Here is a 72,089-nt window from a genome sequence, read left to right as displayed (position 1 = left end):
GTCTTAAGATGATAATGTTGGAAGCTTGCTACATTGCTCTATTGGGTGAAGATAAAGCTGATAAATATGTCAAAAAGAGCTTTGAGTTGCTAACAGAGTTGATGCGTGAATACCACGTGCAAACTGGGCAAGAGGGTGTGGGTACATCATCTTTTGGTGATGCTTCTTCTACTGTTAGTGCAGTGGTTGTGCTGTCCATATTCAAGTCATTTGCTACAAATAAAAAAACTTCAAGTTTTTCTAAAGCCAAGAATGTGTTAGATCGCTATTTGGATGAAGACCACTTCCTCATAATGAGAGTGAATATTTTGATGTTCTTGGCTGGTGGAAGGTTGCGGGAACTCATTTCCCAACTTTGAGGATGATTACTCGTGATATTTTGGCTATTCCAGTCACCACAGTAGCTTCCGAGTCAGCTTTTAGCACTGGTGGTAGAGTTTTAAGTGAGCATCATAGCCATCTTACTCCTCAAATGGTGGAAGCTCTTATGTGTAGTCAAAGTTGGCTTCGTCACTCGCTTAAAGGTAATAAAAATGGTCATTTTTTATGTTTCATATATTCTAAAACCTGTAATCTATAGGCTGCAGCTACTAACATTAAAAAATACCTTACTGTAGATCAAGATGATGATAAGGTTGATACCTTTTGGTCTTGCCTTGAAGACATAGAAGAAGAAATGAAGGAAGAATCATGCATCACGAGTGTCGACTCTGATTGATAGCAGCTTGTTGAAGTTGAACTATGTATATTATACTACTGTGTCCTGTGTGACGGTGTGAGTGTGATCTATGAACCATAATTGGTGTAGAATTTGATATTGCCATGTACTGTACTGTACTGATGTTATCCGATTGCCTTATTAGCTACTTAGTTGCTACTTTTCACTCTCTGTTTTTGATATTTGGCGGGCTGGTGGGTGTGCCCGTGGGTATTCTATGCCTACGGGTGGCGGGTGCGAGCACACTATTGTAGCCACTGTGGGTAATGGGCGCGGACGCGGGTGTGGCTTTCAGCTCGCGGGTACGAGTTTATATACAATGTACCCGTAAAAATTGTGCCTGTTGCCATCTTTTATCTCTCCACGAGGGAAGTCAGTGGATCGCGAAGTAGTGATTGCGGGATTGGGAGGCTTCGTTCTCATGCACAGTGAGCATGGGAGATTGGGAGCCGGTGGGCGCCACTAGATGCCTGCAGCCAGCCTGGTGGGGTGTCATGGATGTGTCATTGCATGTCTCATGCAATGTGCACGCCATCCTTACCTGCACCCCGCCCAGCAGTGGATAACTGGACACTACCGCCTAGATCGATCTAGTGGACGGTTGAGGATGTTTTGAGGCTGGGTGTTTAATTTGGAAATGCAGAGAATTATATTGTTTAACAATTTAAAGCCTATTAAAATTTCCCTAGCTAGCTCGGCTTCATAGTTTGTTGTATAATATTTTAGCTCATTTATTACCATGTTCCAACATGAGTAAATTACACGGCCAGTCCTTAAAGTATTGGGCAGGTTTTGTATAGGTCCTCAAACTACGAAATCACATGTTTGGTTCTCTAATGTATTTAAGTGATCTCATCCAGGTCCAAAAGAGACACGAGGAGGGTTAGAAGCTGACATAGTCATCCACGTGGATATGATTTAAGCATGGACATGGCGTATGGCCGCAGCAGTGGCGGCAGACGGCCTTTGTCTTCTCCTTGCATCTTCTGCTCCACGATCAGCGACGGGTGCATCGCCAACCCTCTGCCTTCGTCGAAAGCCGCCGCCGCCCTCCCCGTCCAACCCCATGCCCCCACCCCGCGCGGCCTCTGCTGCTCATCTATTTGGCATTGATGCTGCAACTGCAATGCCGCTGCCACCACCACCACCTGCTCCTCATCCTCCATCCACAGCCGGCACCCAGCGTGGTGACCGGCACCCAGCGCGCGCCCGCGGTCGTAGCTGCCGCCACGACCATTGTCGCGTCGGCATCGGCGTGCGAGGAGGCGGGGGCAGGGACGACAACAACAATGACACCTCCTTCTTTGACCTCGAGTTTGCCGTGCCCGGCAACGAGAGCGCCGCGTCCAACACCGAGGAGGAGCGGGTCGAGTTCAACTTCACCGTGGCCGCCCGGGGCCACCAAGGCGGTGGTCATTGATGCGCCATCTATAGAGGCAGAGACTGAGGCCGAGGCCAAGGCCGTGGTGGTCCCACCGCCGGTGACGCTACTTCGTCCGGCCACCAGGTTCCATGTGCTACTGCTCAAGCTGAGGAACCCCACACGTTCCGTTGGTATCGCTCTTCACGCGCGACAACTCAGGCACCTCGGACGCCGGCTTGGACCGTCCGACTACTGCAGCGGCGGAGCCCCAGCAGCAACAGCAAGAGGTGGCGCCAGCGCTGAACTAGAAGCTCATGATGGAGGACGCTGTGGGGGTGGTGGGGCTCCCATGATCTCTTCTCCTCTGGCCTATGTCTCCAGGCAGGGCAGAGTGAGATCGAGGGAGGGCGGCCACGCGTGAGCATGCATCCAGTGGCCATGGCGGCTGTCACATTGAGATTTGGCCCGAGGGGCCTCTACCTTGGATGAGCAGTGACACAATCTGGTGGAGAGGGTGGAGAAAGCCTTGGCACAACTGGAGTGGAGGGGAACTGGACAATGGCGAGACGATGGTGGCAAATTTGGCGAACGAAGCTCGGCGGCGTCAATGGCGGGGCTTGGACAGCCGTTTGCGCCTCTGAGCCTGCCACGCAGCAGGGCTCCGAGCCCAAAGCCACTAAAGAATTCAGAAGCCCATCAAAAAAGCAGAGAAGCCAATTGGAGGACGGGAGGATGGGAGTGTTGTGGTAGTTGTGCAGTAGTAGGCTAGCTCACGATGGAGCAGAGAGACCAGAGAGCGAGAGCGAGAGCGAGCAGAGCAAGCAAACCGTAGGCGAGCTCACGACGAAGCGGTAATTGATTGCGCCCACCACCATGACTTCTCCACCTCTGTCCTCACCAAGCCACCATCATTGCCGCCACCGCGCCGCTCGGCCGCGGGAGCCCAGCTCAGCTGTGCATTATTAACTACTGTTTCTCTCTTGGCGTCTTGGCGAAGTGTGGCGGTTGCGCCTCACGGGGGCAGCCACGTATGAAGGCAGCTCGTCAATGCCTAGCAGGCAGCAGCACCCCCTTGTCGCACCACCCCACGCCGTGAGCCTTTAAAGACAGCGTGCAACAAGCCTAAAGGTTCCCACGCGCCACTTGTGCTGCTCTTTGCGCCACGTCCCGACGCAGTTGATCGGTGCTTTTGATTTGTTCCTTCTTGTTGCAGCTACAGAGGTAACAGAGGTCAAAGCCGATGCGCACGCATGAAAGTAGAGGAACGGCAATGGCGGTGACCGCGTGGCTTGGCGCCGTCATGGCGTGCGTCGTCTTGGTGGCCGTGGCGGTGGCGCCATGGCTGGCGGCAGGGATCCTTGACCTAATCGACTTCCTGGCGCTACAGGCCATGCGGCGGTCGCTAGACGACATGCTCAGCTCTGAGTTCTTCAACAGCTGGGACTTCACCACCGATCCGTGCGGGTTCCTCGGTGTGTTATGTGACGGGGACCGAGTAGCGGTGCTCGTGCTTGGTGACCACCGGGCAGGGTCTCCAGGGCTGACGGGGCGGCTAGACCTAGCGTTGGGCCGGCTATCCATGCTCACCGAGCTCTTGCTCATGCTCGGGCGCGTTGAGGGGGAGCTCCCGACGTCGCTTGCGTCGTGCTCAAATCTCTGCTTCCTGGAGGTCAGCAAGAACCTCCTCTAGGCTCGGAGTCCTACTGCGCGGCAGGCTCGAAGGTGCAAACGACTGTCTGATCCTGAGGCTCCTCGCTCTCTGCCCGCGCTGCCTCCGTGTACGTGGACAGCCACGTCGACTGCTTGACACCGCCTAGGCTATATAGTATGGGGACCCAGACGAAATTAGCCCAATACTTTAAGGACTGGCCGTGCAATTTACTCTTCCAACATCATAGCTAACTTTAATTTAGCCAACTAGCCATGCATATATTAGTCAGTTATTGGTGTGCCTCTATCCAAGAATTTTAAAAAAGTTTGAAATTTGAATTTAAAAATTCTGAGAACTTAAAACGTAAATTTGGGACCTTAATGATCTCCAATAAAAAGTCATCAATTATAAAAGTTTTATATCTCTTCTAGCTCCACAATTTTGTTAGTTTGTCTTCATCCAACTTCAAATGAAAATTTTACCTATTTACAGAGGCGGTTCAAATATTACCAATCGCCCTGAAAGTCAAACTATAGGGTACAAATATGATTATATTTCTAGGATTAGCAGCACAAAACAATCCGCCATGCAGTGCTGACAAACCGACAGTGTAATATCTCACGTGCTAGTACTGTCATGCGCCCGGTGACATGTGAGGTTGTCGTCTGTGCCGAATTTTTTTACAATTTGGCCCTTTTTTAAAAGTTTCTCATAAATAGACCCCTGGCGGAAAGAATTTAGAAAATAGACCCTTAGCTCGGCGTCGTTGATGCTAGCGCTGAGCTAGGCGCCAGCATCTCTGGCACCGAGCTCCTGGGCACGGTCGATGACCTGCCAGGGGGCTCGGCGTCAGATTGACTGGCGCTGAGCTCCCTGCATTTAACCCTAGCCCAACCTTCTTGCCCGAGCGTTCTTCCTCTTCTTTCTCCTCCCTCTTGGGTTTTTCTCTCCCCACTTCACCCTAACTCATGAATCGTCATATTGGACCTTGAAAACCTTGATTTGATCTGTAGATCTTCGAGAGCAAGGTATCCTCGCTCCCCTCCTTATTTTTTTACATCGATTCAGTATATATTACTTGGATTTTTGAACCTAATAATCATCATCACTTAGGGTTTCATTGTATCCCTCAATATATGTATTATACAACCGTAGGTTGATTCCAAGGCATGGAAAAAAGCTAGCAAATCTAGGTGCATGTAGTTATGTTATGGGTTCATTGTTGTGGATCAAATGAGAAACCCTAGGTTTAGGGTTTAATGTTAACTGCTTTTGGTTCTTAGAATGAAATTGGTTGTATTGTAGTTATGGTTCTCATTGATATTTATTTGTGATGTTTTGATTTATGTTTGTTAAATTACATCTGTTTTGTTAGATGCAAGAAATGTTTTGGGAGGAGTTTTGGCGAAAACGGGGTCGTCCTCGAGAATTATACCCCAACGCGTCTAGCAAAGATGTCCCCATCCCTCCTAACCTCCCTATCCCTAAATGTGACTGTGGTTTCCCGGCCCATGTTTTTCAATCGAAACATCCAAACACAGCGACGTGTTGCTTCTACACATGTAGTCGGTTTAATGTAAGGAATTGTTTGCACTAACCTTTTTCTTTATTTGTGTAAGTATGCTACTAATATTTTATTGGAATCTCGTTGTGTAGGACCATGAGAGATGCTTTTTCTTTTAGTGGATCGATAGTGCAGATAAGTTTGATCCTAGGTACCTCTTTTTCGAAGATTGGTTTAGAGGGAGACATCCACGTGAGCACTTCAAGCGGTGGGTTCCACCCCCCCCCTAATCCTCCACCAATGACGGTGAAGGAGAAGCACCTAGCCGTAGTTAGACGACTCAAGGAACCTCCTATGTGCGATTGCGGAGATCGAGCTATGATAAACCCTGAGAATACGTTGAAGTTTGTGTCCAAACAAGCATGAAGTAAGTGCAAAGTGTATATGTTGAAATCTTGAACTATATGCGTTCATGTACTAATGTCTCATTATTTAGGTGTTTTCAATGGTGAAGTGTTGTTTCAAGGAGTGGTTGTATGGTCCTAAGAACCAATGGCCGGAAGAACCGCGGAGGGTTAAGGAAAAGAAGAAAGAAAGGGTAATCTACAAAGCACCTCATGTCATGTGCGAATGTGCTGTAAAATCCAACTATGGCCTAGTCCCTTCGGAGCTTGGAATAGGCCATTATTGCGGCCATATGATTGAGTATGATGAGGTTCATTATTTTTCTAGTAAACTTGAAATTGTATTTTGTTTGTTTTGCTAAGACATATATGATATAAATAATATTTCTTTTGAACAGAGCACTAGGAAATGCAGTTGGGAATGTTATGATGGTCAAGCTAAGTTCTTGGATGAACTGAAGAAGAGGCAACTAATTGCACGGAAGAGGGGATATTGACCTGACTACGTCAACCTATTCGTTAAACATCACAAAGAAAAGATGCATGAGTTTGCTGGACAGCATGGTATTTGTAACCCGATCGATGTTGGGCTTAACAAATAGGGATTGGAGAGGCGGATGACGTTAGAGGAGGAGAGGGCAAGGAATGAGGCAAGGGAGGCGACAAGAGTACAGATACAGGTCTTGAACGAGCATGTTGCTATATTATGTGCTAGTGAGTGCTTGAAAACCTTTTTTCGTTGCCTGGTTTTAAATGTAATATAATCACATTGCTAACTGATTGTATTTTATACATGAAGGGATTGGTTGCAGCGGGAAACATGTCGCATAGGTGGCTCATGCAAGGTATGAGGAGAAGAAGTTAGATGACCATAGATCGCGAGATGGTCACACCGTTCAATCACCGATTGTGTTGTCTGATGAGGGAGACGAGGATGAGAACGACACTGCCAGACTGAGTGAGCTCATTGCTCTAGTAGAGACAGGCATGCAGGCGCAGGAGGCTGAGGACGACACTAGCAGACTTAGCGAGCTCATCGCTCTAGCAGAGGCGGGCATGTAGGTGCAGGAGGCTGAGGACGACATTGGCAGACTAAGCAAGCTCATCGCTCTAGCAGAGGTGGGCTTACAGGCGGAGGAGGATGATGACGCGTTCTTCACTCAGGCCGCAGCGGCCGTAGATGAAGCGGAGACCGCTTACTACAAGCGACAGGCAGGTCAGAGCAACGCAGTTGAGCCTAGCCACAGCAATAGGGTTGTAGTAGAGGACTGGTACTCGGATGATGAGTTGCTTACTCAGTACATTTTAGACTGAGGATTTGGAAGTGCATTTGCCCCTATGTCTGCTATCAGCACATAGTTGTAGTATTAATATGTTGTGTAATGTGGCATAGTATTGAACTTTTCATTATGTGGTTGTTTTCATTATCTATGGTCTTAATATTCCGCTTAATGATACAGACGTATTGAAATGTGAACACGTGCTGCAAAAAAACCTAACGATGTACGGCATTATATAAATCAACACACAAAACACATCAAATGACATGTGACTACATGTACTGAACCTGGGTACAGAGTTTCCTTCGACCAAACCTAACATGCCTTAGGTAATTAAACTTAGGTAAATGTGAAAAAGATAAAGTCATCATAGTAGTGTTGCCACATAGCAAATTGTGTTGCACCTTCTCCATAGTAGCCAGTACTATGTTAGTGATGTGATAAATCATTGTTGTCCCTGTATCTGAAAAGTCTATTTTTATTATCTGAAAACCATAGAATCATTCACTGTTGCATGGTAACCCTAGATTCATCTACAAAGCGTATGTATGATACGTTTGGATTATACACTTTCTAATAAATTTATAGTTAATCTGTGTATTACATTTATGCCTTTTTAGCAGTGTAGTATGATTATTGTTTCACGGAAAAAATTCACAAGAGTTTCCCTTGTTTTAGGAGCATCCACAGTTACAAATAGAGACATCATTATATATTCCAAACATTGAATCATCCAAGGAGCAAAATGCAACCACAACGAACATCACAACCAACATAATATGTCCTGTGTAGTCCAAATAGTCCACAATGTCCTTACAGTCCCAAATAGTTACAGAAAAGTAAATACAAAATTCATAATAGTGCATACTAACAACTACCACATCCCTCACTACCTCCTACTCTTTCCCTTACCCTTGTGACCGAGAGCGCTCATACCTGGAGTGTAAGGGTCATGCGGACGGTGTCGCCTAGTGCCTAGAGGTGATGTAGGATGAGTCGAGGGAGCGTCATGGAGCTAAGAGGGGCCAAGCTCCTCGTGCCTCTTGTCCACATCATCATCATCATCGTCTTCCTCGTCCTCATCCCCATCCCCTATAGCTGCTTGACTAGAGGAACCCAAGCCTCCTCTTCCTGTGGAAGGAACGTACACGTCTTGCGTCGTGTCTATCCTGCAACCACAACGACTAGCCGCACGGCGTAGACGATGTGACAGCCTCTGTTGTACAAAACTATGTTAACTGAAAGAATATAACGTATTAATGATATGTTTGAAAGAATATTTTTAATCTTACGTCCAGGAAGCCAAGTATGTAGTCGTCATTGACTCTTGGCCGAACGCGTTTGATCTCTTCAACTGAGCATTTGAGTGTATTACCCTGCAACAAAGTTCTCAATAATAATACTTCTGAACAGATAGCAATACGTTTTGTTTTCTTTTGTACAAGAATCTAACGTATTATAAGGGTTATATGGCTCGAAGGTTACACTAACTACAAAAGATAACTTCTAATGTCAGTCTAAGAACGCCTAATGTATTGTTATGCAACTTAACGTACAAAAATAAGGCAATTGGCTTACCACTCTGTCCAAGATTGGTCCTGTCTCCACCTACCTTCCTGCATGAATCAACTGGTCATACGCCATGTCTTCATCGTCGGAGGATTCGATGTCGGTGTAGTCAGCTTCGGTCCACTGTAGCCTCAGCTTGCATCGTGTCGCATGCTGGTACCAAGCTTGGTACCACCTAAACTCACGGTTCATGTGTGGCTCGTTGTTGTCATCCATGTTTTTGTGCATCTCCTCCCATTCCTCAATGAAGGACCGGTGGTGCCTCTCGTAGTCAAAAATCTTCTTGTTCCTCTGATGATCCAACCTGCACGTATGTCATCGTTACATGAATCTATGTACGTGTCACCATATTAATAGAAATGGACCATCATCATGAGACATTTGAAATATCAAAACACTTACTTGTGTAAGTCAACGCCAGTCGAGAACAGAGCCGTAGGCCAAAGCTGTCTCACTCTAAATTGGCGTGCAACCCTATCTGGCAGGTGGAACTCGACAACATAGAAGCAGATTAGAGGGCACCTCATCCTATAGAAGTCATCGTCGGCCCCACAAACATTGCTCAGCTAAAAAGGAAGTGTGTCCTCTCCACCATACGGCCCCCACTCCACCTACAACATGTCCAAATAAGATGTTAGATGGTATACTAATCCTTTTCAAAGCAGCATGGAAAATAAAATTTACTTACACTAGACGCCGTCAGCATGTCTATCTCGTTCGTGTACTTAATGTACGCCTAGTCTATCCTCATGTGCGGAACCCTGACCTGGTCCCAAAGGTACGCCCACATTGGCTGGCGACTTGGAGGCTGACCTTAGAACCACTCAGGACAATCCAGAACCTCTGGACGGCCAACAGGAAGGTGAGCCCACATCCATAGCTATAATAGGTACACGCACCCACCAAGTGACGAGTTGGATGAAGACCGACGACACCCCTCGCACAGCTACCGATATAGAAAACATAAGACTGTAGAGCCCCAGCTACACTGACCCGCCTAGTCCTAGTCACTGAGGCAGTGGATCCACATCAAGAATGCACTGTCACCCGTGGCTTCGAGAAAGAGAACGTAGGCAAAAAGGTGTAGGATCCATGCTCGGCAGTAGTACCCAACCGTCTCCTCATCTGCCTCCTCGGGGCACTGTGCGAACTCTTCACATAGCTAGGAGATGGGAACTCTAGAAGTACAAGCCCCTTGCTCGCCAAGCTCACGCCCAAGGAAGGCCTCCACTCATGCTCTCCAGTCCTCTGACCTGCACTACCCGGTGACTGGGTTGCCATGAATCCTTAGGCCTAGCATCTTTTGATAGTCCTAGAGCGAGACTATCATCTCCCTAAAAGGTAGGTGGAAGCTGTGAGTCTCCGGCCACCACCTATATTTAAGACAAAGCAAGATTACTTGTTAAAAAGTTAATCGCATGAACAAATGGCCATGAATGGAGGCAATGATTCACTTTAATACCTGTCTACCAACGCAGTTATGGCCACTGAGTTGAACTAGGGCAACCCACAATGAACCTAAAAGAGATGACATCCAGGCCAGCTCTTTGTAGGAAAGGAGTGTACCTATCGTCGTACCGCATGTCCAAGAACCCACTATGGGTTCTAGGACAAAGGTGTGAAAGGTCCTGCATCGAATAAAACATAGTCTCATGTTACTTCATGAACACATGTATAAATAAAACTTATAGATTATTACCTACCCCAGCGCTATGAGACGTCCTCGGTGGGTCGCCTCATACGTCGGGTCGAGCAGGTGGAATTGCTCCATCCTACAAAAAAGTGAATGAATTAGAATTCCAATATACAATGAAACATGAACTTAGAAATGTATAAGTAATTGACACAAATACAAGCATAAATTGAGACATGCCTAATTAAATATATGAATACGACAAATATAAAATAATAATATAAATCAATAGTCCTACCTCACTAATCTGCCAATGATAACTTCATGAGTTGTGGCCAAGTCTACCGCACTTGCCGCACTCGTACTACTCGAGATCAATAACAAATGGAGTTCCTCTCCCACGCCTAGTTCTTCTGAGTATCTGATCCATAACCATCCTGTGCCTCGTCCCCTGCCTTGATCCACGCTTGTTCCAACGGTAAGCTGGATCCGCAATGTACTTTGGCTCATCGTATGGAGGCCACTCTCTAGGGTTCCAGAAAGGCACGAAGCGGGGGCTCCATGTGTTCACAAGCATGTCGACACTGAACTCGTGAGGTATCCTTCTCTCGATATTATAGTTGCGATGCCTAGCTACTGCCACCAAATGAGAACATACAAAGTGGTATTGCCTTGGTTTACCATAAGTGCACTTGAAATCTTGGAGGACAACCACATGTATCCTCGACTCTCGGACCTCATCGTCGGACGTTGTACCGCCCCTATGCTCGACCTGATAAGTCCCTGTGGCATGGTCAGAGCATGCAACCTCATGTGTGCCAGCCTTTTCTCTTGCCTTCTCTAGGTGTGCCTTTGCTTTCGGAGCCCATATCTCTCCATCACTCCACAACTGCAATGCATGGGCATGTCTATGTTGAACCAGACAACAAGCTTATAGAAGGTGAATTAAACGATTGCATTCACAAGCATACCACATATCCCCAATATCAACTTATTCAATGACTCTGCCATGTTGCTGCACTGAAACTCATACCTCCAGCCACCGGCGTCGTGAGCTCTCATCTATTTCTCCAAATCCCTTATCAAACCTGTGAGCCATTGTCTACCTTCTGTATTTGATGCGATTCTGACCTGCTCCAACTTTTCCTTAAAGTACTTATCCTCAAGCTATCGAGCAGCCTCCTAGAATAGATCAAAGTTACCCTTGACACCATCCTTCCGGAGTAGATTCTCAGCAAGGTGCCGAGTACACCAACTAATGAGGACATCACTCTTTCGGATATACCCACTGATCCTCCAACCGTCATGCAAGGTCCAATGACCCGGGCTTGAATGCGTCAACTCAATTTAGAGGTGAGCTCATTCTTAAGCGATCCTTTTTATACTTTTGAGAATAGACTACTACCTAATGATGTTATCTTACTTAGGAACATTAGAGAGAGTCATGAAGGACTTAGAGGACGTGGTGGAGGCAAAGATGACCAGCAAGGACGTCCAACAGGAACCAGAGGCCCAGTCCAATATGATTTCAAGTCTGCCTCGGCCTCTAGGACCAGTCTGCCTTAAACTAGTCACCCAGGACGCATCCAAACTCCATTTTTGACAATCCACATATGGATGGAAAGCTAATTTGATAAGAAAGCAATACCCTGTAAGGCCTCTTTCGTATCACTGCAAAAGCCTGCAACCATCTCTTCAAAGCAGGGAGGTCATTGAACACCATCCCATTCTAAATTACCATGTTAGGACTAGCCTTAGTAGCTTCTAGGAGCTCATTATCACGTCCTTCTACAAACGCCTGATCGACATGAGCAAGATCGCTGAACTCGTGAACTCTAGGATCATGGCAGCCAGGAAAAATACGCCTCATCATCTCAACATCACTCTCCGTCAGCTCTCCAACTGGGCGATCATCATCAGAATCAAGAGCCCTAGCCATCTCATATGGCTCCGAATCATGCATAATTTCAATACTATTTGACCCACGGAATCCATCTCCAAGTGCACTTGCGCAGCAACAGGGGGCACATCCACATTCTCAGGAATGTCTCCTGCAACATCATTATAGAAATGTGGAAAGAATGAAAGAAATAGATGTAAGGAATGGGGTAAGCTCCCAAAAACCATACGGTTAAGACAGTTACTCGGATGATTCTGTGGCAAAGGGATCTCATAATGAGGATCTGCCATAAAAAATGAGTCTAACAACCATCTCCAAATACCGTATTGGGGGCAGATTGAGCATCGGGAACTGTAGGTGCAATCTGCACATGCAGGTAAGGTTCCGGAACGGGAGAGTCGATGTATGCCTGATGATCCATTGCTGGGGTAAACCCATGAAGGATGGGATCAACTAACACCCGACGCACAGCCACGTCCAAACATTACAGCTGGCTCTTCATAGCCGATTTTATATAGTTCTCCCACTGATCTGCACAACCAATTGAGATCATTCGCCTAAAGATGTTCGGAGGACAACCTAGGTGCAGTACACCATCAACTGCAATGCCATTATCTCCAAGGCAATGCAGCTCCTCCCGAGCCCTTATAACCATGCCACTAAATGAAGGCCAATCATTGAATAGCACAGGCACGCTTTACATGTCAAGAAACTCAACATATCCATAGCGATCGCTTTCAATGGTGCCTCCATGATATATGGTCACTAGGTTGTCCATCTAATTCAAACACATAACGAAACACATGTCCTTTAGTCCAAATTAGACGATAGATAGTACCTAACAAGTACTTTCTAACTACAAACTAAGTAATCAAGATAATAACTACGTATATATTTACAGTGTACTCACTAAATAGCTAGATCATATGTAGATAACTAAAAATATAACTACATATCTAAGTCGCTATCTAACTATATCTATGTGTCTATGTGTCTATGTTTCTATCTATCTACATATATATCTCACTAGATCACTAACTAAATCAACTACCTGAGTCATCACATTAACTAATAAATAACAAATGCCAACTAAGTAGGTACATTTCATATTCATAATTTTTACCTTTCTGGGCCGGCAGACGATGGGTGTGGGTCAGGCCGAAGATCCGGGCCATCGATGGCGCGCGGTGGGCGCGGGATGCCCGGGGCTACGCGTGGCGAGTCTGGCTCGACGGGCGCGGGAGGCATGCCGGCGGTGGACGGCGGCAAGGCGGGGCGAGGCCGGCGGTGGAGGGCGGCAAGGCGGGCCGCGGCCGAGGCCGATGGTGGAGGGCAAGGCGAGGGTGGCGCAGGCGGCGCAGCGCGGCGCGGCGGCCAACCACGGGCAACAGCGCGGCGCGGGGGGCGGTGCAACGCTACAGCACGCCGAGACACGGCGCGGCGTGGGGCGGGGGGCGGCCTCGGGGTGCGCGCGGGCACGGTGGCAGGCGTGAGCGCGGCGGGGGTGCGGGCGCGGGCACGGCGGTGGCGCGGGCAAGGGCGGCGGCGGCGGCAGTGCTCGGCTAGGGCGAGAGAGGGAAAAGAAGAGAGGAAAGACGCGGGCCCGTTAGATATTTCCGAGCTCAGCGCCAGAATGACTGGCGCCGAGCTCGGTGCCAAGATCTACGATGTCGAGCTCGGCGCCCCCTAGCAGGTCTTCGACCGTGCCTAGGAGCTCAGCGCTAGAGACGCTGACGCCTAGCTTGGTGCCCGCCGTGGTAAAGATCCATTTTCTGAATTCTTTGCATCTTGGGTTTGTTCGTGAAAAACTAAAAAAAAAAAAAGCTGTAAAAAATTCGGTCGTCTGTGTCCATCGGCTCGTGGTCCACGCGACCACGCGTCCATCTTGCTCATGTGCGTCCTTCCTTCAGGACGGAGTAGGCTCTAGGCTCGCTGGTGGTACACGTCGTACGTAGCTTTAATTATTCGATTCTGTGTATACACCACCTCTGCACAGTCAACTCGTCGAGAACAAACGTCAGCATAGATTTGTGAGCTTCAGGCAGGTTTATAATAATATAATATGCTACTTGGTCTGAGTGATTGATATAAAAAAAATATTATCAATATTAGTGTCTCCAAACATGTCGTTTAATGTAAAAATATGTCACTTAATAAATATTAATATTTCTATATATATTGATTAAAATTTAAATTTATTCGCTTCTTGAAACATGAAAATGATATTTACGGTCACGGCCAACTTGATTATAGCATGCATGCATGTATGGGCTTAGGGGTTCTACTTGTAGCTTTCCATTATGGTTACAGCCAAAACCTGATTTTTGTATTGTTGCTAGCCTTATTGGCAATTCTACCGTTTCAACAATTAGCTATTGGCAAAGTCACCAATCATTTAGGAGTTTTTAGTGTAGCAGTATAGCCAATGCAACAACTTATATGGGTTGTGTCTGGCCGAGTTGCGAGTTTGTGAAGTACGGTAAAACCCAAGGATACCCTTATATATATATATATATATATATATATATATATATATATATATATATATATATATATATATATATATATATATATATATATCAATCTGTTATTTACATGCTTGTATTGTTGTTGTAGTCCTCCTACCAAACAAATTGAAGGCACATGCGTTTGAAGCTCTGGCATGCATGGAGATGCATGCTAGATCCGATCCGTAGTTGAGGACAACAGATCGTGTACCTATCTATAGTTTCGAGTCTCGCTCCATGCATGCATGCGGATCTGGATTAATATTCGCACATGAAACTCGGTGTATTGTAGTAATATTTATTTTTTGCTTATTTTTTTGTTACAAACTGATTTGTTGATTATTTAATTGATTTTTTAATTATCCTTTCTCCATATAATTCCAAGATTTAAAAGCTATCGTCATTTTCTTCTCTTCTTCGTTCCTGTTGTAGTTTATGCCGAGACCAAAATTAAGATTGCCGGGAGTTTCTTTTGGTGACTATCCAAGTCTCGATCTCGTTAGTTTCCAGCTTGTGTATGCAACGTGCATTCAGTCCCACACGGTCCGGATTTACCGTTCATGCAGCCAAGATGTTCAATGGTTGAAAAAAAAAATTCGATCCACACTACGGGAAACACGTGATTTGCCGAGTGCAAAAATTTTTGCCGAGTGCCAAATTTCGGGCACTCGGCAAAGACCTGCTTTGCCGAGCGCCGCACTCGGCAAAATATGACACTCGGCAAAGAGGTCTTTGCTGAGTGCCTGGCACTCGGCAAAGATCTGCACTCGGCAAAGACCTGATCACAATGAAAATGTCCCAAATTTAAACATGTTATTTGTGGTAGTTTACTAAAGTTTCAAAAAAAATTGGTGGCAAAAAACCAAAAAAAAATTATTTTGCCGAGTGCCTAGGGTTGGCACTCGGCAAAGTAATAACTTTGCCGAGTGCTGCCCAGCTGGCACTCGACAAAGAGCTGCTGAATTTTTTTTTAAAACTTCGCCGAGTTCTAGATCACGACACTCTGACGAAGAAAATTGACTTTGCCGAGTGCCGCCGATTTGGCACTCGGCAAAGCCGCCGTTTCCTTCAACCGCGCTCGGCCGGCGCGCTCTCTATCTCTTTCTCTCATTTCTCTCTCCCTCTCACCTCTCTCTCCCTCAGCCGCCGCCGCCGCACCACGGCGCCCGTCCCAGCCACCGCGCCTCCCCGCCCCGGCCACCGCGCCACTGCAGAAGAGAGGAGGAGGAGGCAGGGGAGAAGAGAGGAGGAGGGGAGAAGAGAGGAGGAGAAGGAGAAGGAGAGGAGAAGGAAGGTGCCAGCCTAGGCCCGTCGACCCTCACGCCGCTACGGTCGTCCCCGCCGTCGTCGCCGACCCTCGTTGTTGCCATTCTCGTCGCGAAGGTATGCCCTACACCTGTAGTAGTTAGTAGTAGTACTTAGTAGTGTTAGTAGTAGCAGTTAGTAGTTAGTAGTGTTAGTAGTAGTGTTAGTAGTAAGTAGTGATAGTAGTAGTGTTAGTAGTAGTAGTGTTAGTGTTAGTAGTAGTTGTAGTGGTAGTAGTACTTGTTGTTGTACTACTTCGATACTTTCATCTGCATGGAAAGAGAACTAAAGTACATGGCTCGTCTTGGTATATATATGTTTGTTGGCCTTCGTGCCTATGTTTGGTATATATGTGGTTGTTGGCCATCGCGCCTACGTTTCTTGCAGGTTTTGGAAACCTCCCAGTGCAGGGGAGGTGCTGCCAAAATTTTTAATGGATTCTAACCTATTGCCTTTTTATGTAGGAGGACCCATGGGAGGGACTCGGCGACCTTGATCATCTTCGTCGGCGCTGCTGGTCTGCCTGCACCGCATCGCCTCACCACTGCATCGACACACCACTGCCTCGCTAGCCTGACTCCATCGCCACCCTAGGTATAACCCCCTCCTCCTTTGCATGCATGTTTTATATGGTCACGTAGCCCAATTAGGCGTCTCCCGTTCAAAAGAGATACGGTCGGAGGTATGCAAATCTTTTCATATCTATGACCATATCTCTTTCGGATTATCCACGTATTTTGGACAGCCTACGGATGCGTAGATGAGGTTAGTTTCCATGGTTCGCTCTGGTCCGAGATAGACTTTCGGCATCACCTCCCTGTTGTTCTCCGGATACACACTCTCCCTTGCAGGACATGTATCAGGAGAACAACGGGGAGGTGTTGTCGAAATTATGTCTCGGATAGGAGCGGAGCATTGAAACTGACCTCATCTACGCATCTACGGGTAGGATTAGGACCTATCCTCACCTATTAGATGGTAGGAATGCCGTGCAGATGCAATTACTGGTTATATTACTCGCTTACATATGTATATGCCAAAGGATGGAGAACCGTGATTGGATGTACACGGGCCACGCAAGTATGACCCCAGAATGGATGACAAAGACTAATGCTTTCTTGGAGCATTCATTTGGCGAGGCTGCTAGAGGGTCGAGTCGGATGTCGTGTCCCTATAGTAAATGTGACAACCGTGTAAGAAAGAATAGGAAGAACGTGGGGGAAGATCTTTGCAAGTATGGATTCACGCCAAACTATACCTGCTGGATCCACCATGGTGAAGTCGATCATATTAGAGAGGAGGTGGTGAGACCATGCCTCGAGGCTTTTGATGGAGATGCTGGGGTAGCAGACTAGATGGATGACTTTCAGGAGGCACGGTTCGGTGAAGGATTAGAGGACGAGCCAGAGGAATCTACAAAGGCGTACTACGATATGTTGTCTTCGGCATAGAAGCCCCTTCACAAAAAGACAATGGTTTCGCAACTAGATGCCATTGGACGCCTAATGGTTTTCAAGTCACAGTGTAGCATGAGTCGAGACAACTTCGATGGTATGTTGGCAGTTGATGGATCCTTGCTTCCGGAGGGTCACATTCTGCCGAAGAACTTGTACGAGTCATAGAAACTTCTTTGTGCCCTTAAGATGCCGTATGAGCACATCCATGCTTGTCCAAATGGTTGCGTCCTATTTAGGAAAGATCACGAGAAAGCAACGCACTGTCCAAAGTGCAAATCCTCTAGGTATCTAGAGGTCGACACTAGTGATGGCAAGAAGGAATAGCTTGGTATCCTCACGAAGGTCCTATGGTACCTTCCTATCATACTGAGGATCCAACGGCTGTACATGACAGAGGTGTCCACGAAACAGATGACATGGCACAAACATGGCAAAAGATACAATGCTAACAAGATGGTACACCCATCGAATGGCGATACATGGACCCATTTCGATGGCATACATCATGGTAAAGCTGAGGAGGCTCAGAATGTATGTGTAGCGCTAGCAACAGATGGGTTCAACCCCTATGGATTGCTGGCGGCCCTGTACACTTATTGGCCCATGTTCGTGATCCCCCTCAATCTCCCCCCGGTGTCATGTTTCAACCCAAGAACGTATTCTTGTCACTAATAATTCCTGGACACCCAGGGAACAAGATGGGTTTGTTCATGGAGCCTCTCATTGATGAATTGATCCTTGCTTGGGAAAAGGGGTACTGATATACGATCGAGCTACAAAGAAGAACTTCATAATGCATGTGTGGTACCACTACTCCCTGCATGACTTCCTGGCGTATGGCATATTCTATGTGTGGTGTGTTCACGGGAAGTTCCCATGCCCAATATGCAAGACAACTATGAGGTTCACTTGGCTGAAGAGGGGTGGCAAGTTTTCTTCGTTTGACCAACATCGTCAATTCCTCCCTCTTGACCATCCATTCAGACAAGACGTCAAGAACTTTAGGAAAGGGGTTCAAGTCACTGACCCTGCACCTCAGATGATGACCGGTGCCGAGGTCCGTGCTGAGATAGAGGCTCTCAAAGATGATAAAGAGAAAGGTGGTTTTATTGGATATGGTGAGGAACACCAGTGGACTCATAAATCGGGCTTGACTAGGCTCCCCTATTTCAATGACCTTCTTGTTCCACACAACATTGATGTAATGCACATAGAAAAGAATATCGCCGAGGTGCTTTTTGCAACACTCATGGACATTCCTGATAAGTCAAAGGACAATGTTAAGGCTAGACTGGACCTGGCAACGATGTGCGATAGGCCAAAGCAAGTGATGAAGCCTCCCGCGCCCGGCAAGAAATGGAGAAGGACTTCGGTCGATTTCGTCTTGAAAAAAGGACCAAAGGAAGGAAGTGCTGTAGTGGATCCAGATGTTAATGTTCCCTGATGGGCATGCGGCGAATTTGAGTAGGGGAGTAAACTTGTCCACTATGCGAGTCTTATGGATGAAGAGTCATGACTACCACATATGGATTGAGAGGCTCCTTCCTACGATGACTCGGGGATACGTCCCTGAGCATGTGTGGCACGTGCTGGCAGAGTTGAGCTATTTCTTCTGCCAGCTTTGTGCCAAGGAGTTATCTCGGAATGTGATTGATGACTTGGAGAAAGTGGCACCTATGTTGCTCTGCAAGTTGGAGAAGATCTTCCCACCCGGCTTCTTCCTAGCGATGCAGCATCTGATTTTGCACCTACCATACGAGGCACGAATGGGGGGCCCATGCAGGCCCGTTGGTGCTATACAATTGAGAGATGTCTAAAGATTCTTTGAAAAAAGTGTAGAAATAAAGCCAAAATTGAGGCTTTTGTGGCAGAGGCATTTATTCTAGAGGAGGTGTCAAACTTCACAGCAGCATACTATAAGGATGGCCTTCCCAGCGTGCACAATCACCCCCCTCGTTACAACGCGGATGAGAGTTCATTGAACCTCAGCCTTTTCAAAGGGCAACTCGGAAAGGCAAGCGCATCGGGCACCAAGACCTTGCGGCATGATGAGTGGCGCACTATCATGTTGTATGTGTTGTTGAACCTTGATGAAGTCAAGCCTTATGTGTAGTAAGTTCTCAATGAGCTTGTTACATATGCCCTTGTCACTATCCTCCATCTATCGAACCCCCTTATCTCTTGTTTTTTCAGGAAATTTATAAATAAATACTAGAGAGGGAATAGGGCTCCTTCCCCTCAAGAAGAAGATAGTCTTCTCAAAGATGGTGTGCCCAATTTCATATCCTGGTTCGATACGAAGGCACCGTCTAATTTATCTCGTTCAATCTTTGACATCCCACTTTGCTCCTACGAGCGAGTAATGTAACGATCTATCTGGCCTCACCTTGTAGGCCCGCAAGGATGCGGAAATGGATGCTGAGTTGAAAGGGCTCGCCAAAGGCTTTGCCTACAAGGTCAAGTCATTCACCGTTTATGATGTTAATGGCTATCGCTTTCACACAAGAAACTACAAGCAGAGTCGGCCCAATCGGAAAACCACGAATACCAGAGTTCGTACGCCCGACACCGATGAGCATGACTACTACGGCATAGTAGAAGAAATATACGAGCTCAATTTTGAGTGTCGCAAAGCTCCTAATCAAGTCATATTCAAATGCTATTGGTTCGATCCTAATGTCACGAGAACAGCCCCTGAGATTGGACAAGTCAAAATTCGACAGGATTCTGTCTATCAAGGAGAGGATGTCTATATTGTGGCTCAACAGGCCATGCAAGTTTATTATCTCCCATGGGCGTGCCAAAAAGACCCCAATCTTATCGGTTGGTACCTTGTGTAGTTGGTATCGCCACACGGTAAACTGCCTGTCCCAAATGATGAGGATTACAACTTTGACCCAAACACACGGGAGTTCTATCAACCAGAGGGGCTAGAAGGGAGGTTTGACATAGACATGTTTTCGCTGATGGGCATGGAAGTAGACAATGACATTGATCAGGATGATGGAGATGAGGACGACAGAGAAGAGGTGCAAAATGCTAAGGACTTACAAATGCTTGAGAGATTACAGTTAGGCAATGACAATGATGACAACGATGGAGATGAGCCCGATTTACTTGACAATATTGATAGTGATGACGACACCTATGATCCAGTCGCTACCGATCATGAAGAATATTTCTAATTCATGTAATACTATATTATTATTATTATTATTATTATTATTATTGCAATTATGTTTCGTTCATTTTGCATCTCTTTATAAGTACTTGTAATTTAACTGTGCTAATTGGTTTACTCTTTGAAATTGTAGGCACTCGACAAAATGTCAGGCAGAAGGCAGGCCCATCGGGGGGTCAACTCCCTCTACATGAGGGAGCGCTCACCACCCCACGCTGAGGAGGACCCCTTGCCGGAGCCGCCGACGAGGAGGACGAGGAGCGGCTGCCCCCGCGGCCGTCCGAGGATGAGGGTGCAGTCGGCTGCCACCCCATCAGTGGACAAGGACGACCAGGCAGTGGGCCTACACTTAGGAGGGGGTGGCACTTCCTCTGACTCGTTGGACCACAGGGAGGCGGCGATAGCGACAGCAGGGGGTTCTACTAGCACAGCCTCTGGCTCTACCTCGTCGGGAGTCTACTTGCGTGGGCCCTCACAGCTCCCGGCGCGACCGATCCCACTTCACCAGCGCCCGGTGATTTGACCCAGCGGCGACAAGTAAGTATTATTTCACTACTATTTCATATGACATGTTGAAAATTGAACTGGAGACTAACAATTCTTCTTAATGACTCTTGCAGCAACTGGGAAGTTGTGTCTAGAACGGGCTAGCACATCAATGGCACCCTAGGCCTTCTGATTCGGTAGCACTACCCTGGCATGGTCACCTATGCCTCGGTGACTTCGCCGCCCTAGACGTGGGACCACTTCTACGCCGCCGAGGACAGCGAGTTCAGCACCGTTGCGGCGTAGATCAAGGCTGAGTTCTGGGTGAGTCTTCATCGCACTAAATTGGTCAATACTACGCATTCATTGGTCGTTCTTGAAATAATGAAACGATACATGATGTCTGTATGCAGGACTTCTTTAGGTGTGACGAAGGGTTTGAGGACTGGGCGGCGCGAGTGCAGGACAAGGTCTGTAGGTCCCGACTCTCAAACCTGTACCAAGAGACGCGGCTCCAGTGCATCATCAACTACAGCGCTGACGTCCTTGGTCAGGTGGTGAGGAAGGCCGATGCTAGGACTAGGACGCTCACCAAGGAGTAGTACCTCTCGGTAAGTATGAAACATTAATACTGACTCCTTCCATGAAGAATAGATAGGCTTCATTTCATCTTCTGACATATCAATAACTTGATGGCATGTAGCAATGTCCTGATTGGTGCGCTAGGCACCACCTCTGCTGGGAGGCCATTGTGGACAGGTGGCTCTTGGAGGAGTGGGCAGAGAAGCACAACATCCGTTAGGACTGCCACCTGTAGATGGGTGGGGCGCCACACCATCAAGGCAACCGGAGCCTCAGCGCGTACGCCCAGACATGGGTAATCTTCTTTGTGTTTTCATCTTTATTTATTTATTCTAACGCTCAATTCTCATTACTTGTAATCATCTTTGTGTTTTCCTCATAGTCCCAGGCGCACCAAGGCCAGGAATGCAACGAGTTCATGGCGTACGCCCTGGCACACAAGGGCAAGGCGACGGCCCCGAAAGTCACCTACAACCCGGCGGACGGGCCCAAGGCGTACACCAGCGCGAGTGTCCACAGCAAGCTTAGCGAGTACACCTCGGCGGCCCATGAGCGCCATGGGGAGGACTTCGATTCGGCCACCCAGCCCCTAGACACAGACCTCCTGATGAGGCTAGGAGGAGGGAAGCAGCACGACCGATACTGGATGGCGGACAACACAGTTGACTCCGCCTCTGTTCCCAACCTCGCCGAGATTCAAGTAAGGAGCACGAGCTCCTCCCTCCCCATATGCTCTTGGCAGCAGAGCTCACAGCAGCAGATGGTGGAACTCCAGGTTAGTACTATTTTATTCGTCGTTCATTGCTTTTACACATCTACCTTGCCTTTGCATTGTTTAAACATTGCGGGTGGAATGTTGCAGGCCGACTTGCGGAGGTTGGAGGCCTAGTAGGCGGCCCAGGCGGAGGCCCATCGGCTGGAGATGGAGGCTGTATAAGCCCAGAGGGCGGCCGAGACGCAGAGGCTGCAGGACATGTTCAGCTTCATGGCGAGCCTTCAGGCCTTGCCAGGTGTGGTCGTGCCCCAGTCACTGCTCGCTCCAGTTGTGGCACCTCCTCTAGTAGGGACTCCGATGAGTATATATGGTTATTTATTTCTTTAGCTTGTGCGGCCCTCCTGTAGATACTCATGAATTCGCTTCTCCTTTGTGCAGCAACAGTCGGCGGGTTCGAACCCGACTCCTCAAGGTAGCCCTTCTCCACAGGCTAGGTGGACAACTGGCCCTCCTCAAGGTGGCAGTTCACACTCCGGGTGGGAGGCTGGCAATAGGTACCATTTATTTGTTTCTTTTCATGTTGCATGGACTTGTGTTAGACTGAGCCTTATGTTGGACTACTACTAGAGACATATATATATTGTGACGGATATTGTCATGGATGATGCGAATGTATGTGATGGATTATGGACAATGGATTTGTATGTGATGTATTATGGATGGTGGATGTGTATGTGATGGGTTATGGATGTGTATGTGATGGAATATGGATGTGTATGTGATATATCCTGTGCTGTGTGTTGATATATATGTGATTTCTTTGTTTGCGCAGATGGAAAGCAAAAAAACAAAAAAAAAGCATTTCCCCCTCTTTGCCGAGTGCCACACTCGGCAAAGAGGGCTTTGCCGAGTGCCGTGACCATGGCACTCGGCAAAGATGGGAAGCAGAGACCCAATTTCCCAGCTTTGCCGAGTGCCAGAGCCATGGAACTCGGCAAAGATTTTTTTTTAAAAGAAAAAATTTCTTTGCCGAGTGCAAGAGTATGGCACTCGGCAAAGATTTTTTAAAAAGAAAAAGAAAAAATTCTTTGCCGAGTGCCGCTGAGGTGGCACTCGGCAAAGAGGCCGTCAGAGTTGATGTCGGTTTTTTTTTGCCGAGTGCTGACGTGGCACTCGGCAAAGGCTTTACCGAGTGCCCGATATGTGGCACTCGGCAAAGAAACCTTTGCCGACGGGTTCTTTGTTGACTGCTCTTTACCGAGTGCGGCACTCGGCAAAGCCTTTACCGAGTGTATTTCGGGCTTTGCCGAGTGCCGCAGGCACTCGGCAAATTGCCGGTTTCTAGTAGCTATCTAACTATATATCTAAGTAGCTATCTAACTGCGGCACTCGGCAAATTGCCGGTTTTCAGTAGCTATCTAACTACATATCTAAGTAGCTATCTAACTATATCTATGTGCATATATATCTATGTTTCTATCTATCTACATATATATCTCACTAGATCACTAACTAAATCAACTACCTAAGTCATCACATTAACTAATAAATAACAAATGCCAACTAAGTAGGTACATTGCATATTCATAATTTTTACCTTTCTGGACCGGCAGACGATGGGCGTGGGTCAGGCCGAAGATCTGGGCCCCCGGTGGCGCGCGGCGGGCACGGGATGCCCGGGGCTACGCGCGTCGAGTCCGGCTCGACGGGCGCGGGAGGCACGCCGGCGGTGGACGGCGGCAAGGCGGGGCGAGGCCGGCGGTGGAGGGCGGCAAGGCGGGCCGAGGCCGACGGTGGAGGGCAAGGCGAGGACGGCGGTGGAGGGCGGCGGAGGCGGCGCAGCGCGGCGCGGCGCGGCGGCCAACCACGGGCAAGTCTTCGACCGTGCCCCCTGGCAGGTCTTCGACCGTGCCCAGGAGCTCGGCGCCAGAGACGCTGGCGCCTAGCTCGGTGTCAGCATCAATGGCACCGAGCTACGGGTCTATTTTTTTAATTCTTTTCGTCAGGACCTGTTCGTGAGAAACTTTTTTTTTAAAAAAAAGCTGTAAAAAATTCGGTCGTCTGTGTCCATCGGCTCGTGGTCCACGCGACCACGCGCCCATCTTGCTCATGTGCGTCCTTCCTTCAGGACGGAGTAGGCTCTAGGCTCGCTGGTGGTACACGTCGTACGTAGCTTTAATTATTCGATTCTGAGTATACACCACCTCTGCACAGTCAACTCGTCGAGAACAAACGTCAGCATAGATTTGTGAGCTTCAGGCAGGTTTATAATAATATAATATGCTACTTGGTCTGAGTGATTGATATAAAAAAAATATTATCAATATTAGTGTCTCCAAACATGTCGTTTAATGTAAAAATATGTCACTTAATAAATATTAATATTTCTATATATATTGATTAAAATTTAAATTTATTCGCTTCTTGAAACATGAAATTGATATTTACGGTCACGGCCAACTTGATTATAGCATGCATGCATGTATGGGCTTAGGGGTTCTACTTGTAGCTTTCCATTATGGTTACAGCCAAAACCTGATTTTTGTATTGTTGCTAGCCTTATTGGCAATTCTACCGTTTCAACAATTAGCTATTGGCAAAGTCACCAATCATTTAGGAGTTTTTAGTGTAGCAGTATAGCAAATGCAACAGCTTATATGGGTTGTCTGGCCGAGTTGCGAGTTTGTGAAGTGCGGTAAAACCCAAGGGTATGTGCCTTCAATTTGTTCGGTAGGAGGACTACAACAACAATGCAAGCATGTAAATAACAGATTGACACACACATATATATATATATGTGTGTGTGTCAATCTGTTATTTACATGCTTGCATTGTTGTTGTAGTCCTCCTACCGAACAAATTGAAGGCACATGCGTTTGAAGCTCTGGCATGCATGGAGATGCATGCTAGATCCGATCCGTAGTTGAGGACAACAGATCGTGTACCTATCTATAGTTTCGAGTCTCGCTCCATGTATGCATGCATGCACGGATCTGGATTAATATTCGCACATGGAACTCGGTGTATTGTAATATTTTTATTTTGCTTTTTTGTTACAAACCGATTTGTTGATCATTTAATTGATTTTTTAATTATCCTTTCTCCATATAATTTCATGATTTAAAAGCTATCGTCATTTTCTTCTCTTCTTCATTCCTGTTGTAGTTTATGCCGAGACCAAAATTAAGATTGCCGGGAGTTTCTTTTGGTGACTATCCAAGTCTCGATCTCGTTAGTTTCCAGCTTGTGTATGCAACGTGCATTCAGTCGCCACACGGTCCGGATTTACCGTTCATGCAGCCAAGATGTTCAATGGTTGAAAAAAAAATTCGATCCAGTTTCGGTTCACAAATAATGAGTCCTTTAAGTTGTTCTCTATTATGCCCGTCAGCCTCTCAAAAGATAACCATTTACATGCACTACCGGAAACCGGCGATTTGCCGAGTGCCAGAGGCTTTGCCGAGTGTATTTTATCGGACACTCGGCAAAGACCGTGTTTGCCGAGTGTCAGAAAAATACACTCGGCAAACAAAAACACACGGCAAAATACGTCTTTGCCGAGTGTTTTTTTCTGGCACTCGGCAAAGAGACTTTTTGCCGTGTGCATTTTTTTGGCCCTCGGCAAATCAGTTTTTCGAAGCAATTTTTGAGGCTCTAAATGAATTCAAATGAAAAACTTTTCAACTACAAAGTTGTACAACTTCTCAAGATCTACAAAGTTTATTTTGGTCATTTCTTCATTTGACAAAGCGACAATAACGTTGTTCATAAAATCTACATCACTCATATCTCTCATATTAGTTTCATGAAAGTAGAAGACAGATATATAAGATTTGTGAACAATGTTACTACCACTATGTCGGATGAACAAATAACCAAAATAAACTTTGTAGATCTTGATAAGTTATGAAATTTTGTAGTTGGCAACATTTTGATTAGAAATCATCTTGTCATGCAAAAACGACGTTTGAATTTGAAAATTTTAAAATTTGAATTTTTTAAAAGACCTCGGATGGAAAAACTTCCTAAATGAAAATTGTAGATCTGCAAAAGTTATGAAACTATGTAGTTGACAACTTTTTGATTTGAAATCATCTTATCATGCAAAACTACGTTTGAATCTCTCAAATTTAAAATTCAAATTTTTCAAACGACCTCGGATGGAAAAACTTACTAAATGAAAATTGTAGATCTCAAAAAGTTATGAAACTTTGTAGTTGACCACTTTTTGATTTGAATTCATTTAGGGCCTCAAAAAAGTAATTTACTCTCAGTTTGCCGAGTGCCTTTTTTCTGGCACTCGGCAAAGCCGTATTTTGCCGAGTGCCTATGTTTTGGCACTCGGCAAAGAGGCATTTTGCCGTGTGCATTTTTTTGGCCCTCGGCAAATCAGTTTTTCGAAGCAATTTTTGAGGCCCTAAATGAATTCAAATGAAAAACTTTTCAACTACAAAGTTGTATAACTTCTCAAGATCTACAAAGTTTATTTTGGTCATTTCTTCATTTGACAAAGCGACAATAACATTGTTCATAAAATATACATCTCTCATATCTCTTATATTAGTTTCATGAAAGTAGAAGAGAGATATATATGATTTATGAACAATGTTACTACCACTATGTCGGATGAACAAATGACCAAAATAAACTTTGTAGATCTTGAGAAGTTATGAAATTTTGTAGTTGGCAATATTTTGATTTGAAATCATTTTGTCATGAAAAACGACGTTTGAATTTGAAACTTTTAAAATTTGAATTTTTCAAAAGACCTCGGATGGAAAAACTTCCTAAATAAAAATTGTAGATCTCCAAAAGTTATGAAACATTGTAGTTGGCAACTTTTTGATTTGAAAATATCTTGTCATGCAAAACTGCGTTTGAATTTCAAAATTTTAAAATTCAAATTTTATAAACGACCTCGGATGGAAAAACAACCAAAATAAACTCTGTAGATCTCGAAAAGTTATGAAACATTGTAGTTGGCAACTTTTTGATTTGAAAATATCTTGTCATGCAAAACTGCGTTTGAATTTCCAAATTTTAAAATTCAAATTTTGTAAACGACCTCGAATGGAAAAACTTCCTAAACTAAAAGTGTAGATCTCGAAAAGTTATAAAACTTTGTAGTTCACAACTTTTTATTTGAATTCGTTTAGGGCCTCAAACAAACAATTTACACTCGGTTTAGTATAATATATTGGGAACTAAAACGGAATCTAGACACAAGTGACAGTGTGGTGTAGTGGTAAAGGAGGTTTGTGCGTAGCAGGAGGTCTCGGGTTCGAATCCCGTCGGCCGCATAGCTGTGAAATTTACGCGAAAAAAGCCGAAGATGGATGGGCGCTGACCGGTGGGGGCCTCCGTCAATTAAAAAAAATGCATTTTTTTTGGGTAAAAATTCTCATTTTTTCGGGTTTTTTTTTCGGTTCCAACTTTGCCGAGTGTCCGCCCTTTGCCGAGTGCCCGACAAAAAACACTCGGCAAAGACGTATTTGCCGAGTCATTTTTTCCCGAGTGTAATTTGCCGAGTGTTACACTCGGCGAACAATTCGCCGAGTGTTTTATGCCTTTTGCCGAGTGTTTGGGACACTCGGCAAACTCAAGGGGTCCGGTAGTGATGGTTTCTGGTCGTTCCAGGACGTCAAAGTATGGCATTCTAGGCGCGCGCTCTATGGACTACTATGGTTAGCTTTGGTCCATCGGTTGGAAATGAATATGCAAGGGCAGTTATCTTAAGCAAAACACCCCTAGAAATGCCTTTTCAAGAGAGATGCATTTTTAGGATGGGTGGGTAAACTCAACTCCGCAGACCATTTTTACTGTCCCTGAAAATCGTTTCCGCAGTAGTGGATGTGTCTCTCTCCCTCGGTCCAATAGAATGAATATAACTTTATCATAATAATACCAACTTGAACCATCTTGAGTTCAATCAAATTTATACAAAAATATCAAAAATTATAATACCAGATAAACATCATTAGATTTGTTATAAAACACATTTTTGATAATATAATTATGTTATGTCACTCTTTTTTATATGTTTAATCAAATTTTAGATAATTTGACTATAAATTAAGACGAAAAATAGAATGACATACATTCTTCCTCCAGACGGAGGTAGCACTGCAGCACTCCCTCTGTCTCTTTTTTAGCTGTCGTTCTCACATATCGAGGAGCTAAATATACTCAAATTTAACTAAACATATATAAGAGGTTACTAATTATGATATGTAATAATAAGTATCATTAAATTAACCATTGCATATATTTTTGTAATACACTTATTTGGAGAAACAAATATCACTAACATTTTTTAGTCAAAATTTAGACGACGACACCTAAAAATACTGCGGCCGTGCTGTCGAATCGATGGCATGGTCAGATCAGGCGATCAGCCATAAGTTGCTTGTTATCTCATGCAGCATGCAATGTGAGGCTGTGAGCGCTAGCTTGTCGTCGTCCCTCTGCACCATCAGCTCGTGCTCTATATCTCGCTCACAGATTGAGGTTTGAATCGGAGTCAAAGAGATCAGACGACGCCTCGAGATGGGAGAGCCGGTCGATATGATCTCCTAGCTGTCCCTGCTGGATCGGAATATAATATAATTTGGATATATATTCGATATCCCGTCCTGCTGGGCCACCTCCCAACTCCATAAAATATGTCTTGTTGGGAGCTACCAGAGCCAGTTTTTCTACTGATGGGTGACGTACGGCTACAAACCGACGTATTGTTTTCTACCAGCAAAAAGATATGGGACGATGCTGCATGGCATGATCTGGATACAATATTGCCCACACAATATATAATATTTGGATGCCCTGCCTGCCGGGCCATCTACTTACTACTTTCACTATGTAAAAAAAAACAAAGAGCAGAAACCGTTCTAGTGACACGGAATCGGCCCGTGTCTGTGATGTGTGATCACAAACGCGTCTAGACAAAACACGTCTATAATTTGCTCCCTCAGTTTTAGTCTGGAATATAATTAATCTAAGTGAAGAATATAACTAATCCCATGCCTCGAATACAATCTGTCGCTTCATTCTTATATTATAGCTCATTTTAACTTGATTAGCTCTAAATAAGACATCTTTGATTTTATTTGATTAAAAAAATACATCAACACCTATAATATCAAAATTGGTTTCGTTGAATTCTCCGTGAAATGTCTTAATAGCTATTCCCTCCATCCTGAAATATAAGCAATTCAAGGTTTAAAATATATACCAAATTATAAGGGATTTTAGGTGAACAAATACTTGAAAAGACAACATTCACATGCATAATTACCATTAGTGACTATCACAAACCCAAATATGATAATCAATGAGGGTTATATACGTCATTTGTCTTACCACATATTATATCCAAAAATTACTTAGATACCTTATATTTCAGGACAAGACGTTATGTTTGTCAATCAGCCATCACCCTTTATATTTATATAATACTGATCTTCTCTATATATGGGTCAGGTTTCCTTTCCAAAATTTCAATAACTCAGGTTACCTCTAACCAACTATAGTACAACTCCCACACATGCAAATCTTATAGTTTATTCAAACAATGAGTCTCTATTAGCCACATACTACGCACCAAGATGACCCTTGATCATTATTGTCGTATTATTTGTTTTTTTAATCATAGTATATAGACGCAGATACTCATATATGCATGCACAATCACCCTATAAATACACGCACACATCGTATCTCTATGAACAACCTTCGAAAGATTAATCCGGCATATCTCAAGAGTTATGATGTAGTCACCACAGATGCCTTTATCAACAAACATGATGCCTACGATTCAAGGACTTAAATCTAGAAAAAAAAATGTGAACATCTTCGCGTCAAGTCGAGGACTTAAATCCAAATAATCAGGTTCCACCCTAAAAAAGACCTAGTTAGCTAAACTACGCACCATTCGCTCGTAAATAGCAGGACTATGGCTGTATGGCAGCAAGTGTATATGCGTGTCCACCCTCTCTGTCCTTTGCTTTCCTTCACGTGAACAAACAACCATGCATGCAGGATGGTTTGCAGGACGTGTTGCTTCTGTCCACCATCCCCATACCAGCAAGCTATGTATTATCACTTCATGAATAAATGTGTGTCACAATAATGTTTCTGTCTCATCCCTTCTTAACACGGGAATCATGTGTTGTAATATACAATTATCTCTCTCCATAGATGCAACAGCTAGCACTCGACCAATGACATGCACGGTAACGGCAATGCATGCAGTAGTTGCTTAGTATGAATCGCTGCAAAAAACCTTGCCAAATGCTGAAAATCCCTCAAAAGAAACAATCCTTGGCATCTCTCTCATGCTCCTGCTATCTTTCTTGCATTTATAGGCTTGCAGTTAGCCAGTTACATCCGGTGTTCCTGCTGGGCCTTGTTTAGATGCAAAAAATTTTGCAAAATGACACTGTAGCGTTTTCGTTGTTATTTGACAATTAGTGTCCAATCATAGTCTAATTAGGCTTAAAAGATTCGTCTCGTGGATTTCGTCTAAACTGTGTAATTAGTTTTATTTTTTATTTATATTTAATGCTTCATGCATGCGTCCAAAGATTCGATGTGACGGGAATGTGAAAAATTTTGCAAAATTTTTGGGAAACTAAACTGGGCCCTGGCTTTCTCTTTCATGTATAGGCTTTGCTGTTACATCCGCTCAGACCATGAAGTGTTTCCTCGACAATCCAGCTCAGGTAGCGGCCTAGCTAGTAGCTTGCTACCAACAATAGAAGAATCTTAAAGCCAGGTAAAAAAATCGAATGAAATGACGCGCGCGTGATAGACGATGAACTAACCGACGTAAATCTGAACTTGTTGAACGATTCGTACGTGGAGTTTGTCAATTCTCTTGCAAGTAGCAGTAGCCGGCAACTTGCACTGTGTCTTGGCCGAGTTTTGTAGCTGATGTAAACCCCAGCTACACCCATACGTTTTCACATGTCGGTAAGTTTATTTACATGCATTATTGTGTCTTATCCAGCAAATTGAAAGCTCATGCAGGTCTCCAAGCTACCACCACCGCGGTCTAGGGCATCTTGCAGCCGCAATTCAGAGCCCCCTCGTTCATCTCTAGCGAGGCTGTCGGTGGCAACAAGGAGAGGCAATAATCCATCTCTCTTTACAATTACGTGATTCTTCAGCTTAGTTAATTTGCTTGGATTTAGTTTTAATAAAGCTACTATGAAGTCATATGATTAATGTTCGACCGGGAACTTTTAATTTATTACTTACAAGTATGAGGTCACTTTGTGGACACCATCTACTAGGGGAAGGGTGGGCTCTGTTAGCCCACAGAATCACCGGCTCAGGTGAGTGAACCACTCATCAGTCTTGCCGAGCACCCACTAGTGTTGCCGAGCACCCACTAGCTAAGTCAACCACGAACAAGCGTTGTCCGTCCCCACACACTATGGCTAGAGGTTGAAAAAGAGGGAGAACAGAGTATACACACAGTACAAAGACACCAGCGTTAGCCGAAGCCCTGTATGGGAGATGGCAAATCTGAACTCTATCCATCCAGTCCTAGTACAGTGCACATGCTGTAACAGTAACTAGATAACACAGCAGGACTGACTTCTGCTCCTGTCCCTGCATGTGGCTACAGTGCGGCAGGTGAGCCATTCGGCGCCTGCCTCTGCAGCGGCTACAGTACCACAGCAGGGGGCCCTTTCAGCGCCGCCTTCCCCTTACTATGTGTTCACACAAGGAAGCAGTAGATTATTCTAACAAGTCTTCCCCTAATCCTACTGTTATCCCTTGTACCCCTCCATGCCGATCATCTCCTTCAGTTCCGTGAGTCGAAGACGTCCGAGCGGCTTGGTGAGGACGTCTGCGAGTTGCCGACCAGTTTCGACAAACTCGATGACGATCTGCCCTCCATCAACACAGTCCCTGAGAAAGTGGAACTTCACGTCGATGTGTTTGCTCCAGTCGTGCAGAACCGGATTTTTCGCGAGGGCGATGGTGGGTTGGTTGTCCACCATCAGTGTTGGTGGGTGAGCTTCCACGCCGGTCAGTTCGCCCAGCAGCTGGTGTAGCCACACAACTTGGCACGCCGCTGTGGCCGCCGCTATATACTCTGCCTCACACGTACATAGCGCCACCACCTTTTGTTTCAGCGACAACCATGAAATTGAGGCCGACCCAAGGAAGACGAGCACGCTAGAGGTGCTCCGTTGTCCGTCGATGTCCCCCACCATGTCTGCATCGCTGAACATAGTGAGCTGCAGCTACTCCCGCCGGTCTTAGGAAAAATGATCCCTTGATCCACCGTTCCCTTGATGTAGCGCAGTAGCCGCTTCACCGTAGCCCAATGATCCTCTCTGGGATCCTCCATGAAGCGGCTGACGTAGCCCACGGCAAACGCAATATCTGACCACGTGTGGACTAGGTAGCATAGACCGCCGACAATGCTGCGGTAGAGTGTTGCATCCACCTTCGCCGCAGTGCTGGTTTTTGTTAGCTTTAGCTGCTCCTCCATCCGAGTCACGCATGACTTGCACTCAGCCATGCCGCTCTGCTCCAATAGCTTGGAGGCATATGCGCTCTGACCGAGCATGAGTTCCTCCTTCCCTGTCTCACCTCGATGCTGAGGTAGTAAGAGAGTGCACTGAGATTGCTAATTCAAAAACGAGCCGCCATCTCGCGCTTGAAGCCATTGATGTCCTCCGTGCAAGCGTCGGTGATGATTAAGTCATCCACATACACGCCGCCGACAAGCTCCTCCTTCCCCCGTCGTCGCGTGTAGAGCGCGTGCTCGGTTGCGCACCGTTGAAACCCAAGCTCGTCCAGCGTGGCATCAAGCTTGGCGTTCTATGCTCATAGGGCCTGCCACAACCCGTAGAGCGCCTTGCGCAGTCGTAGCACCCTGTGCTCCTCTCCCTTAACGGCAAAACCTAGAGGTTGCCTAACGAAGACCGTCTCCGCCAGCTCGCCATTGAGGAAGGCCGATTTAACGTCCAAGTGATGGACGCGGCAGTCCTTTGCTGCTGCCAAGGCTAGTAGCAAATGGACTGACTCCATGCGCGCTACTGGCGCAAAGACCTCCTTGAAGTCTATGCCTTCGCGCTAAACAAAGCCTTGGGCGATGAGGCATGCCATGTGCTTGACAATGGCGCCGAGCTCATCCCATTTGACCTTGTACACCCACTTTAAGCTGATCGGACGACATCCTAGAGGTGGATCAACGAGCTGCCATATCTTGTTTTCCTCGATCGCCTCATCTCCTGCAGCATTGCTCGTCGCCAGTTTCCATCCTGCTCGGCCAGCGCAAACATGGGTGGTTCCTCTGCACTGACAAGCAGTAGCTCTGCGTCATTGAGCAGCTGACCAGCCAGTCCTAAGGGTCCTGTGCCACCAACAATGTCGTCCAGCCTATGGAACCGCACCTCATCACCTTCATGGAAGGCATCCATGAACTCAGTGATGCCACTTGGAGGTGAGGCGAACTCGATCGGTGTTGATGGAGTTCCTTGTTCTGCCGGAGTGCTCGGCACCCTGGTTGCAGTGCTCGGCACTACTTCTGGACAGCTCGTCATTACTCCAGCAGTGCTCGGCACCACTATAGGAGTGCTCAGCCTTAGTCTTGGAGTGGTCGGCACCACTACAAGACCTCTTGGCTCTGCCACGAGAGTGCTCGGCATCCGTCCTGGAGTGGTCACCACCACTATAGAACCTTCCGGTGCCACTCCTGGCGTGCTCAGCATCCCTCCCGGAGTGCTCGACACTGCCCTAGGGGTGCTCGACTCTACCGCTGGAGTGCTCAACACCTCTTTCCCAGCGTCTCCACCACCGTGGATGACCAAGTGCTTGACGACAAAGGTGCTGGTGAAGCCGCCAGCTTCCCCCATGCTCGAACTGCTCGTCCCAAGATGCCTTCTCGTCGAACACAATATCGCGTGAGACAAGCACCTTGTCTCCACATGGGTCGTAGAGCCGGTACGCCTTGGTACCCTCCGCATAGCCTAGGAACACCATCGGTGTGCTCCTGTCCTCCAGCTTGGTGAGGTTCAGCTTCATGTTCCTGATGTGGCCGATGCAGCCGAATGTCTGGAGGAAGAACACGCTCGGCTTACGCCCATACCAAGCTTCGAATGATGTCTTGCCCGTCAGGGCTTTGGTCGGAGTGCGGTTGAGGATGAACACCATCATGGTCACCGTCTCCCCTATAATCTTGCTGGCATGCCTTTGGCCTTCATCATGGATCGGGCCATGTCGACCACCGTCTGGTTCTGTCGCTCCACCATGCCATTCTATTGTGGCGAGTACGATGCGGTGTGGTGTCGCACCACACCCTGATCCGCACAGTACATAGCGAACTCCACTGAAGTGAATTCACCGCCATGATCAGTCCTCGGTATGTGGAGCTTCTTGGCGCTCTCGGCCTCCGCGCGCATCTTGAACTTCTTGATCGTCGTCGCCACTTCGTCCTTGCTCGTCAGGAGTTGCAGTCACATGTAGCGACTATAATTATCCATAAGCAGGAGGAAGTACCGCTGACCACCGTTTGTAGCTGGTGTGATCGGCCCATAGAGGTCACCGTGGACGAGCTCGAGAGCATCCTTCACGCGATACTTGGCCGCCTTTGGGAATGGTAGCCTCCTCTGCTTCCCGGCCAGGCAACTGTCACATAGCTCGCCTCCATGCTTCATGTGGGGTAGCCATCAGACCATCTTCTCTAGCCAACCAAGCGTGTCGAAGCTGAGATGTCCGAACCGGGCATGCCACATCCACGGTTCCTCGGTGTGCCTTGCCACCAGGCACACCGGCTGCTCTACCTTTAGGTCAAGCAGGTACAACCGGTTTAGGGACCTCTTCACCTTAGCAAGAAGTCACTGCTCCTAGTCCCTGATCCTAAGGACTCCGTCCTTGATCAGTATCTCGCTACCGCACTCATCCAGCTAACCAATGCTGATGATGCTAGAACACAGCTATAGGATATAATATACATCCGTTAGCGCGCGGTGCTCCTCGTTCTGGCATCTGAAGATGATGGTGTCGCGCCCTTGGATAGCCACCTTGAGCTATCACCAAACTTCACCGTACCGATAACATCGTCGTCGAGCTCGGAGAAGGATGCCTTGGAGCCGTTCATGTGGTTGCTAGCACCAGAGTCCAGATACCACCGCTGCTCCTGGTCGACGCCCACACGTCCGAGGTGGACTTGGGCGCGTGGTTCGTCGAGGTTGATAGTCTTCAGGGCCTTCCCAGGTCCTTCCACCGTCGTCGCCTCTTCCTTCTCCTCTGCCTTGACGTCGTGCAGTGCATAGAACATCGCCATTAGGATAGTGACCTCATCATCATCATCAGCTTACGCCAGATGAACCTCAGCCTTCTTCTCCTACTTGCGATTTGGGCACTCCCGTGCCTAATGGCCTAGCTTCCCGTAGCACCGATAGGCGTTTGGGTCGACCTGTTTCTTCTTCTCCAAAGAAGCCTTGCCACGGCGCTTGCCATCGCCACCATGGCTGGAGGAGGCTGCCTTCCCGGAGTTCCTTCGAGCAGCCCACTCCTCTTCCATCAACAGCAGTTTGCCGCTGTCCTTCATTATTGTCGCCTACTCTAGGCACTCGTCCACCGCCCGTAGACAGCCTATCACATCCTCAATGGTGAGGGTGGACAAGTCCAGCATCGTCTCTATAGAGAGAGCGATCTAGATATACTTTGCTGGCACGGAGTGAAGATACTTGGAGACCGCCTCCTCTTCGTCGATGGTGACACCATGGCTCTTCAGCTTGCTAATGAGCATCTACAGGCAGAGGGAGAAGTCCTCCACCGTTTCATGCACAATCAACCAACACATGGGACTGTTGCATAAATTCATGAGGAGGAATCGGTAAGAAAAGGTAAAACTCTCTCATGCATTGGATGATTGTGTGTATGGACACATGCCGTCACAGCAGGTTGCCCACGACTACCCCATGGGCAGTCCCCACCAAATTTTTCTGTAAAGAGGAAATCAAGCGTCCAACTTGAGGATCAAGGGTGGAGGTGTTGAATCTACAACATGTGATGTACCCAATAATTCAACTGCTGATGTTCTTGTATCGATTCAGACAAGGGCGGATCTTGCACCAAGGAGGGGTGGGATGACGCCTCTGCTATCACTACTCGAAGCATGAAGCCCCTCATAATCCCCCCTACAAATTGGTACCCATAGAAGCTTGAAAGGAGGGGCTAGAGAAGGAAAATAATAGGAGAAACCTTCCTAATAACTCATTTTTCTAGATCAGTCACTGAATTCATATGCATTTTGGTCTTGTTCAGGAATAATGGATCTTGGGACATGTGTCCAAGCTTTTGGAATTGATCGGTAGATTCGGCATGAGAACTGCACTGTGGTTTTGGTGTTCGACAGAGTCTACATATTTATCTAGAGTATTAGAAGGCGTTAGAGAAGATGTTGGAAGGAACTAGGACAATTCTATCTTTTTGTTTCAGATTTTTTTTCCCAATGTAATTTGGGGCATACTGTGTCGGGTTTTAATATAATTTGTCCAAAAGAAAAAGAAAAGCACGTGCATGCATTATTTGCACTGATATATATCGATTGATTACGCGTGGACAGATAAGCTTTTTTACATGCATTATTATTGTGGTCCTACCTAGTTAGCTCTGATCCGGCCTGACCCGGTCGATCTCGATATTGATTAATTAGTCGAGAACGAAAGATTGCGCACGTCTCTATTGTTTCATGTCTCCATGGATACGTGCACACATGGATCCACGTGACTTAACTTACTATTAGGAGTAAGGAGAGCTTGCAGGCCTGCGTCAAGTGTGCATACGATTACCAAAACGAACCAATAACACTGATCGATGTGATCATTAATTGTCGAGTGCATGGATGCTGCATGCATGTGCATCACGTACGTACGTGATTTAACGGCACTATGCTTTTATTAATGATAGGCGATGTCTCCGACGACAGCTACACACCCGTGGTAACTTCGTGAATCTCGAGACCTGTCGGCTCAGTCCTTCGGAGGTGATCATATAGGTAAGTGCGTATGTGTGTTCATAAGAGTGAGTGTGCGTGCGTGTTATGAGCGTCTATGTTACTGTGTAATTCTTAAAAAAAAAAAGAACCATGCACCAGACCGTTATATATATTGTCTTACAATTTGCTCATATATATAAACTTGTTTCCGCTCCATGATATCCTCGTCGTGTCGATCTCCCATCGTTCAATTTATGAGAAAATTGTAAGCTATATATTTTATTAACTAGTTGTTTGATGAGCATTGCTGGTGCTCTGCATTTGGCTCGGCTGATATGAACACACCGTCAGCAGTTTGATCGCCGTCGTCGTTTGCCTAAACATGGTCAGCAGTTTTAATTTGGCTCCCCTCCAAAATAAGAGGATCAGAAAACTAGCCTTACACTACTACACAAACTTTATTAGAGGCGGGTATTTTCGGTTTTCCGCGGCGGGCAAAGCCGTCCGCCGCGGCCTAGAGGCCACGGTAAATCGTGGCTTAACCGCGGCGGGCGGCCTTGCCCGCCGCGGTTAATCGATTTCCCGCGGCGGGCGGTGTAACGTGCCCGCCGTGGTAAATATACTTTTACCACGGCGGGCACGTTAGGATGCCCGCTGCGGTTAATCATTTAAAAAAAACAAAAAAAATCAGGAGCCCGCCGGTGAGCCCATTCTCGAGCCCACTGGCGAGCCCACCGGCGACGGATCCGGGCTTCCCACGGTCGCCACCACCTCGCCAGTCGCTCGCAGGGGACCACGCCGACGCCTCCTCGCGGATCCCGCCGCGCCGTGGTGGAGGGAGGCCGCCGCGCCAACACGTCCTCACCCGCCGTGGTGGAGGTCCCAGCGTCGTGGCCGTGGTGGAGATCCACCGCCGGATCCGGTCGCTCCACCGCTAGATCCACGGAGGAGGAGGGTGCAGCCGCCACATCCGTGGGGGAGGAGGTCGCCGCCGCTGGATCCGTGGAGGAAGAGGTCGCCGTCGCCGGATCTGGAGAGAGGAAGAGGGAGGAGTGAGGGAGATGGAGAGAGGAAGAGGGAGATGGAGAGGAAGAGGGAGATGAACTCACTGGATTTGAAACCCTAGCCCAGCGCCGTCGTCGTTCATGGAGGATCTGTGGGGGAGGAGGAGGGCGCAGCCGTCGCCGTTGTCCCGCGCGCGCCGCTGTAGGGGGCGGCGCTATGGAGGAGAGCTGCGCCGTGCGCCGCTGCCTGCATCGAGGGAGAGTAGAGGGAGAGTAGAGGGAGGCAGAGGGAGAGTGGGGGAGGCGGAGAGCTGAGAGAGAGAGTGGGGGATGTGGGGAGCTAAGAGAGAGAGAGAGAGAGAGTGGGGGAGGCGGCGATGATGGTGCGAGGGCCTCGGTTTATATTGGAGATGGCTATTGGGCCTGCACATTTTCCGCGGCGGGCATCTTAAGACGTCTGCCACGGTAAATCGATTTACCGTGGCGGACGTCTTAAGATGTCCGCCACGGAAAATAGGGTATTTTTTGTGGCGGACATCTTAAGACGTCCGCCACGGTAAATCGATTTATCGTGGCGGACGTCTTAAGATGTCCGCTGCGAAAAATAGGGTATTTTTGACGTCCGCCACGGTAAATCGATTTACCGTGGCGGGCAAAAAAGCCCGCCGTGGTAAATAAAAAATGCCCGCCTAGATAAACCGTGACATTTACCGTGACGGGTAAAAATAGGTGCCCGCCTTGGTGGCCTCCGGGGGGGTGTCGCGCAAAATCATTTGTGTAGCAGTGTTAGGCAAATTATGTTGCACCTTCTCCACAGTAGCCTCCCATTGCTGGTGGTGGTGGTGGCGGGGGTGACGGCGGAGGCCCCTTGTTCTTGTGATTAGGGCAGGTGCAATATGGATCATTGCAGATTGCCTCCTGTGAACTTGCACCATTGTTGTTGTCGTCGTCTTTGTCTTTCTTGTACCTGCTGCTAACTTCCCTTTGTAGATCAAAGATTTGGTCCTACAGGTAGTAGATGTACTACTGATGCGGATAAATTGGTCGAGGATCGACCCACCTAGTGAACCCACAGTTTTCTTCGGACTCGGAAGACTACAATAAATATGTCCTGTGAGTTGTAAGGGTATTCGAGAAACATATTTAAGAAACAAAATGTAATAGCAATTACCCTTGCTCACGGGCATTAGAAGAAGCGACGACCTCCGTCGATCGACTCGGTGAACATCTGCACTAAGCAGTCCTCACCATGCATGCATGATATATGCTCACTAGCGATCTCTTTCCATAGCGATCTCTTTCCACGGTGCCTCCATGATATATGCTCACTAGGTTGTCCATCTATTTCATACACAAATCCAAACACATTTTGTTTAGTCCAAATTACGTGCCAACAACTACATACTAACTGCTAGCTTCGCAAATAACATAATAGCTAGCTCCATGCATGTCCAACAACTAGGTTATTACCTTATTATCACTACATCACCAACTAATTAAATTAAATAGGTTATCATAACTAACTAAATAGATAGCTAACTAAGTAAGTAAATAGTCTAACTAGGTTATCACCTAATCTCTAGATCACCAACTAATTAAACTTAATAGGTTATCACATTACCATCCTAAGTACATCAATAAACTAACTACTACACCACAATTCAACCTCACTATCTAACTACATTGCATATACACGAAATTTACCTGTCCAACGATGGCAGTGCACGACGCGGTGGAGAGCAGGACGATGCGCCGGGCGTGGTGGAGGGTCGTGGGACGGGGTGGCGGAGAACGACCTACGCGTGAGGCCGGACATGGAGGACGGAGAGGCAGCAACGCCTGGCCCAGCACCGCGGGATGGGCAAGATGCGGTGGCCGCGGCGGGGAGGCCGCCTCGAGCGGGGCGCGGCGATGGCCGGGGCGGTGGGGCAGCCTGCCGGCGCAGCGCGGGGCGCGGACGCACATGTCGGGTCTGGCCTAGCGCCACGGGATGGGAAGGGCGCGGTGGCCACGGCGGGGAGGCCGCCTCGAGCGGGGCGCGGCGGCGGCCGGGGCGGACGGCCGGCGCAGCACGGCCGGGATGGGGGCGCGGACGCGGCGGCCGGGACGGGGGCACGGGGCGCGGCGGCGGGAGCGGCGGGAGGCGTCGGGCGAGAGAGAAGAGAGGAAAAGGAAAGGAAGGAAGAGAGAAAGGAAAATGACCCACGTGTAAGGCCGGCTCGGCGCCCGGATCTATGGCGCTAAACTCGGCGCCAAGATCTACGGCGCCAAGCTTGGTGCCAAGATGCACGGCGCCGAGCTGGCTGTCATGTCACCCCTGTCTCTACTTTGATGCCAACGTGGCGCCCCGACCTAGGCGCCAAACACTTTGGTGTCGAGACGTGTAAGCTCGACGTCGCCAATAATGACGCCGAGCTAAGGGTCCAGATTTTGAAAGCATACTTATATGAGCACATTTGTGAAAAACTTTCAAAAAAAAAGAGCCAAAAAAAAATAAAAAAATTCGGCTCCATGGATTACAAGAACCATCCGAAGTGCAGAACATTTTTTTTAGGTGAACGACGGGGGGTTTAAATGAACCCCACCTGATATATTGATACTACAGATACCGGAGTGAACCAGTTGGTGGTAGTGCTTGGCGCCTGAATACAAGATTCCAAGAAATACACGAGGGATAGATGAGTTACATAGGCAAGTTATTACACCAAATAGCAGATCGACGAGGTTTGTTTCGGGGAAGGCAGCCAGGGCTTTGCTGATTCCCGGCGGCAGGCGGCAATAAGGCGAGAGTGGTCTCTGGAGCCATTGCTCTGAATACTACATCATGACGGTGCTTCCACAGTTCCCAGCAGATGAGAAGAAGGGTAGCGTGGGCTGACCGTGGCATGTCCACAGGCGCAGTGGATTCCCATAGGTGCTGAACATCTGCAACGTCCTCATCTCTCCACCCAATTCTCCTCCAAAACTCTGGCAAAGGGACAACCCCTGATTATGTGGTCAACTGTTTCCGAGCCCTTATGGCAAATGTCGCAGTTGTCTTTCTGGACCACTCTCTTCTGCAGCAAGGCAGCTTTGCAGTTGATCTTATTTTTAGTGAGGAGTCATCCAAAGAACTTGACCCGAGGTGGGGCAAAATTGGACCAGACAAACTGCGGAACCCTGAAGTCTTCTAATCTCCAAACAAGCAAGAAAAGCTAGGGGTATTTGGTTTAGTCTACTAAAGTTTAGCTGACTAATTTTAGTCATATTTAGTTATTTTTTACCTAAACACTGTAACTAAATGTGACTAAATGAGCATTTAGCCAATTAGTCACAAAGATGTTGCTAAATAGGACTAAAGCACATGTTACCTCACCTTTTAGTCACTTTAGAGCCAAATACCTTGACTAAAAGGTACTAAAATGCCTCTTTTAGTCTCTTTTAGTCCACCAAACCAAACAGGGGTGACTAAAGTTTAGCAGCTGGTTTAGCTGACTAAAATTTAACATCTTCAATCAAAACAGGTGCGTATATTTAACCAAGGGATAGACTCAGTTCTCAAATGCAATGTTTTAATACTCTACTAGGAGTGAGGCAGCCAATTCTCCGCAGCTGTGCCCGAGTTGCATGCCCCGGCGCTGGTTCTCCTACGCGCGATTGAACGCGGCGGCGAGCGCGTTGGACAGCGATGACGCACATGCCCTGCGTGGTGGGCGTGGAACTGGAACATGGCCGGTGGGTCGGCACGGGGCAGGGCATGCAAGTGCTTTGATGTGCGCCGAGAGTCAGCGGGCGGTTGTGCGACTGAGCTAGCAGCCAGTGCGGACGAGGTGCGGCTAGGGCGAGGAGAGCATGCCTAAGAGATTAGTCAAATCATTTTCTAAAGATAACATGCTCTGAAAATAATTGTCTAGATCTCGATCTCTTTCGCTCTCTACTTTTAGATAGTCGACCTCGCTAGCCGTCCAGCCTCTGGGCGCGGTTGGTGTTTCTTGCATGCATGCTTTGTTAATCGGCTGTCCCTACATGCTTTGTTGATTGATTGCTAGATGATTATGTGACACTTTTGAATATAGAGAGTCCTGGTTTTACAGTCAGGTGGAGTACTCTAATGTTTTTTTATCAAATCTATTTTAGAGAGTAGCTAAATCAATAAATTTGGCTAGCTTTTTTTTTTTTGCTAATCTCTTGGAGATGCTCTAGCAGGCCGACATATAATGAGCGAATGAGACAAGGCGGCAGGCGGTTGGGGGAACAATGAGCTGGACGGAAGAGAGGGAAAAGAGAAGGGGCTAATTGCATATATCCTCCACACTGGCTGTTCAATGGACATGCCATGGCAGATCTAATTGTTAAAGAAAGAGGTATGGACATCTGTTAAACCTCTTAAAAAGTATGGGGGCCCAAACATAATAACATATATATACTTTAAAAGAGTTGATGAACCTATATAACACCCCTCAAAAGTTAAAGAACCTTCATTGTATTTTACTCTTTATATTTTGTCATATAGTTATTTGATGTCATAAATAACAATATTTTCTTTATAAAGTTGGTCAAATTTTTTCCTCAAAAAAAAGTTGGTCAAATTTTAAAAATGACCGAGAACAACTCTAAAACTTTATTTATTCAGAAACACAGTGAGTAACAGATAGCCATGCATAAAGGCTATCTCACATGTTATTAGCTGGCGGCACTTGAGGTGAAAATGGTTGGAAAACGGTATTATTACAATATAGAAATAAAATAAAAATGGTTGGATAAAAAAAATTCCATATTTGTGAAAATGATAAATGAAAAATAGTTATGGAACTAGCTAGTTGAAAATGGAAGTATTTATATTTGGCTAAATTCGAGAACAATAAAAATTGTATAGTATTGTATATAGAAAACCAAAACGGTTCGAATTTGGCCCGGCCCCACTCCACTTTCATGCTAGCGCACACAGTTGGCTGCATGATGTGCTCATTCTGCGCTCCCACATGTGCATGCTGCACACAGTTAGCTGTGGCACTGTGCATGCACGCGTGGTTAGTGCCGATCCAGCACCATAAATACCCATCACGGGCTGCCCTGTTCTGCCTCAAGCAGGAGCCTGCACACACAGCTAGCTAGCTGATCGGGTGATCGATCAGTGAGCTCTCTCTTTGGCCTATAGCTAGCTGCTAGCAGTGCAGCTAGCCAAAGAGAACTCAGATCGATCATCACGGTCGCTGCTAGCTGCTCGCTCCCACACACACTGCACACACCGTCTCCGTGTTTGGTAATTTGACAATGACGACAATGGAGGTGGAGGCAGCCGCCGCCACGGTGCTGGCTGCCCCCTTGCTGTCCTCCTCTGCGATACTCAAACTGCTGCTATTCGTAGTGACGCTCTCGTCCCTGGCCCGAGCCCTGAGCCGGCCACGCAAAACCACCACTAAGTGCAGCAGCACAACGTGCGCCTCCCCGGGCGTTGGCAAACCGCCGCTCCCGCCCGGGCCCGTGCCGTGGCCCGTCGTCGGCAACCTGCCAGAGATGCTGCTGAACAAGCCGGCATTCCGCTGGATCCACCAGATGATGAGCGAGATGGGCACGGACATCGCGTGCGTCGAGCTCGGCGGCGTCCACGTCGTGTCCATCACCTGCCCGGAGTTCGCGCGGGAGGTGCTCCGGAAGCAGGACGCAAACTTCATATCCCGCCCGCTCACTTTCGCGTCCGAGACGTTCAGCGGCGGCTACCGGAACGCCGTGCTCTCGCCCTACGGCGACCAGTGGAAGAAGATGCGCCGCGTCCTCACCTCCGAGATCATCTGCCCGTCTCGCCACGCGTGGCTCCACGACAAGCGCGCCGACGAGGCCGACAACCTCACCCGCTACGTCTACAACCTCGCCACCAGAGCCGCCGGCGACGTCGTCGACGTCAGGCACGTTGCTCGTCACTACTGCGGCAACGTCATCCGCCGGCTCATGTTCAACATGCGCTACTTTGGCGAGCCCCAGCCTGACGGCGGGCCCGGGCCGATGGAGGTGCTGCACATGGACGCCGTGTTCACCTCCCTCGGCCTCCTCTACGCCTTCTGCGTCTCCGACTACCACCCATGGCTGCGGGGCCTCGACATCGACGGCCACGAGAAGATCGTCAAGGAGGCTAACGAGACGGTGAACAGGCTCCACGACACGGTCATCGACGACTGGTGGAGGCAGTGGAAGAGCGGCGAGCGGCAGGAGATGGAGGACTTCCTGGATGTGCTCATCACGCTCAAGGACGCCCAGGGCAACCCGCTGCTGACCATCGAGGAGGTCAAAGCGCAGTCGCAGGTAAAGTACATGCATGCATCATGTTTATTGACATGGCATGCATGCATTGGGTAATCTGTATTTCGGTACATACATCTACATGAAAATATATATAATGAACTCATATCGCATGTGTACGTACGCACGCAGGACATCACGTTCGCGGCGGTGGACAACCCGTCGAACGCCGTGGAGTGGGCGCTGGCAGAGATGGTGAACAACCCGGAGGTGATGGCGAAGGCGGTGGAGGAGCTCGACCGCGTCGTCGGCCGGGAACGGCTAGTGCAGGAGTCGGACATCCCCAAGCTCAACTACGTGAAGGCCTGCATCCGGGAGGCGTTCCGGCTGCACCCGGTGGCGCCGTTCAACGTCCCGCACGTCGCGCTCGCCGACACCACCATCGCCGGCTACCGCGTCCCCAAGGGCAGCCACGTGATCCTGAGCCGCACGGGGCTGGGCCGCAACCCGCGCGTGTGGGACGAGCCCCTGCGCTTCTACCCGGATCGCCACCTCGCCGCCGCGTCCGATGTCGCACTCACTGAGAACGACCTGCGGTTCATCTCCTTCAGCACCGGCCGCCGCGGCTGCATCGCGGCGTCGCTCGGCACCGCCATGAGCATCATGCTCGTCGGCAGGCTCCTGCAGGGGTTCACCTGGGGCAAGCCGGCCGGGGTCGAGGCCGTCGACCTCAGCGAGTCCAAGAGCGACACCTTCATGGCCACCCCGTTGGTGCTGCACACCGAGCCGAGGCTGCCGGCGCACCTCTACCCGGCCATCTCCGTCTGATTAATCGGCCGGCCAGTCATTATATTGTATGCATATAAGACGAGCGAGCCTGGCGTGATCACTTGCATTGCATGTACCATCGATCAGGCTCTCTCACGTGTAATGGATGCAATAAGATTTTCCGCGCTTGATTTTGTGGTTGTGCGTATTCTGCACACCGACCGTACGTAAGTGGCGACAGCGTTCAGCTTTGTACCGAGTTAAAAATATTATTATTATTATTATCGACAATAATAATTGCATTGGAGCTTTGCTTGAGTGTATCTTTCTGGCTATCCACTCGTACATGGTTTTTTGTTTTGTTTATTATTATTATCGACAATAATAATTGGAGCTTTCCTTGAGGGGGAATATATGTACGTATCTTGACTGAAATTTGAGGGGGAAATATGTATGTATGTATGTATGTATGTATGTATGTATGTATGTATGTATGTATGTATGTGCCGAATTTCATACCATTAGATGCTCTAGAGAGAAATCACGCTCAACACCTTCTCTATAGTGTCATTTTAGGATTAAATACTGCACGTGAGAATGTGCGAAGAAATAGACTAACGATGGCAGGCTGTTATCTCCGCCGTCTTTAGAAATACATTTTTAAATTAGGTAGCGTGCCTGTGCGTTGCTACGGAATAACTAACAATTTATATTAAAAACATACGGATCGCACGATAAGATAATAATATTATTAAATTAAATACCAACATTAAAGTGACATTTAATCCAAAAAGCAAAGTTTATGAATTTAACACAGTCACGGAGTGCGCGGCGTCGCAGGCTCAAACTCTAGAGCTTCCAGAGATTGGGTCGAATCCAACCTAGAGCCTCGGAACCTTGCATCTTTTCCTGGACGGGCTTCACTTCGGATGTGCCCGTAGCAATATCAAAGATCTCCAGTTGATGGACCAAGTCATATGGATCCCCATACAATGGTTCAGACATGTAGATTTTGTTCTCTTGTACTTAGATACACTTGTTCTACTGAAGCTTTCATTGAAATGTTTAGACACGAACAGTGTCTGATCACCGATGTCCCTCACCCTGGATCACTCCGGCATACGGTCGTGGAGGTTGCACTTGTAGATCGCGCTGCTGTAGGTGAAGCTATGTGTCTCGTGGAACGTGCTCACCATGGCACCCACAATGTGCAGCTCACTGTTTAATTCTAGGTAGCTACGGTGGCAGAGCCGCGCAGGTGGCGACAGCGATGGCAGCAGCGTCGCGGTTGGAGTAGCGCCGGCGGCGTTGTTGCTGCAGACGGAGATTTCTTCAGTACAGTCGATTGCCAAGAACTTGTCTTAGCAGTGGATGATGGACCCCATGGAGAACTCTAGTTTGGTGTCGAGCAGCGTCCATGCGCTACCTGGTAGAATGCGACCTCCGTGGAGCACCCAAGCATGGCCATGGCCACGCACTCGCGGCCGGCGACGTCAGGCGGCGCCAAGAGCACGATCTCACGGAAGAACACATCCCTCATGTCTTCTAGCTTGATGGCTCTGCCTGCGGCATCCGCGTCCTCGTAACCGTTGGTGGGATGGAGGACCCACGGGCCGTGGACCCTAGACACGTGTTCCGATGAGGACGCGGCCGCGACGTGTTCGCCTGCTGGCGGGAGCTCAACGCGGGGGGCACGGGCACCGGCGAATGGATTCAGCAGCGTCACAGACACCACCTTGTCCATGAGCACCAGCCACCCACATGAGGAGTAGCACGCCACCTTGCCGTGCACGTCGGGCAGCATCTTGGACAAGACCTTCTTCTCTGGGACGCAGTAGAAGACGACGCGGTCCGAGTTGGGGTTGAACGGGAGCAATAGGAGTGACCCGAAGGTCACGAACAGGACAGCGGCGTGCCATGGGAAGCAAGCAGATCGGATGGACGCCACGTCGTGGCCTGACGCGAGACGTTGCCCGATAGACTCGAGGAGATCCTCTGGTAGGCCAGATCTCCAGTCAGGAAGAGGTAGTGACCTTCTCTTCGGATTAGGAGACTGAGCCATGGAAGACAGATGACATCAACTATGGTTTATGCAAGAAACAACAAGCAAGGGCGATGGAACACGTGAGCATGAAACCAAATGAAAGGAGGAAAAAGTTGTCCCTTTTATAAAAGCAAAGAGGGAAAGTAATTAAATGTAGGCAGATTTGGTAAGGTTATTAGAAATGCAAAGTGGTTCCTTTTGTCTTAATTCTCTTTCCTTCTGTGTTAATTCTCTTTCCTTTTGCTCGTTGCCATATATGCTGGTGCATGCAAACATGCAATGTGTATATAGATAGCACAATAATTTTCTACTTTCTATTTTGCCGTGATTCCTCTATCACTTGACAGGCAATATTCAATCAAGGAAAATGACATGATCAATCAGTAATTAAGATGTCGTGGGATCGCATGCGTGGGCAGACGGACGAACTAAAACAAATATCGCTCCAAAAAATATCCACACTTTGTTCTTTTTAGTTGTTCTTTCCTTCTGTGTTAATTCTTTCTCCTTTTACTCGTTGCCATGTATGCTGGTGCATGTAAACATGCAATGTGTATATGGATAGCACAATAATTTTCTACTTCCTATTTTGTCGTGATTCTTCTATTACATGACAGGCAATATTCAATCAAGGAGAATGACACGATCAATCAGTAATTAAGATGTTATGGGATCGCAGGCGTGGGCAGACGAACAAACCAAAACAAATATCGTACCAAAAAATGTCCACACTTTGTTCTTTTTAGTTGTTCTTTCCTTCTGTGTTAATTCTCTTTCCTTTTACTTGTTGCCATGTATGCTGGTGCATGCAAACATGCAATGTGTATATGGATAGCACAATAATTTTCTACTTTCTATTTTACCATGATTCCTCTATCACATGACAGGCAATATTCAATCAAGGAGAATGGCAAGATCAATCATTAATTAAGATGTCGTGGGATCGCAGACGTGGGCAGACGAACGAACCAAAACAAATGTCGCGCCAAAAAATATCCATACTTTATTCTTTTTAGTTGTAGGAGATACAGTTAACAAGCAGCTAGGGTTCTCCTCTCTATTTAGAGACGCTAGAAATTGAACCACCTCTGAAAATAGAGGTGCCTATGAAAATTATTTTTTACTAGTGATGCAATCTCTATTGTTAGTGTTGCCTAAGCCCTCCCTTCTTCCTCACGCCCTTGTCAAATCAAGATCATGCCTAACTCAAATATATTTGTGGCTCCTGTTGAAGTAGATGAAAAAAACAATAATTATGGAGCTGCAAGTCGACATGCATGTTTTAGTTTATGTTTTATAATTATTTTCTATAATAATAACTTATATTATTATTTACATGTAGATTTGAGGAAAATGTTTTAAATTATGTTTTATAATAGTAGAGTTAGAAAATTTAAAAAAAATAAACTAAATTATAATTTTACGTTATATTTCATAAAAACATACTCCATCCGTTCCAAAAATAAATGTCATTCTCACTTTCGAGAAGTTAAACATTTTTAACTTTGACCCAATATCACTACCCCACGTGTGGGGATACGACCCTGGATACCCATGATAGACTACATGGGCTGCGCTGCCAGGGGCGGTTTAGTCCACAAGACGAAGACCTACGGTGCACGGCACTGCTCGACGTGTACCGCAAGGCATCACGGGCGATATCCTAAAGATGCTACGAGATCTGTTAGAATACGTTCGATCCCATGATTCATGTAATCTGTTATTACTTTCCGGTTATCTCTTAGATCTAACCGACTTATAACCCTGCCCCCCAGACTATATAGGTGGGCGGGGACCCCCCTCAAAACACAAGCAATATCATACAATAGCCAATACAAATCAACAGACCATAGGAGTAGGGTATTACGTCGTGCTGACGGCCCAAACCTGTCTAACTCTTGTGTCTCTGTTACCTTCTTGTTCTTGATTACGCGCACCTCTGCCGATCAATTTACCTTCGTGGGATACCCCTCAGAGAACTGTCGAGCATCTTTTGTCGACAGTTGGCGCGCCAGATAGGGGTGTGTGTGTTATTTCCATGACAAATAAGATGGTACGTTTTGTAGGCTCTTCATCCTCCCCAAAGCCTGGCTAGATCTTTACGGTCGAATCAATCTCCTAGGTCATCAATGATGACGGAGACGGAGAGATCATCGAGCTGGTACAGATCGATTCTACGCCCACCACACCAACACCTGCAACAGCAGATCCGATCTCAGAACTGCCTCCAAGGTCGTCTTCACCAACAACTCACCGCCTGCTCCCCCGCTACCCAAGGAAGAAGATCGGCAATGATGATCTGATCGCATCCATCGATCAGGTTGGCCAGAAGCTCGTCGACTGCCTCTCCATCGTGGAATTGGCTCTGACCACTCTGGTTCAGCGTCGACCACCCTTCGATTCCGTTCTATCGGAGGCTGATCAGGAAACTCTAGGCGTTACGGCCACCATCCATCAGGATGCCCTACGGGGCAAATTCACCGACCAGGTGGGAGACATCTATCCTCTTGCCGCCCCGATCACCAACCAGCTCTCGCCGACTATCAATATGTTGTAGATCGGCCGATGTCCCAAAGCATCCCTTCACACCATCCTAGAGGAAAATCTAGACTTTGAGTCTTAGGGCTCTATGAAGACTATCACCGAAATCGTTGTCGTCCAACCTCCTTTCCCAACCTTTCAAGGAGGCAGGATTTTTAATGTTAGCATCGATAGCCCTCCACGAGTTGGAGAAACCGATGAGGACTGCACCACTCGTGTCAACAGAAACACCAACCATGCACAGCGCTGAGCAAACAAAGCTACCATTGTGCTAGCTGAGGCAGCTCTCAACGGAGAATAGCTCAACTCGCAAGGGAGGCCACGCCCACTCTGCTGCAACCTTGACGATGAATTCATCTATGTCGACAACCATGATATCTACAAGACCCCAAGTGCCAACTTGGTCATGGCCGCTAATGAGCTCGCTCAGCTCGAACGAACGCTAGAGATCACCAAGGTCGCCACATTGCTTAAAGCGGCGTACTACTAGGTCAACGAGATTCGCCAGGATCAGGGACCCTCCTACTCGACAAGCTTGAATCGCCGATCCACCGTGCCAAGATCCAATCGCCGCCTTAGTAGAAGCTGTTTCACCGACCAACATCATGATGATGGACGACCCCTCTAGGGGGGAGCTAGGGGAAACCGTATCGACTACCCTCGCCAGCATGACCAAGAAGCCGACCAAGATGTCTGAGCGCATATCAACAATCTCCAGGATATGTGACGTCATATCGATAGGCGTCATTTCTCTTGACATGAAGAGGAAGTACGCCAATGTCAAGAATACGAGCAAGAGTTCGGTAATCCGGATGCTGCCCTCTAGCCACTTAACGCCGGCAATGCTGTTGATCCCAATGGTGATGATCCTGAAGGGCCCCGAGCATTCATGAGAGCACTTCAAACACTCCAGTGGCCTTGTGGTTTCAAAATTACCGGGGTCGAGCCCTACAATTGGTGGATGAACCCCACACAGTGGTTACAAGCTTATGCCACCGCCGTGCGTGCCACCAGGGGAGATACCAGTGTTATGGCAAACTATCTTCCCATCATGCTTACGCCAACCATGATGAACTGGCTCACGAGCCTCACCCTAGATTCCATCAGATCTTGGGAACAGTTGAAGAAAGTCTTCACCGACAACTACATGGCTATGTGTACTCGGCCGGGCACCAAGCATGATCTGAATCGCATCTATCATAAACCGTCTGAGCTCCTCCGTAGCTACATCAAACATTTTTCTAAGATGAGGAATTCTATTCCCAACATCACGGAAGCAGAAGTCATCACCGCCTTTGTTCGAGGACTCCATCACCGCGACCTTGGCTCCAAATTCAATCATAAGCCACCAAAGGGGATTAGTGAGATGATCACGACCGCCGATCAGTACGCCGATGCTGAAGAGGCCAAAGTTCTCTTCAACAAGGATGCGGGCACTCACTGCCCAACCCACCATAGCAATGAGCGCCCCGATGAATGATGCCACAGTGATGAATGCTACGATGACCGTGGCCACCATCAGGATAGTGGTCGTGATAGGCCAGAAGGGTCCAAAGCTAGTCAATATCATCACCGCCGACCAGACCACATCATCGCCACCATTGATGAACCCCACGCCAAGCATAACTACAATGCGCAGTACAAGAAGATCCTCGAAGGACCATGCCCCTGCACAAGATGAAGGACTACCTTGGCTTAGCTAAGGAGTTCCAGACCAAAAAGAAGAACGACGACAATGACGACGAAGCTAGAGGTTGCTGACCACCTGGGGACAACAACAACGCCTTCCAGGATCATGACAAAGTGATCACCACTATCTTCGAGGGCCTCACTGCCGCCGAGAGCAGAAGAGATAAAAAACTCACGGCCCATCGGGTGCTCGCCATCGACACACAAGACACTATCACTAACCCCAGCTATCACCCCTAATCTGAGGTCCCCATCACCTTCAATAGAGTTGACCAGTGGGTGGACATCCCTTACATAGGGTGTTTCCCCCTCGTTCTCGATGCAACCATCAAGAAAGTACTCTTCAAGAAAGTACTCGTCGATGGCGGAAGCGCTCTGAACCTCCTCTTCGTCGGAGCCCTAAAGGAGCTGGACCTTGGAACAGAAGACCTCACTCCCTCTAACTCCTTCTAGGGGGTGGTACCTAGTAGGGAATCCAAACTACTTGGAGAGATCACCCTCCCGATACAATTCGGCATGGCTAGCAACTTCCGCGTCGAGCACATCAACTTCTACGTCGCTGACTTCAACACCACCTACCACGCCATACTTGGTCGGCTAGCTTTGGTCAAGTTCATGGCCATACTACACTATGCCTATCTAGTATTGAAGATGCCTTCACCTGTAGGAGTTATGGCTTTGTGGGCCAACCTCTCCATCGCCTACGCCTGTAAGACAGAGAGTCTCTCCCTCACCGAAGCCATCAACCTCTACATCTAGATGGCCAGCATGGTCAACGATGCTAAGACAGTGCCCCCCGATGACCTAGAAATCCCAGCGAGCCTCCTCGTGGCTCCGCCAAGTCCAAGGAAATGAAGGAGGTCGGCCTCGGCCTCGATGACCCCACCAAGACCATCAAGATTGGGGCTCATCTCGACCCCAAATAGGAAAGTGCACTCATCTCCTTCCTATGTGCTAACGCCGATGTGTTTGCTTAGAAACCTATAGACATACCGAGGGTACCACAGGAGAAGATCGAGCACTCCTTGAATGTCTCACCAACCGCCAAACCAATCAATCAGAAACTCTAACTATTCATGCCAGACAAGAAGGAGGCTATTAGGGTAGAAAAAATGGCTCCTAGTAGCCGAATTTATTAAAGAAGTGTATCATCCTGAGTGGCTGGCAAACCTAGTCCTTGTTCAAAAGAAGAATAAAGAATGCAGGATGTGCGTTGATTACACTCATCTCAACAAACACTATCCTAAAGACTCCTTTGGTCTGCCTCAGATAGACAAGGTTGTAGACTCCACCGCCGACTGTGAACTCCTCTCCTTCCTTGACTATTACTTAGGCTATCACCAGACATCCCTCAAAGAGGATGATCAGATCAAAATGTCGTTCATCATGCCTTTCGATGCATATTGCTATACCACCATGTCCTTCAGACTCAAAAACACCAGGGCGACCTACCAAAGGGCCATCTAGATGTGCCTTGATCAACAAATAGGCCACAATGTCGAAGCTTACATCGACAATGTGGTCGTCAAATCCAAAACCACCGACAATCTCATCGCCGACCTCGAAGAAATGGTCACCAACTTGAAAAGATACAGATGGAAGTTGAACCCTTCAAAGTGCATCTTTAGAGTTCCATCCGGCATACTCCTAGGCTACATCATCAGCGTCCATGGCATCGAACCCAACCCCCGATAAGGTCTCTGCCATTACAAATATGAAATGGCCAACCTGCGTAAAGGATATATAGAAGCTCACAGGGTGCATGGCTGCTCTTAGCCACTTTATATCACGCCTCGGTGAAAAGGGATTATCTTGAGCTTGTGCTCCTATCCCTCAAGGAGAGCTTGATGTATGTTTCTTGAGCTTTATTCTGCTTCTTGTTAGTTGATCTCCACCAATAGGTTCATTGGGCTTTTGGATCTGCGCTCTGATCGGAGGCACCCAACCCTAATATGGTTGGTGAGCCCCTGTCGCATAGCACTATAAAGAGAGGTGGGAAGACAGGGCTCGAACCATGAGGTTGACTAGAGCCACCGTAACCACCTATAGAGAAACACTAATCCGATCTAAAGTGAGTGCTGCCAGTGACGAGAAGCCCTACCAACTCCGTCGTTGCCTCTGTAGTGTCACCGCCAGGACGCTGTACCTCGGTCGCCGTAGGGACTATGACTGCACTTCATCTCCGGTCGCTATGGGCACCCTAGTTACCAAGGTACACCAACAGATGTTTGTTCTTTACCCGCTAGATCTACACCTAGAGTCTAGAACCTTTTCTAACAATGGTATCAGAGCCAAGGTTGTTAGTGTGTAGATCTAGTATGGGGTAAAGCATTAAAAAGAAATCAAAGAAAGAACAAGGGTTCGATCCATTTTGTATTGAAACCCTAACCCTAACTAGGTAAAAGTAAAGTGAAAAGAGACCGGGGGGTGGTGGACGTCACTGAACTCTTGGTCACCACAGCCACCGAGTGGGAAAAGATGTCGCACCACCATCTTTGCCGGTGCTCGATAAGAAAAGAACAAAGCCAAGGTGAGAGATTCAATTTTCAGATCTAAAAGAGGGTCACCGAACCCCAACCCTAACAGGGTGAAGGAAATGAGTAAGAAGAAGGACTCGGCTTCAAGAAGAACCCGAATCCAAGCTCAAACGCACGAAGAACTCACTGGGGAAGATGAATAGTGACTCCAATGAGTCAAATCCTAATCCTAATCCCCAATCGACAAAGAACTGAGAAGAAAACAGACAAGAAAATAGAGAACCGATCAGATCCAGTTCGGATCTGAGAAGAAAGAGGGGTTTTCTAACCCTAACCCTAACTGGGTGAAAGAAAGAAGAGAAGGAGGGCTCGGCTTCAAGTCTACTTGAAACTAAACCCTAAACCCACAATCAATTCGAGAAGAAGAAGAATAGAGTGAAACCCTAACCCTAGATCCCCAATTGATAGAATCCGAGAAAGAACAAACCAAATCAGAAGGGGAAGAAGGGAAAGAGGAGGCCTACCTCGATCACTACTGACATCACCATAGTGCGGCTCGCCAGTGCACAGGGGAAGAAGGCTGAGCCAGGGGTGTTTCTCATCGGGCTATGGCCAAGGGGGCACCACAGCCAGACCGCTCAATGGCGGCGCGCTCACCCGCTGGGGAGAGCGCTCGCCGGCGAGGGGGCCGACGACGGCACTGAGGCTCTACTCGCCCTCCGTCGTCTGCTCGCTTGGACTCACCGCACTGTGGCTGAGAGAGTGAGAGAGAGAAGGAGGAGGCGCAAATGAAAGTTTAGGGTTAGGGAGAGACCAGCGTCCGCGGTTTTGTTCGAGCGAGACGGTCGGGCGACTGTTGGATGCGATCCGATGGCGGAGCACAACTGGGCTAGAATCAGGCCTAGGCGGGCGTGAGCGGGAGGCCACTTTCCCAGCCTAGGCCCAGGTTGCGGCCTGGGCATGGGGGAGCATGGGTGAGCGCGCGTGAATGCGATCATGGGCATCACCTAGGCTTGCTAGGCTGCGCGCACTGCTGTGTGCTGCTGCTGCGCCGCTAGGCCGGGCACTACACTGGCTTGCTAGGCCATTTTACTGCTACAGCAGGCCGAGCAAGAATGAATAGCATGAAAAGATTTGAAGTTTACTTAATTTTCAGAAGTAGATTTCGATGAATTGTCTAGTTTAATATCTCTGTTAAAATTTGAACCAACGGGATAATTGTTCAGAGAATATTTGAGAAAAGTTTAATGCTTCTGAAACATAGATAATGATTTTTTATGTTTTTGCTGCTAAAGAAATAGTTTATTCTCCAGTTATTTTGAACCAACGTGATATTTAATTGGAGAAAAAGAGATTTTGACATGATTATGATGTTGTTATTTTCTGACCGACGTTGTTAATAATAATATCGTAATTTTAATGATTTTATGCATTAATTCTATTTCTGCCCAACAGTGATGTAGAATTAGTGTATAAGAACAGTTGTATGTTTTAATTTTGACCAACATTGGAATCAAAGCATGCAATTGTTGTTATTTTTTATGTTAAGAAAAAGATTGACCTGGCCTTTATCTTGGCTGAGGTGGACTGGGTAGTCACCTCATAGTGTCCCACTGAGCCTATGGCACCGGTGAGGGAGACAAACGAGGCTGATGCCACTTGGGCAACTAAAGAGAAGGATTTTGAATCCTAAAAGATGTCCTATGACCTTAAGCATAGGAAGTGGGTCACTGCCAATAAGACATGTTTGGCTATGATAAAGAACATGATTGAGCCTATAATTATGGGCTCAATCCCAAAGTGTGACACAGTCACCAAGTACCTCGATAGAATAAAGAGTCAGTTCACTAGCTCTTCAAAGACATATGCTACCCAGCTGATAAAAGCAGCTGGTGACAGAGAGTTACTCTAGAAATGGTGGATAAGAGAGCTCATGATGCGTCGTCGAAATTATGGTACTGTCGTTGAGGCCATATTTTGAGGGGGAGAATAGAAAGACTAGTTAAGAATAATATTCTTCTTCCATTAGAGCTCTCAGATTTAGAACAATGCAGAAAATGCATAAAATGAAAGTATGTAAAGAAAATTAAGAAAGATGCCAAACGAAGCGCAGAAATTTTACAGATCATTCACATAGACATCTGTGGTCCGTTTTCTATAAAGAGTGTGGATGGTTATGATTCGTTCATAACATTCATAGATGATTACTCCTATTATGGATACATTTATCCAATTAAAGAAAGAACAGAAGCATTGGATAAATTTAAGATATTTAAGGCAGAAGTTGAAAACCAACACAATTTAAAGATTAAGATAGTCAGATCCAACCATGGAGGAGTACTATGGTCGGCATACCCCATATGGCCAAGTTCCTAGACCTTTTGCAAGGTTCTTATAAGAGAATGGCATAGTAGCCCAGTATTCTACACCGGACGAACCTCAACAAAATAGAGTAGCTAAAAGACGCAATCATACCCTAATGGATATAGTGTGTAGTATGATAAGTTACTCCACTTTACCATTGAGCCTATGGATGGAGAGCTGATAAAAGCAGCTGGTGACAGAGAGTTACTCTAGAAATGGTGGATAAGAGAGCTCACGATGCATCATCGAAATTATGGCACTATCGTTGAGGCCATATTTCGAGGGGAAGAATAGAAAGACTAGTTAAGAATAATATTCTTCCTCCATTAGAGCTCTTAGATTTAGAACAATGCAGAGAATGCATAAAAGGAAAGTATGTAAAGAAAATTAAGAAAGATGCCAAACGAAGCGTAGAAATTTTATAGATTATTCACACAGACATCTGTGGTCCGTTTCTTGTAAAGAGTGTGGATGGTTATGATTCAATCATAACATTCATAGATGATTACTCCCATTATGGCTATATTTATCCAATCAAAGAAAGAACAGAAGCATTGGATAAATTTAAGATATTTAAGGCAGAAGTTGAAAACCAACACAATTTAAAGATTAAGATAGTCAGGTCTAACCGTAGGGGGAGTACTATGGTTGGCATATCCCATATGGCCAAGTTCCTAGACCTTTTGCAAGGTTCTTATAGGAGAATGGCATAGTAGCCCAGTATTCTACACCGGGCGAACCTCAGCAGAATGAAGTAGCTAAAAGACGCAATCGTACCCTGATAGATATGGTGCACAGTATGATAAGTTACTCCACTTTACCATTAAGCCTGTGGATGGAGGCCTTAAAACCGCCATTCATATTCTAAATAGAGTACCAAATAAGTCAGTGCCCAAAACACCATATGAGTTGTGGATAGGAAGAGTGCCCTCACTAAACCACTTATATGTGGGGGGAGTCCTGCTGAGGCTAAAGTATTTAACCCAAACATTGGGAAGCTAAATCCCAAAATAGTAAGTTGTCATTTCAGTGGCTACCCAGAAAAGTAAAAAGGGTTTTGTTTTTACTGTCTAGACAGACATACAAAGTTTGTAGAAACAAGACACGATGTCTTCCTAGAGGATGAAATGATGAGGGGGAGCATGGTAGCTCGAGAAATTGACCTTGAAGAGAAGCGGGTGCATGCGCCCACTCTGATAATTCATGAGCCATTTTTCTCACTACCTGTTGTTGCTGCACCGATAGTGCAAGATACTATGGTGCCAGCACCTGTTGTTATTCCGCCTGTGGCAAGAATAAATGACGATGAGGATCCTATACTTTAGGATCCTATAGAACCTATTGCCACACATGAGGGGGAGCAACAACAGCCTCAAACAGAAGATGTGCCAAATGTAGAGGCCCCTAGAAGGTCTTAAAAGAGTTAGAAAATTAGCTATTCCTGCTGACTATGAAGTATACAAAACTGAGGAATTTCAAATGGAGGATGATCCCACCTCATTTGAAGAACCCATGAGAAGTGATCATTCATCAAAGTGGCTTGAGGCCATGGAAGATGAAATGAAATCTATGAATGCCAATAAAGTTTAGGACTTGAAAATAATTCCTAAAGAAGCCAAAACAGTAAGCTATAAATGGGTCTACAAAACAAAACTTGACTCTCAAGGGAATATAGAGAGATATAAAGCGTGACTTGTGGTAAAAGGTTTTACGCAAAGAGAAGAAATTGATTACGATAAGACCTTTTCCCCAGTCTCATGTAAGGTTTCATTCAGAATTATAATGGCATTAGTGGCACATTACGATTTAGAATTACATCAGATGGATGTAAAGATGGCATTTCTCAATGGGGACTTGGAGGAAAATGTTTACATGGCACAACCAAAAGGTTTTGTCATGGAAGGAAAAGAACGAATGGGATGCCACCTAAAGAAATCCATTTATAGATTAAAACAAGCTTCAAGATAGTGGTACTTGAAGTTTGATCAGACAATAAGGAATTTTAGGTTTAAAGAGAATGTAGAGGACAATTGTGTCTATACAAAGTTTAAGAATGGGAAGTTTATCTTCCTTGTCCTGTATGTGGATGATATCTTACTTGCTAGTAGTAATGTCAGTCTAATACTAGAGAAAAAGAAGTTTTTGTCCTCAAATTTGATATGAAAGATCTTGGTGAAGCATCATTTGTTTTAGGGATCGAGATTCACCGAGATAGAAGTAAAGGGGTATTAGGACTATCATAAAAGGCATACATAGAAAAGATCTTAAAGAAATTTAGTATGCACAAATGTAGTCCCTCACCTGCTCCTATAGTCAAGGGTGACAGATATAGGGATTTTCAATGCCCCAAGAACTAGTATGAGATCGATCAAATTGAAAATGGTTCCATATGCTTTAGCTATCGAAAGCTTGCAATATGCTCAAGTATGTACGCGCTTTGACTTGATATTTGTTACCGGATTACTTGGCAGATTCTAAAGCAATCCTGGAATAGAACACTAAAAAATGGTAAAGAAAGTCTTGTGTTATTTGCAAGAAACAAAAAGCCTCATGATGACGTATAGAAGATCAGATTTACTACATATAGTGGGATATTCTGATTCTGATTATGCGGGAGATGATAGAAAATCCATATCTGGATATGTATTCACTCTCGCAGGGGGGGGGGCTATTTCATGGAAAAGCTTAAAGCAAACTATCACTACATCATCCACAATGTATACTGAGTTTGTAGCATGTTATGAGGCAACAGGGCAGGTGAACTGGCTAAAGAAGTTCATACCTGGTTTGAAGGTGGTTGACGACATCTATAGACAACTTAAGTTACACTATGATAATAATCTGGCAGTACAGTATGCTCACAACAATAAGTCAAGTGGTGCTGCCAAACTCATTGAAATAAAGTATTATATTGTGAAAGATAAAGTATAGGATCATGTCATAAGTCTTGAGCATATAAGTACCAAAAAGATGCTCGTGGATCCGCTTACAAAAGGCTTACCACCCAAGGTGTTCAGAGAATATGTAGCTAGCATGGGTTTAAGGGAAAGCCTATAATTCTTAGACAAAAGAAGGCCCAAAGTTAAGTATCTATTTTAGAATAGAGTGGTGTGTTGTAGCTGTTAAATCTATCGGCAATTGACCATGACGATGAAACATGCTCTATGCGCTAATATGTAATGGAATGAACAAAAGTAAATGATATGAAATTAAAAGATGGTAGTGAGATCAAGGAGGAGAATGTCGTTGATCTCCACCAATAGGCCCAACGGCCTATTGGGCCCTTAGATCTATGCCCTGGTAGGGGGCGCCCAACCCTAATATGGTTGGTGGGCCTCTGTCGCACAACACTATAAAAAGATGTGTGGGGACTAGGGCTCCAAGGACGAGGTTGACCGGAGCCACCGTAACCACCTACAGAGAAACACTAATCCGATCTAAAGAGAGTGCTGCCAGCGATGAGAAGCCCCACCAACTCCGCCGTCGCCTCTGCAGTGCCACCACCGGGACGCTGTACCTCGCGTCGCCGTACGAACTACGACTGCACTTCATCTCCGGTCGCTACAGGTGCACTGGCTACCAAGGTACACCAACAGAAGTTTGTTTTACCCGCTAGATCTACACCTAGAGTCAAGAAATTGTTTTCTAACACTTCTCTCTTATTTTTAATCTAATAAGAAGCAGAGTCAAATGTTTGGTACTTAATCGCTTTCTGCAAGGTACAGCAGCAATTATTCTATGATGAAGAGGTAGTCATCCATCTCGCCTACTCAACAGGCGAGGTGGATGTCTTCCAACCACACAGCGGGGTTTGTATCCCCAGAGTACTTGACGAATGGCGTCTGCCAGATCCTTTTTGCGAACACCTGCGGGCCGCAAGTGTCCAGGCTTAGGCAATGTTGAGCGTCCCGAACCCTAGGATGCTAGCCATGGTTGTCCGGGTCACTGTCACCATAGTGTAGTTGGTCTTTGTCTGCCCAGTTTGGCCTAGGGTGCTTGGTGCCTTGAGCTAGACAGGCATTGTGGTTTTTGACGTAGCGGCTATGTGCTGGGAGGGTTCCCACCCATGTGTCATGCCATCACCGTCTGGCCAGAGTGTGCTTGGCGCGTGGTGCCCCTTAGGGGCACCGCGTGCCGAGGAGATGTGTACGGAGTTGGCTTTGGGATGTTGCCTCTCCACGGAGCTTTGAGCCTGCTGCACTACCATAGTTTCCAATAGGTCTCGCAGCTCCTGATGGACGTGCTTCCCCTCGTCGATCAAGAGCTTAGGGGCCGTCTGCATGATCTTGGTGGCTATTGCGATGTTTTAGCTAGCTCGAGGGAAGACGGGTGTCTCCCTCCTATCCTGCTGGATTTGATCATACACATGACGCACCCGCGCACCTTCAGCGTCGAGGTGTTGTGGGCTAGGGCATCCATCGTCGCAGCGTTCGTTGGCCTGATTGGCTTCATGGGCCCTAGCTCGTTCTTGGTGCTCCTGGTCATACTCGGCCTATTCTCTAGGGGTGCATGGAATTGGATAGGTGTCATCCTCTACCAGCACTACACCATCCTCCGAGAGCTGCAACATGTTGCATTCTCTCTACGGATGGCAGCTCCCCTCAGAATCGGACTTAGAGTTCGTGTTCTCTGGAGTTGCCAGTAGGAGGTCGTAGATGGACTCTGGATCCTACTCCATTATCCCCAGAAACCTAGAGGATTCTAGCGTCGTCGATCGTCCATTGCACCTGGCTAGCTCTCGCTCAAAGAGCGTGATCGCGTCCCTCATTTTGGAGGGCAGTGCGGTGCTGGGGTTCTAGAATTTGTCCTCTGTTGGCAGGGGCCCACTTCTAGAGAATTGGGCGAAAGCATTCACCAACACAAAGAAAACACGTCGGCTTAGCTCTGGCTTGGGATTCGCCCTAAGATAGGCATCGATTCTACATGCTAGCGCATCAGAGTCGACGATCGTAGGACTAGCTTGGGCCGGTCCATGATTAGGCATCAAGATGTGCGGTAGAGCCACATTCTCTTCACTGAGCCACAACTAACTCAGGCGATCGGCCATGAAGTCCAGGTCCTCGAAGCGTAGGGTTTGGCCGGGGGAATACCATTAACGGGAGTTGGCTCATCGATGTCGGTAAACTCGAGGCTTCTAAGGCGGATGCGGCCGTCGGGGGGTGCACCAAGAGCAAGTCTAACGTAAAGTGTAGGGAGCCATCGCTTCCTTCTCAACAATGAGAGTGCATGACTATCCCTTACCTGGCACGCCAACTGTCGGTGTTTTGTAAACTGGACTAGTAAATTTATATGATTGTTGCGCTACTCTAGGAAGATGATATATGGTAGCATCCAAAAGACATGAGAATTTATATTGGTTCAGGCCGAAGCCCTACGTCCAGTCTTAGAGATGATCGAGTGTGTGTTCCTCGCTTGAATGCTCTGAAGTTCTTACAATGGGGGTGCAAGAATGGTGAAAGAGGATGAAGAGCTAGATCTAGGAGATGAACTACCTGAAGAGAAGCTCTAGGAGCCCTACTACTATAGAGAATGAATGAAATGGTAGAGGATGAGAATCCTCCTAAGAGGGGTGCCTTGGCAGCCCTTATATGGAGTTTGGGGCTAGGGAGCGTACAAAGCAATAGGTTCTCCCGATCGAGGGGTCGTGAGCCTAGGGGGGCCTAGCTAACTTGGCTTGCAAGCTACGCTATCTTGCGGAGCACATCCGGGCGTGGCTATCATCATAGTCTTGTAGCCACGTTGTGGCATGGTGTGGCATGGTGCTACTGTGCCGGCCGTGGCGTCACTATAGGCACGATGGTAGTTCACCAGCTGTCATGTGCAACGTGGTCTTCGTCGTGGTCTTCGTCATCGTCTCCTGGTTTCCTAGGGCATCATATAGGAGTTGGTGGCCACCCCAAGGTCATTGGTTGCCTTGTTGTCTTGAGGAGCGGGGGGGGGGGGGCACGATCCCTATCATTGGGGTCATGGTTCCCGCTAACCTAGATGGCCTCTAAGTCAAGGCCCTTGACGTGGATCCCATCCCATAGTGGGTAGGATCGTACTCTCGTCTCGTCGAGCCATATCTGGCCGGTGGTCATCATACCTATCATCACCGCCTCAGGCGGCATTGTCTTGTCTATGTGGTGTGGCACAGGGATGGCATTTGACCGGAGCGAGGTGACTGTTGTCCCCTCGGTCCTTGCAGGGTCAGTCCGACGTGCTTGTTCTTATCAGAGCAGGCATGCTTGGCTAGGCTTGACCTCTCCCTGTTCCTTCTAGGGGTCATGTCGGAGGAGAGGTCATGCGCCTTTCCAGCGTCGTGCGGCTAAGGCAGGAAGAAGGGGTCGTGGTTGACCCTGGCCTTATCGTCTGGCCTGGTTTGCTTGGCTTAGCTAGACCTCGGTCATTCAGACATTCGCTAGCTGACGTGTTGCGGGCTGTATGGCCTTCTAACTAATGGTGCCTTAAGACACCCCAGGGTTATAACCCTAACACATTTTGTCTGAATAAATTTTATCTTATCATGAATGGTTAAGAGAGGAAAATCTCCAAGATATCTGGTAGGATCTAGATGGCTAGAGGGTGAATAGCCTATACAAATTTTCTATAAAATTACAATTTGACTAGAGCAAGGTGGTTAGTATAAAAGATGGCGCTAATTGCAACTACTTGCTCTAGCTCAAATTCACACAATGCAAGCCTCCTATACAAGTCTAGTAGCTTGGTTTCTAGGTTGATTCACACAAACAAGCATAGCTACTATCACCAACTAGAGACCTACAATTAACAAGAGAGAGCTACAACTAGCAAAGCTACTAACAAAAGCAACTAAACTAGTTACAACTACACTACTACTAGCTAAGCTACACAAGCAACTACCACACAAGACAAGAATAGGAATGTAAATGCAAGTGAGATAGTAGCAAACCAAATGATGCAAGTGAGATTGTCGATAGAATATCGTCGGCAGTCCTCCGAGGGGTATCCCATGAAGGTAGATTGATCGGTAGGGAAGCATGAGATCAAGAACAGGAAGGCAATAGAGACACATGAGTTAGACAGGTTCAGGCCGTTAGTATGACGTAATACCCTACTCCTGTGGTCTGTTGATTTGTATTAGCTATCGTATGATATTATATGACTACAGATGTATGTATATTGATGTAGCCTGTCCACTAGGGGACCCCTGCCTCTCCTTATATACTCTGGGGGTAGGGTTACAAGGAAAGTATCCTATTTGGTACTATACAATATCTTGCGGTGCACGTCGAGCAGCGCCGTGCACACCTTGATCTTGTAGGCTGGGCCACCTCTGATGGTATGGCCCATATCTTATCTTGTGGATACCGAGGGCCATACCCCCATAGCTAGTCCCTAAGCCTGATAGTAGGTGACATAGTCACGTGGTGCGAGGGTCAGAAAGTAGAAGACCAGCCGAGTAGGCAGCCAGTCCCCAGGCATAGCCTCAAGATGAGAAAAGCGCACATTCACCGCAAGGTGAAGTGTGCTCACTTAGTCCCCGAGCCTGCTAGAAGATGAAGAATGAATCTTGTAGTAGGGTCAAAGAAAAACAAGTCTAAAAGCTTACCGATGTTGTCTGACATGTGTGTATCAAGACCCCAGACGTGCTGCCCAAGATTGGCACCCTGATCTGAACAACATGGAGCAGCTTGATATCACACCGATGAGACATAGCAAGATCCGACCACCAAGAGCGATGTTCGAGCGCCGTGGAGTCCCCGGCGTAGCTGGCGATGTTGGAGCATCGAGGAGTCCCCGGTGTAGGCGGCAATGTCCGAGCACCGAGGAGTCCCCAACGTAGCTGGCGATGTTGGAGCACCAAGGAGTCCCCGGCGTAGGCGGCGATGTTAGAGCACCAAGGAGTCCCCAGCGTAGATGGCGATGTCCGAGCATCGAGGAGTCCCCAACGTAGATGGCGATGTCCGAGCATCAAGGAGTCTCCGACTTAGCTGGCCACATCCGAGCAGCGAGGTGCCCCCAATGTAGCTGGCGATGTCTGAGCAGCGAGGAGTCCCCGGCGTAGCCGGTGATGTCCACGCACTGAGGAGTCCCTGGCGTAGCTGGCGATGTCCAAGCACCGAGGAGTCCCCGGTGTTGCTGGTGATGTCCGAGCACCGAGGAGTCCCCGGTGTAGCTGGCAATATCCGAGCATCGAGGAGTTCCTGACGTAGTTGGTGATGTCCGAACACCGAGGAGTTCCCAGCGTAGCTGGCGATCTCTGAGCATCGAGGAGCCCTCAGCGCCGCTGGTGACGTCCGAGCACCGAGGAGTCCCCAGCGTAGCTGGCGATGTCCACAAGGTGAAGTGGGGTGAAGAGTGCCCACTTAGTCCTCAAGCACGAAGAATCCGAGGGCCGAGGAGTAACCGATGTAGTTGGCGATGAAGCATGAGCGACGAATAATCTGGTCAACTGGTCGGTGGTGAAGTGAACATTGAGTAGAAGCGATCGGCGAACAGTCCGATCAACTGGTTGGCGACAAAGTCTATGGACCTAGTGGTCCGACCAGTTGATCGGTGGAGAAGCTTGAGCACTAGGTGGTCCGATGATCCCGTAATACAAATATGTAGAACGGGTAGTACATGATGTACAAATATATTAACTCTAGAGAAAAATTAGCAATGGCGATGAAATAGCGTAAGTAGCTCGATGATTAGTTGGTGTGAAGATGTATTTAATATAAACCGCTCGAACAGTTAGTGTGTAGCTGAGTCTCCAGCCCTAGCTAGCCTGTTAACCATAACGCGGAGCGTAGAGCCCATGCACGTGTAGGAGGAACATGCATTGCTAAGGAGCCATTGTCGACCACCCATAACGTAGAGGGCAGACGCTCGTGCACGTGTAGGGAGGAGCCGAAGACAGGGCCATCTCTGGAGGCGTCCGAGCATCAACAGGACTGTTCGGGGGTTCAGAAAATCGTTTGGTGAGTAAACATGGAGACAGAGAAACATCATGGCAATTAACAAAGATTGGAGAATATTTAGAAAATTATTAAAGCGTGACTTAGCTTTAGACAGAATATCTGGTCGGCGGCATATGGCGCTATCTGGTCAGCAAGAGGATGGACGTCTTCAACCTGGTCAGCGAATCTGGCCCTCAGGGCATGTTGGTAAGTGGCGGCGGCATTGGTGAACATGAAGGGTAGGGCCGTAACCCCTAGAGTTTCCTGAGCAGCCTCCGATAGATCTAGATCAGAGGGTGGTCGGCGCTGAACCAGAGTGTCTAGAGCCGATTCGGTGATGGAGAGGCAATCGGTGAGCTTCAGACCAACCTGATCGATGGATGCGATCAGATCGCCGTTGTTGATCTGCCTCCTCTGGTAGTAAGAAAGCAGGCGGTGAGTTGTTGATGAAGGCGACCTTAGAGGCGGTTCTAGGATTGGATCTACAGTCGTAGGTGTTGGGGTGATCGACGCAGAATCGATCTACATTGGCTCGATGAGCTCTCTGACTCCTTTAGCGTTGATGACCCACGAGAGGGATCCGACCATGAAGATCTGGTCAGGCTGCGGGAGGGACAAAGAGCCTACGGAAAAGGCCATCTTGTTTGACAAGGAAACAGCATGTAAACCCCTACCTAGCGCGCCAACTATCGACAGAATATCATTGGCAGTCCTCTGAGGGGTATCCCGCGAAGGTAGATTGATCGGCAAGGAAGCGTGAGATCAAGAACAAGAAGGCAATAGAGACACACGAGTTAGACAGGTTTAGGCCGTCAGTATGACGTAATACCCTACTCTTGTGGTCTGTTGATTTGTATTAGCTATCATATGATATTACGTGACTATAGATGTATGTATCTTGATGTAGCTTGTCCGCTAAGGGACCCCTGCCTCTCCTTATACACTCTGAAGGGGTAGGGTTACTAGGAAAGTATCCTATTTGGTACTATACAATATCTTACGGTGCACGCCGAGCAGTGCCGTACACGCCTTGATCTTGTAGGCTGGGCCACCTCTGATGGTATGGCCTATGTCTTGTCTTATGGATACTGGAGGCCATACCCCCACAGAGGTTAACACGAAGATAAATCCTCGAGGTTCGATTGCTTGCCAGCAGCCTGAGTCCTCATTGTGGTGAATCCAAACTAGCTAGGTGGTTTGTGCGTTAATTGGCATCACACGACAACCCTGCCTCATGGGTGCCGCAAGAACCACACAAGAGGGGCACTCCAACTAGCCATGATTCCAATAGAGTTGCTCTTTTGCGAATCTTCCGTGGGGAATGAGCACAAGAGCCCCTTATAATCAATCGATCGGAGCCGACAACAATCAATGCCGCACAATGATCCTCCGCTGCCTCCAAGCCATCTAGGTTTCGGCAACCACCAAGAGTAACAAGAATCCCACAGCCAACATGATCTCTAGTGCCACTAGATGCCTCAACTTAATGCAAATGCGCTAGGATCACTCCCAATCTCACTTTGGATGATGCAATTTTGAAAGAGATGAGTGGGAGGCGAAATCTTATGCTCACAAGTCACAAGGTTTTTCAATATGTTAGGGAGCCAAGAGAGCCGGCCAAGGGCCGACCACCATCTATTTATAGCCCCAAATGGGGCCATCCAACCGTTACACCCATTGAGTAGAAATCAGGGCCATTGGACAAGGTCGATGCCTAGCGTAAGACAAATGCAGCCTTTGTCCGATGCTCCTGTGAATGCCATGTGTCACTAACCATTTGAATCTACCCATTGGCGCCCAACAGCTCTCTACGCGATGTCTGATGCTATATTGTTCGATGCCCATTGGACAAATGTCCACATGTTGTCCGATGCAGTCCAAAGAGGTTCCAGAGAACACTTTTGTCCATCGGACAAGTCTGGGGCCCTACATCGGACAAAACAACATTGAAGTGTATGTTTGCAGATGGGTTTATATTTGAGTGCATATGAAATGAAAATAATAATATAAATTAATGGCAAGCAATAATTAGTGCCTTGTTTATAAAGCAATTCCATGTTCCAATCATTAGATTATGAAATTTATGTATCATCAAAAGATAAATTGAAAAATGAACTTATTTGCTCTTTGTCCACCTTATCTTCTCTTCCTTCTTCGGCACTAGTCGCATGTCCCATTCCTTCTCGAGCAGCACATTGACGTCTTCTTCATCCTCTGACAGGCGTGAAAAAGTGCTTTAATTTGTAGGTTGCGTTTATTCACTCCCTCTAACCGACATTAAGATCCTTTCACTTCCATATGATTCGACGTGGTAAGTTGGGCATAAGCGAACCATCCGGTGTGAAAAAGGTCCGACGATGCAGCCTAAAGGAAGATGAATAGGTGAATCTAAAAATTTATAACTTATAATACGAAAATTGTTAGAATAAAATTTTTGATTTCTCGAAAATCCTAAATTAGAGAATAAAACCCCTATAAGGTACACACATAGTGTAAAACAGATATTAAACAAGCCTAAGAGCTAAACATCTATAAAACAAAGGATTAAATGTAGAAATACAAATTTCAGTATCTACGGGTGCCAAACCAGACTGGTTTGGTATGCACGGGTAGTGCACTCATAAAACTAAAATCTCCTCCTTTTCAGTTCTAGCTTTGATCCTTTGCCGTAATGGCTTTCCAAAGACTGTGCTATGAAGTTTTCCTGCACACAAATGAGCACAAACCCAAATAGATTAAGACAAACACAAATATAGCAGGTAAAACACTTGGAACAACCAAAACTCATGAAATGAATTAGCTTAATGCATGAAACCATATTTATACTTCCTCCGTCCTGAAATATATTGTAATGTGACTTCTAAAATTTGCACCAAAATATAATGCATTTTATGTAATGACTATATCTAGATTTGGTAAAGTTTGTTAAAAAAGAAAACCATAGTTTGAAGAAAAACTCTTTAATTAAATATAATCTATGGTACAACCTAAAGCTCCAAAAGGGAGAGTGCGAGTGAACTGTGAAGGCAAGCGGGGGCAAAGGTAGCCAGCAATAGCAAGACACGGAGCGAGGGATGGTAGAAAGCCCAAATCCCAATTCCCCATCTCGCTCGCTGTGTATTCAAAATATATCCGTGCTCCAGCTCACAATTTCTCCCCTTCCTTCTCTTCTCTAATCATCTCAGCGAATCCAATCAAGCCCAAGGTATAAATGTCCATGCAACCCGAGGCACGACGGCCCGGCACGAAGCACGCTATTTTGGCCTGGCCCAAACATGGCACGGACCGATGGTTAGCAGGCCCGGGCTGGGCCAGCCCGGTGTTACAGGCCGTGCCTGGGCCGCTACTCAGGCATATGGGTGACTACAGTGACCTGGTAGCTAGCCTGCTAAGAGCCCAACTTCATTTCCTGGTAACCCTACTGCCTACTTCATTTCTCTCTCCCTCCCTCTCCCCCGCAGCCGCACTGCCTGCGAGTCACGCTTCCTCACCCCCGTGGCCCCGCTCGTGCCTCGTGGTCGCGGCAGCCACAACGCTCCTCCACGCCCTAGTGCCCCCCCTCGTGCAGCCGCAGGCGGTGGCAAGCGCGGTGGTCGGCCTCCACGCCTCCTCTCGCGCGACTCCTCCCTTCGCACAGCCGCATCGCTCCTCCTCGCCCCCCTCGTGCAGCAGCAGGCGCAGCACACGCGGTGGTGGCAAGCGCGGTGGCCCCACGCCTCCTCTGGATCTAGGTCTAGGGCGTCGGCCTCCCCCACATCCGGCTCGAGGTCGAGGATGTAGGCCACCTCCGGATCTAGCTCGAGGTCGAGGACGTCGGCCACCTCCAGATCCAGCTTGAGGGCATCAGCCTCCACCACGCCTTGGGGCCTTGGCCTCCTCCTCGTCCTCCGTTCCCACTGATGAGGACATGACACCCATGCATATGGCCATGTTTGGCACATGGTATGGAGGGGTAGGAGGCCAGTAAGGGTGTCCAAGTCAAGAAGGAGGTCCGAGGCTAATTCGGTTCGAGTCCCCGAGGTGGAGGCCCAAAGCAACTCAAGTTCGAGTCTGTCTCGGCCTCCAGGACCAGTCTGCCTTAAACTGGTCACTCAGGACGCATCTGAACTCCGTTTTCGATGATCCACATATGGATGGAAAGCTAATTAGATAAGGAAGCCAACCCAATTGGTTTCACGTCAAAAGCCCTTTGGAATCAACGGGAATCGTCGAAACAAGTCAACGTCCAGAATCTGTCAGGGTGCTACGACACCGTCTTTTGGTCCGTTGGACCGTGTATCGTGTTTGGGCCCATTAGGGGGGCGCGTCCAGGGGGTGACGCCTAAGACTCTATAAATACCAGCCGTCGCTCTCCTTAGGGTTTGAATTTTGTTTAGTTCTTAATTTCCTCGTGAAACAGACGTCGTTTTGCTGCAACTGTCGTCGCCAAGGCCGCTTGCTGTGAACCAGGGCCCCAGTTCTTGATCTTGTTCGCCTGTGGCGATTAGTCCTTTCGAATAAAGACTTGAATTCTTTCTCATTATCATAAGCCTCATATTTATTTACAATTTCAGATTGCGTTTATCTCGTTCTTGCTTGTGTTCTCGATTTGCTTGCAGGAAAGCCTTCTCGGCGAGGTCAATCGCGTTCGCGTGGTTGATAACCAACGGAGCAATGGTGTAATTGTTGCGGGGGACCGAATCTGTCTTGGTTCGAAGCCTAGATCGTGAACGTCGAGTCTCCACCAATCGACACTATCATACCTTTCGGAAGATCGGGCCTAGTCTACATCACCCACCCTCTCTCTTTCACTCCCATCTGTTTTGGGCTACGGGCTAGCCCAATCCCTGCCTCGGACCGTGCTTCTCGAGCTGGCCCGGCCCGAAAAGCGGCCCAGCAGGGCGTGCCTGGGCCGTTGGTCAGGCACGACACCCGCCTCGGCACGGCCCGGGTGGCACGGCGTGTCGGGCCGTGCCTGGCTGGACCGGGCTGGCCCGTTGGCCATCTATAGCCCAAGGCGATGGACCAGCAGGGTGCCGGCAGGGACGTGGAGGCGCCGGCGGGGCTGGGGCTGACGGCGGCGGAGAACGAGCAGCTGCGGTCGACGGTGGACGCACACCACCGCTACGCCGTGGGGGAGGGCCAATGCTCCTCGCTGCTGGCGCAGCGCATCCAAGCGCCGCCTGCCGCCGTCTGGGCCATCGTCCGCCGCTTCGACTGCCCGCAGGTGTACAAGCATTTCATCCGCAGCTGCGCGCTACGCCCGGACCCCGAAGCCGGCGACGCCCTCCGCCCCGGCCGCCTTGGCGAGGTCAGCGTCATCTCGGGCCTCCCCGCCAGCACCAGCACCGAGCGCCTCGACCTCCTCGACGCCGCCGCCAGGGTCTTCGGCTTCTCCATCACCGGAGGCGAGCACCGCCTTCGGAACTACCGCTCTGTCACCACCGTCTCCGAGCTCGCGGACCCCGGGATCTGCACCGTCGGGCTCGAGTCCTATGTCGTCGACGTCCCCGACGGCAACACCGAGGACGACACCCGCCTCTTCGCCGACACCGTCATCAGGCTCAACCTGCAGAAGCTCAAGTCCGTCGCCGAGGCCAACGCCGCCTCTGCCGCCACCACCAATTCCGTCCCTCCGCCGCAGCCGGCGGAGTAGCGCCGGCCGCAATCGGCAAGGGAAGAAAGCAACAGCAAGTTTTGAGCGTTTCTGTTATTTTACTTCTTTGGGAAAGGGCTTCTCTGAATGAAATCTGATCATGGATGGATTTGGACGGGACAAGGAGGGTTCCGGTCAGCTTGAATTAGGTGTCATTGCAAGGGTGCGACCTGTAATAATCTCTCTTTCATCTCCTAGATTCCTTCCTTTCATCTTTACTTCTTCCTGAATTTGGTTAATTTCAGCTTTATGTGATTGGAATGGTTCCTTAGGAATTGCTGCTTCTCATATATCTTTGCATTGCATATCCCCATTCCATATTTGCAAGTAGTTATCTTCAATTCGTCATGCATGTGATCCATGCGTAGTTTGGAGTACAAATGCAAGGGAAGCCTGCTATTGCTAATGCTACTGAATCACTGATCAATTGTCCTTCATTTAATTAGTTCCATTCATGTCCTGGTGGTGATTATGGATGGTTAATGTTGTGGTTGCAACCGAATTTGTTGAATAATTTGAGAATGCAAGAAACATTGAACTGGTCCATTCTTCTTCTTTTTTCCTCATCAAGATTTTAGATGAGCTGGTAGTCTGGTTCCTTCCGTCAAAACTAAATGCCGCAGGTATTAATTAGGGAAATTAATTAATTGTAATTAAGGACAGTTTAGTACTTTCCTAACCTCTAACTCCCTGACCCAATTCCACCGAAGCCGCTCCGTGCGTCGCGACTCCTGATATCGCTGGTCCATGCGCCGCTGCCTCGCCGCCTCCCAGGTCGCCCTCGCCGCCAATCGCGTCGGCGCCGCCCACACTACCGCATCTCCCAAGGGTCGCCGCCCGCCTCGCCCTAGGCTCGCCGCCGCTTAGAGAACAAGACAGACGTCTCTTACTAACAGCTGCTGGTGGAGGTGAAGGAGCAGCGGCTGCGACTGAGCGTGGAGGAGTTCGCGGTGGTGGAGAGGGAGAGGGCCGGAGACGAGGTCGTTGCAGCTGCTGGGGTGCGCGAGGGTGAAGTGGCGCGAGCGAGATGGCTGGAGTCGGGCCGGCGATGTTGTAGGGCAATGTAGCGACGGCGCTGCTGCAGGGCTGTGCCACAGCGATCCTGCTGGCCGAACACCCGCCCGACAGCGCGTAGCACCGGCGGCACGGCGCGCTCTGCAGCCACACCACGTCGCTGCCGGTGTCCAGCACCAGCAGCGCGGGCGTCGGCGGCGTGCCCACGCCCACC

General features: G+C 47.8%; 2 protein-coding genes and 1 pseudogene across 2 annotated transcripts; 2 read left to right on the top strand and 1 right to left on the bottom strand.

Annotated features, from left to right (window-relative positions):
- The first annotated feature begins 43,316 nt into the window (after nt 1-43,316).
- LOC136537639 (tyrosine N-monooxygenase-like) lies at nt 43,317-45,515 on the top strand. Its single transcript, XM_066529590.1, has 2 exons — nt 43,317-44,503; nt 44,633-45,515. The coding sequence occupies exons 1-2, from the start codon at nt 43,478-43,480 to the stop codon at nt 45,266-45,268; spliced, it is 1,662 nt and encodes a 553-aa protein (XP_066385687.1). The 5' UTR covers nt 43,317-43,477; the 3' UTR covers nt 45,269-45,515.
- Nucleotides 45,516-46,444: 929 nt separating this feature from the next.
- Nucleotides 46,445-47,270, bottom strand: LOC136513941 (uncharacterized). The gene is made up of 2 exons (XM_066507921.1): nt 46,635-47,270; nt 46,445-46,522 (listed from the first exon to the last, which is right to left on the bottom strand). The coding sequence occupies exons 1-2, from the start codon at nt 47,268-47,270 to the stop codon at nt 46,445-46,447; spliced, it is 714 nt and encodes a 237-aa protein (XP_066364018.1).
- A 21,030-nt stretch (nt 47,271-68,300) lies between these two features.
- Nucleotides 68,301-70,861, top strand: LOC136537638 (abscisic acid receptor PYL10-like; annotated as a pseudogene).
- The last annotated feature ends 1,228 nt before the right edge of the window (nt 70,862-72,089 follow it).

The sequence above is a fragment of the Miscanthus floridulus genome, chromosome 2 (genome assembly GCF_019320115.1).
Source record: "Miscanthus floridulus cultivar M001 chromosome 2, ASM1932011v1, whole genome shotgun sequence".
Taxonomy (NCBI): domain Eukaryota; kingdom Viridiplantae; phylum Streptophyta; class Magnoliopsida; order Poales; family Poaceae; genus Miscanthus; species Miscanthus floridulus.
Note: the sequence above shows the minus strand (reverse complement) of the source record. Positions and strands in the feature narration are given on the sequence as shown.

Bases quoted from the DNA above. Each gene is read 5' to 3' on its own strand.
- LOC136537639 (XM_066529590.1), top strand. From the start codon at position 43,478: ATGACGACAATGGAGGTGGAGGCAGCCGCCGCCACGGTGCTGGCTGCC. The intron at 44,504-44,632 runs GTAAAGTACATG...GTACGCACGCAG, and splicing joins AGGTCAAAGCGCAGTCGCAG to GACATCACGTTCGCGGCGGT.
- LOC136513941 (XM_066507921.1), bottom strand. From the start codon at position 47,270: ATGGCTCAGTCTCCTAATCCGAAGAGAAGGTCACTACCTCTTCCTGAC. The intron at 46,523-46,634 runs GTAGCGCATGGA...CTCCGTCTGCAG, and splicing joins CGGAGGTCGCATTCTACCAG to CAACAACGCCGCCGGCGCTA.